Raw genomic sequence first — 72,089 nt, 5'->3', positions numbered from 1 at the left:
GAAAATGCAGAAACCAAACACTGATTTAACCCTAGGGGCAACTTATGTGGCTAGCATAGTCTAAATCTTAATATTCATGCAATTCTTCCCAATCTCATTGTTTACTCAACACACTCAATGAGAATTATACAAACTAAAATAAGCAAACTAAGTATAACTTAGAAATTTCGAAACAAAGATACATAAGAAGGTCTGCAGAATTTTTCCATTTTTCATCACAACTACATACACCAAGCATGCTTCAATACTTCAGCAGCTATCATAGCCAAGAGAATACCTAGAAATGAGAAAGGGTAGAGAGGTGAAGAAACAGTAGATAATAGCAGAACAAAAGCACAGCAGTAGCAATGCAATAGTGACCTCACAACAGCTTGAACCCAGAAAAAACCAAAAATCAAACCATCTCCCAACCCAGGTGCAAGATGTGAAACATTCAGAGATTTTAATTAATGAAGAAGATCAGAAATCCCCAGCTGATACAGAATTTGATCAGTTTTTATCAAAGAAATACGCTAGAAATCAGTGCAGTTTCAGAATTCTCAGCCATTTTTGTTTTTCAGAATTTTTATCTCTTTCAAGTCTCTTGGGTCCGCTTTGAAAGACAAGTTTTGGGTGCCTTTATAGGCAAGGGACTAGGGTAGACCTTAGGAATCAGCTTTTTTGCATTTTGCCCCTTTTGGAATTTTCATTATAGCTTAGATATCCCTAGTTAAAAACCAGAAATTCACAACTAACCCCGGCCCCAGCTTCCTAGAAGCTTCCCTAGGTAATTTTTCAGAGATTCTTTACCTAAAATACACAAAATAACCTCCAAATTCTCTGTTATTGCTGCAGGACAAAGTCCACATTCTAAAACTGGGCCTGTCAATCCCGGCTTAAATCCCCACACTGGATTTTGATCTTTCACAGCCCAACTCGCAATCCGAGATTCATAATTTCAAAAGCCACAAATTTAAAAACTAATCAAAATTCCCCCAAAAGGAGGCCCGAAAACCTTAAAATGCAATCAAAATAACAAAGAAAGTGGATGAACTAATTAACCTAGACATGCAACAGGAATTTAACTAAGTTATAGGCTTATTTGACTAGGTGACTAACTAGAATAATAATCATGATATTTAATTAGAAGAAACTGAGCAAATCAATCAGGACCAAAGATCAATCTTGGGAAAACAAAAAGAACTAGCGAAGACCAGATGGAGAAACCTCAAACTCGGCCAAAACTTCGACCAAACTTTAAATAAGGAAAGAAAGAAAAGAAAGAAAGAAGAGAGGGACACCAAGTGAAACATGAAAATAGAAACAGACCTAAAAATGAGAGGAAACTCACCGGCTAAACTCGAAGAACAGCCCTTCTGACCATGCATGCACCAAGTCCGATAGAAAAGGGCTTTTGAACTTTCAAGGCTCGAACCCAGATCTAAGATTCGAGAAGCTCCGGCAAGATTCGAGGGAAACAGAGTGAGGATACGGCATGAGGGGGTCGTAGTGTCTATGCGGTGTTAATCTGGGCCATTTGGGAAATATCAAGTTTTGGTCTGATGTTTGATCGAATATTCGAGAAACAGGGATGGGATTTGAGCGAAACGGTTTAGGGTTTTGGAATGGGGAGGTGGGGAAGAGTAAGGGGTCTAAATTTGGTAGGGTTTGGACGCCGGCCGCCGCCGTGGGCGATTTCCGACGGGCGGCAGACGTGGTTTAGGGCAGAGATAATGGAGGGTTTCGGAGATGGAGAGAGACGAAGAGGGGTGGGGGGTCTGAAAGGTTCGGACACTTAAATATCAAATGATCCCAGCTTCAGGACCGTCCGATCAAGAAACCTCGACGGTCCTGATCTGTTGCCAAGGAAACGGTTTCGTTTGGTTGGGGGGGAACCGGACCGGGTTGGACCCAGGTTTGGGCTGGGTAAAGGGTATTTTGGACGGGTGTGGATTTGGGCTTTGGAAATTTTCCGTGACTTGGCCCAAAATGTGAAATCCTTTTCATTTTTAATCAAACCCAACTTAATTCAAAACCCTTTTTTCCTTCTTCCTTTTTTCTCTCTTTTTTTTTCGAAATTTAATTAAAATCAGAATTAATTTCTAGAACTAAACAAAATTAATTAAACCTAAAATATTAATTGACACAATTAATTAAAAATTAATTAACAAAAGAAAGCTACTCAACATCAAAGTTAAAATTAAAAGTGCAAATTAAACTAATTTTTTGTGATTTTTCCATTTTATGCGACAATTAATTTTTTAATTAATCTTAAAATGTAGAACCAACCCTAAATGCAAATGCGACATATTTTTGTATTTTTCACTAATTAAAATGCGCAAACAAAAAATGCAAACAATTAACAAAAAATGCCACGAAAATCCCCAAAATTGCAAATATTGAAAGAAATTATTTTGTTATGAATTTATGGGAGTAATTCATGTAGGGCAAAAATCACGTGCTCACAGCTGCCCCTCTTTGCCCGGAAATACGAAGAGTTTTTGTGCAAAGATAAGTGAGCGGATACGAGCGATTTTTGCCCGTTTGAATACTCCGTGGGAAGCATTTTTGAAAGATTTTACCGCACCCTGCTTCCGAGGTTGCCTACATATCCTTGGCTAAAAAGGAATCAGGTCAGTGTAGTTCGGGAATGCTTGGTAGCTGGGCCTACAGTGAAGCTGTGATTTCACTGTTGCTGCTGTTGCTGCTACTTCTTACTGAACCCCCTTATTACACTATGTCAAAAATAAAAGAAGCTAGACTAGACTACGATCTATGAGTTTACAAGAGATCCTATCTATATCTTCAAACTTGTTTCTTGCGGTTCTTGTTTCCTTGTTGACTTGTATTCTTCCGGTGACATCCATTTGTTGCCGCCTTGAATTGTAAGCTGAGATGTTTCCTCTTCTTCAAGTGGGTGTCTGACTGCTGAACCTGATATGTATTCCTATGCTCTCCAGGCGGGCTCCTGACTTCAAAACATGAATGTATTCCCATGCTATCTAGGCGGGCTCCTGACTTCAAAATGTGAATGTATTTCCATGCTATCCAGGCGAGCTCCTGACTTCAAAACGTGAATGTATTTCCATGCTATCCAGGCGGGCTCCTGACTTCGAAACGTGAATGTATTTCCATGCTATCCAGGCGGGCTCCTGACTTCGAAATGTGAATGTGTTCCCATGTTATCCAGGCGGGCTTCTGACTTCAGCAAAATAGACAAAAACAAAGAAAATTTTCTGCCCCAGTTTGGGTATGTGGGCTCATGTGTAAGCGTAAAATGAATCATATTACCGGATATCAATAAGAATTTTGAAAACCAAAAATTGAATTGTACTCCCTTGTTCTCCAAGCGGGCTCCTGACTGCTAAACTTGAAAGTATTCCCTGCTTTCCAGGCGGGCTCCTGACTTCAACTTGAAAGTACTCCCTGCTCTCCAGGCGGGTTCCTAACTTCAAAATAGACAAAACAAAGAGTTTGAATGCTAAAACTTAAATTGTACTCCCTTGTTCTCCAGGCGGGCTCCTGACTGCTACACTTGAAAGTATTCCCTGCTCTCCAGGTGGTCTCCTGACTTCAATATAGACAAAACAAATAATTTGAAAGCTAAAACTTAAATGGTACTCCCTTGTTCTCCAGGAGGGCTCCTGACTGCTGCGCTTGAAAGTATTCCCTACTCTCCAGGCGGGTGTCCTAACTTTAATTTGAAAGTATTCCCTGCTTTCTAGGCGGGCTCCTAACTTCAACAAAGAATTTGAAAGCTAAAATTTAAATTGTACTCCGTTGTTCTCCAAGCGGGCTCCTGACTGCTATGCTTGAAAGTATTCCCTACTCTCCAAGCGGGCTCCTGACTTCAGCAAAATAGACAAAAACAAAGAAGATTTTCTGCCCCAGTTTGGTAACTAGGCACATATGTGAGTGTTAAACTGAATCATATTACCAAATATTACTAAGAATTTGAAAGCTAGGTCCCATTATGGTGGGGGGTCCTGACAACTCTTAACTAAACGACAATTTTAAATATAAGTTATATCTTCTACAGGTGTGACTTCTGCTAAATCTTGCTATCTAAGAGAATCTTTAAACTACTCCCCATTATCCAGGAGGGTCCTAAAAATCAAATGTCAAATTTTATCTTAAGGGTGACAACTTTCATGTCTGAATTATACTACCCTACAGCAGAGCTTATGCTAAATGTTATTATCTAATCGAAATTTTAAAGCTAAGTCCTATTATTCAGGAGGGTCCTGTAAACCCTAATTGAATCCTATCTCAAACATGCAAACTTCTAAGCTAACTTATATTCTTTTGGGATACATTTATACTAGATTATGCTATTCTGAACTTTAAACTAGGTCCCATTTTTTCCAGGAGGGTCCTGAAAATCAAAAATCAAACCTGTTCGGTGACTGCCTTTCCTTACGGAGGGTTTCTCTGAAACAACCGAAATTTTCTACCCCTATTTTAATCAAAGAAAAATTTTGTCAGTTTTAAAATGTGGTGGTTAGTTGATGGCATTCTTGCTGAAGGACTCTCCGCTGCATTGTTTTGTTTTGACTGGCTTCCCTGAACTGGCCCTGAACCACTTGACTTTCTGACTGACTTTCCAAACCTCATGACTGGGATGACCCGAGTGTTCTATACCCGAACTCTTGCCGATGGAACTTTTGCCAGCACTTTATCCCACCTTACACCATGCTATCTTTGGTATGCTCTGGCCGCACTGTGCTTTGCAATCATTGAAGCTGGTAGTGAGCTTTGAAATTCCTTCTTATTTGCTTAAAAAGAATTTACATTGGGAACATCTTAGAGAAATAAACCCAAAAGAAATGAAATGCAATGACCTTCAGAGTTAAGGATAAGAAAATACAAAACTGGAAGACTATCTGAAGAGAAAAAAAATAAAAGGACTTATCTGAGTAGAGCAGCTGGCACCAATGATCATGACATGCATTTTGGATTAATCGGCCCAACCTATTCAACCAATCAACTTCCAGTTGCCACACTTTGTTGCCCCGGAATTTCCATAACCTTATTTCTTGAACCAAATCCTGACCTTGTTCATCTTGTGGTGCCTTGGAAGGTTTCCACCAGCAGACCTCTCTCATCCGTTCATCTCTCAACTCACTTTCGCCTTACGGTGCCCGTAAGGGTTTTCACCAATAAGACTCTCTCATTTTTGATTTCTCTCAGCTCCCGTTGCCTTACAATGCCTGTGAAGGTTTTCACCAATAAGACTCTCTCATTTTATTTTTCATGCTTGAACCAGAGTGTTGTCCCTGATATGAATTACCTTTACATGCTCGCATTGGCATTTCTCAAAGACTGATCAGAAGGTCTTTCTTTGGACCGTAATGTGGGCTTTTGGACAGGGTTAGAAAGAAAGGTTATAAAAGGCTCAAAATAATTCAAATGGGTTAAAATTACAACTTTCGGAATCAGGTTTCTCACAACAACCACAGCTTCCGCCCCAATTTCTTGCATGGGGGCTTTTGGACTTTTGTTTTGATGAGACCGAACAGTGAGGCTGCCTACGTATTCTTAAAAGGAATCAGGTCGAACGTAGTTCATGTCATAGAAATTACTTTGTTGTTGTGATTTTTCCTTTTCTCTGTCTTCTCTTTTTCTTTCTTTTGCTTTTCCCTTTTTTCTTTTATTGTTTTTCTTCTTCTTATCTCTTTTCTCTTTATTTCTTTCTTTTTCATTCTTTTCCTTCTCTTTCCTTTCTTTCTCTTTTTCTCTTCTTCCTTTTCTTATTTCTCACGCTTGTGTTTCTGATATTGCTATTGATTCCGAAAGGGGGTATGAAGGAAAAATAAATAAGGCTCAAAGGGGATGACGAGGGATAAAGTATTTAGATAGTAGAACAAAACACCTTCATCATTTCAATCTTCAAAATATGCCAAATACAAACAAGTATAATGAAACAAAGAAATCATACATAGTATCTCTTTACTGCATCGGAATTGATATCCATTTCTACACATTTCCCTTCTACATCTATCAAATATAACGCGCCATTGGACAACACTCTAGTTATGACAAACGACCCCTGCCAGTTTGGGGCGAACTTTCCTTTTGCTTCGGCCTGATGAGGTAGGATACGTCTTAACACTAACTGACCCACTTTGAACTTCCGTGGACGTACCTTCTTATTATATGCTCTCGCCATTCTCTATTGGTACAATTGGCCGTGACACACTTCTGCCCATCTCTTTTCATCAATCAGACATAATTGCTCCAAGTGGGGTTTGACCCATTCAACGTCATCAATTTCTGCCTCAGTGACAATCCTAAGGGACGAGATTTCAATTTCTGAGGGTATTACTGCCTCCGTGCCATACACCAACAAATAAGGAGTGGCCCCTACTGAAGTGCGAACAATGGTGCGATAACCCAACAATGCGAAAGGTAACTTCTCATGCCATTGTCTGGACCCTTCTACTATTTTCTGAAGTATCTTCTTTATGTTATTATTGGCTGCCTCGACTGCTCCATTCTCTTTAGGGCGATATGGGGTGGAATTGCGATGTATAATCTTAAACTGTTGACAGGTCTCCGTCATCAGATGACTGTTGAGATTAGCACTATTGTCCGTGATGATTACCTTCGAAATCCCAAACCGATAGATGATATTTGAATGCACAAAATTGACCACTACTTTCTTGGTCACAAATTTGAAAGTTTTCGCTTCAACCCACTTGGTGAAATAATCAATAGCTACCAGAATAAACCTGTGTCCGTTTGATGCTGCTGGCTCGATTGGCCCAATGACATCCATGCCCCAAGCAATAAAGGGCCATGGTGCCGACATCATATGCAATTCAGATGGTGGAGAATGGATCAAATCTCCGTGCACCTGACACTGTTGACACTTGCGCACAAAACTGATGCAATCCCGCTCCATAGTGAGCCAATAATAATCTGCTCGGAGAATCTTCTTTGACAGAATGTACCCACTCATATGTGGTCCACAAACTCCGGAGTGTACCTCAGTCATGATAGCTGTGGCCTATCTGGGATCTATGCATCTTAGCAATCCAAGATCTGGAGTTCTTTTGTATAACACCCCTCCACTGAAGAAAAATCTACTTGTTAATCGTCGAATTGTTCTTTTCTGATCACCTGTGGCCTGTACCAGATATACCCCTATCCTGATGTATTCTTTGATATCATGGAACCATGGCTCCCCATCAAGTTCTTCTTCTACCATATTACAGTAAGCATGCTGATCACGGACCTGAATCTGCAAAGGGTCCACATAAGCCTTATCTTGATGATGTAACATTGACGCTAAAGTAGCCAAAGCATCGGCGACTTCATTATGTATTCTTGGGATATGCCTGAACTCTATTGACTGAAACCGTTGACAAAGATCATGCAAACTTTGTCTGTACGGTATGAGTTTCAAATCCCATGTTTCCCATTCTCCCTGAATCTGGTGCACTAGAAGGTCCGAGTCACCTAAGACCAAGACTTCCTGGACATCCATATCAACAGCTAACCTCAAACCCAGAATGCATGCCTCATACTCAACCATGTTGTTAGTATAGTAAAAACGAAGCTGAGCCGTAACAGGGTAGTGCTGCCCTGTTTCAGAAATAAGTACCGCTCCTATCCCCACGCCCTTCATGTTTGCCGCCCCATCAAAGAAAAGCTTCCATCCCGGCTTCTTGACTTGTTCCAACTCATCAATGTGCATCACCTATTCATCAGGGAAATAAGTTTTCAAAGGTTCAAAATCTTCATCAACCGGGTTCTCGACCAAATGGTCCACCAAGGCCTGTGCTTTCATTGCAGTTCGAGTCACGCAGACAATGTCAAACTCTATGAGCAGGATCTGCCACTTTGCAAGCCTCCCTGTGGGCATAGGCTTCTGAAAGATATACTTCAATGGATCCAAGCGAGATATGAGGTAGGTAGTATAAGATGACAAATAATGTTTCAGCTTCTGTGCCACCCAAATTAGGGCGCAACATGTCCTCTCAAGATGAGTATACTTAACCTCGTACGACGTAAATTTCTTGCTGAGGTAATAGATTGCTTGCTCCTTCCTGCCAATGATATCATATTGACCCAATACACATCCAAATGAATTGTCCAAAACTGTCAAATATAGGATCAAAAGTCGCCCTGGTTCTAGCGGGACCAACACAGGTGGATTTGACAAATACCCCTTTATATTGTCAAATGCCTCTTGACATTCGTCTGTTCACTTGATCGCAACATCTTTCTTTAACAGTTTGAAGATTGGCTCACAGGTTGTCGTGAGCTGAGCAATAAACTGGATAATGTAATTCAATCTTCCCAACAGACTCATCACCTCGGTCTTGTTCCTCGGAGGTGGCAATTCCTGGATGGCCTTGACTTTCGATGGATCCAGTTCAATGCCCCGACAGCTGACTACGAACCCCAACAACTTTCTAGACGGCTCCCCAAAAGCACACTTTGCAGGATTAAGCTTGAGATTGTACCTGCGAAGCCTTTGGAAAAACTTCCTTAGATCCCTAACATGGTCAGACTGCTTTCTAGACTTCACGATCACATCATCCACGTACACATTGATTTCCTAGTGTATCATATCATGGAATATTGTTGTCATTTCCCTCATGTAGATTGCCCCAGCATTTTTCAAGCCAAATGGCATGACCCAATAGCAGTACGTTCCCTACAGCGTGATGAATGCCATCTTTTCTGCATCTTCCTCGTCCATTAAGATCTGAGGATAACCCGCGTAACAACCCACAAAAGAACCAATCTCATGTTTGGCGCAATTATCAATCAAGATATGGATGTACGACAACGGGAAATTGTATTTTGGACTTGCCTTGTTGAGATCTCGATTATCAACGCACACCCTGGTCTTGCCATCCTTCTTCGGCACAGGCACAACATTGTCTAACCAGGTGGGATACCGGGTAACCCGAATGACTTTGGCATCGAACTGCTTGGTGACCTCCTCTTTCATCTTTACACTCATATTCGTTTTGAACTTTCTCAGCTTCTGTTTGATAGGAGGGAATTCCGGGTCAGTGGACAACTTGTGAACCACTAAATCAGTGCTTAGACCCAGCATGTCATCATAGGACCATGGAAAAACATCTTTGTATTCGAATAGTGCTTTAATTATCTCCTCCTTGAGTTGAGGTTCCATATGGACACTTATTTTAGTTTCACGGACATTATCTTGGTCCCCTAGATTAACTGCTTCTGTATCGTTCAAATTAGGTTTGGGCTTTTCCTCAAAATGACTTAGTTCCTTACTAATTTCTTCATAGGCCTCATCATCATCAAATTCCAACTCGTCATCACACTCAATTTCTTGTATTATTATTTCAGAGTTTGATTGCCTTTTATAACTTAGCCAAAGATTCCTCATGCACGTCATGTCATTGATATCAGCATAAAAAGAACTGTACAAAAGAAGAAAACAAAAATAAAATTAGAAGAAATGAAGGGAAAGGAAAAATTGCATTTCATTGAATTTAAAGATAACAGGGTTTTAACACATCCAACTGGACAGAACATAATATCTGAATTACAGACCCTGGAATAATCTAGACAACTAAAAGAAAATCAAAACCCACTACCATGACTCCCTCCGGGTAGGAAGAAGAGTAGCTTCCCAGTTGTTGACTTATGCACGTGGTCCCACGAATTGCACATCTGCCTTGCTGGACCATTCCCCAGCCTCAACCATGTTAACCTCAGCGAATAACCTTTCGAACCCCTTCTCCAAGTCTCCATCGGCACCAATCAGTGATCCAGGAACCTTTGACAATAGTTGCTTTCTGATACCCGCCCTGACGAATGATCTGGACAGACGCGGGATTGGCTTTGTCAATGCCCATGCTTTATGTTTCATTTTGTGGGCTCGTCTCACATCTGCAACTATAGGCTTGAACCCCAGACCAAAAGTATCCAGATTCTTGGGAAGAGAAACTGGCTGCACAACACCTTGCAGAGATGCACCCAAACCCTTGCCCGGTACAAAACCATTCTTCAACATTTCAACGGCTACCATGACTGATGCAGTAGATACCTTTGGAGTACGAACGCACTTCCCTTATAGAACTTTCTCTACCGATACTGTGTCGAAAACCTGATAAACCCATGGCCCCTTGTCGTCTTCAACTTCTATGAGAGGAACAATGGCATCATTGGGCACACACAAATTATCCTCGCCGTGTACGACAATTTCCTGTCGATCCCATTCAAACTTGACAATTTGATACAGAGTAGATGGGACCGCTTTGGCAGCATGAATCCCAGGTCGTCCCAACAGCAGATTATAGGAAACAACCACATCGAGCACGTGAAACTCTATGGTAAATTCAACTGGCCCTATTGTGAGCTCAAGCACTATGTTCTCGACTGAATCTTTCCCTCCACTGTCGAATCCCCGAACGCAAATAATGTTCTTGTGAATTCTTCCATCCTCCATTTTCAGCTTTTTCAATGTGGAGAGAGGACAAATGTTCGCGCTAGACCCATTATCAACCAGTACTCGAGTAACCACGGAATCTTCGCATTTCACCGTCAGATAGAGGGCCCTATTGTGCTCGGTACCCTCCACGGGCAACTCATCATCAGAAAAAGTGACTCTGTTTACCTCAAATATCTTGCTAGCTATCTTTTCCAAGTGGTTTACTGAGATTTTGTCAGGAGCGTGGGCTTCGTTCAAGATTTTCATCAAAGCCCGACGTTGTTCGTCTGAATGGATCAATAATGACAAGAGCGAGATCTGAGCTGGTGTCTTCCTTAACTGCTCCACAATGGAATAGTCTTGTACTTTTATCTTTCTTAGAAACTCTTCTGATTCTTCCTCGGTCAACGCTTTCTTCACGAACACTAGATTATCTTTTGAGGTCCTAGCTTTCCTCAACTTTTCGGGGGCAAAGCATCTCCCCGATCGAGTCAAACCATGAGTCTCACACACTTATTCTTTAACCTCTTTCCCCTTGTAAGTCACTGTCACTCGTTCATAATTCCACGGGACTGCCTTGCTGTTAACTATCGGTAATTGAGTTATCGGTTTGATAACGACAGGATCTGTGAGGGCGCCCTTCAAAATTACCACATGCTTGTTCGTCACTCTTCGCACAACCACTTTTGCTCTTTCATGTTTTCCTGCAACGTCACTTGAGGGCCCCTTCTTGACCTCCATAGATGGTTCAGTATCTGCCCTGTTTCAACTTGATCACAGACTTCTCACTTGGTGACTTTTCAAATGGCCTGGCTTCACTAGCCCGAATCATCATGACCGTTTGCAAAGGCTTCTTAGGCTCCCCCCTTATGCACTATCTCAATCATATTTGTTTCATGATGCGCTGGCAAGGGATTCTGATTGATATTGGCGCCTCCGGAGCTTGTACCTCAATCCGATTAGTGTCAATGAGTTCTTGAATGGCTGTTTTCAATTTCTAGCATTTCTCTGTGTCATGGACCGGGCCCCCTAAACAATACTCACAACTCACCGAGCGGTCAAGATTTCTGGGAGGGGGATTCGACAATTTAGCCTCGATCGGATTCAACATACCTAACTGTCTCAGTCTATGGAATAGACTAGCATATGATACCCCCAATGGAGTGAAAGTCTTTTGCTTCTGCAACCTCTCATTCTTAAAGGCTTGGTTGGGTCGAAAACCCGTTCCAGGAGGATTTCTGTAGGCTTTTGGGGGTGGATAGTTATTTTTTGGAGCTTGGTACGGACTTTGTGGATCTGGCGCACGCCATTGTTAGTGAGCGTGAGGTTGGGTATAAGTTTGTGCGTGATGGACAGAAAAATAGGGATCTGGCGGTGGGTAATAGTGTGGTGGTAGGTTATATGGAGTGTGGGGGTAAGTTTGAAGATAGGGTCGCGGCTGGTTGTAGTAACGGGGAAGGTTCCTGGATCCAACCCAAGCTCCTGACTCAATTGTCGCAACATCCTCCTTCTTCTTCTTCCCGAGCACACCCCCAGTACCGTTTTGAATGGCCTGAGTGGTCATTTTGATCGCTGAATAACTCATGATCGTGTTAGACTTGAGTCCCTCTTCAACCATGCCTCCCATTTTTACAACTTCATTAAAGGACTTGCCCACTGCTGACACCAAGTGACCGAAATAAGTGGGCTCCAAAGCTTGCAAGAAATAATCAACCCTCTCACTTTCTTTCATCGGAGGGTCAACCCTCGCTGCTTGCTCTCTCCAATGGAATCCATATTCCCTGAAGCTCTCACCGGGCTTCTTCTCAATCTTTGTCAACAACAGACGGTCTGGGATAATTTCAAGGTTGTACTGAAAATGGCAGGCAAAGGCTTGGGCCAAATCGTCCCATGTGTACTACCTGTTGTGATCTTGTCTGCTATACCATTCTAAAGCCGATCCACTTAGACTTTGGCTGAAATATGCCATCAACAATTCATCTATTCCATCTGCTCCTCTCATTTTGCTACAAAATCATGGGTCACCATGCCCATCGTACAGATCAAATTTGGGCATTTTGAAACCCGCTGGCAACTGAACATCTGGGAATAGACATAAATCCTTATAGGCCACACTTACTTGACCTCCCAACCCCCTCATATCGCGGAACGACTGTTCTAAGCTTTTGACCTTTCTGATCATCTCTTCATGCTCAGGATTTTTGGGTGGTTTCTCGGTCTCTGCGTGGAGATCAAGATGAGGTGTGTAAGGATATGGTTCTGGAACTTTGAAGGTGGGTTCAGGGGGATAGTACTGGTTTTTGTGAGTTTGGAACATGGGTTTACTGGAAGATCGGTGTAATGTAGCAGGTGGAGGTGCCACAAAAATATGTGTAATTGGTGGGGGAGGATATGGGACTTGTTTGGGTGGTGGAGCTTGAGAAGTTTGGGAAGTGGCGCCATGGCATTGTTGGTAGAGGGGAAAGGCTTGAGATGAGTTCACAGTGGGAGGCTCTGGAGGTTGGGCTGATGGTGGGATATAAGCAGGGTTGGCGGGATAAACCGGTGGTGGATGCCCTTTGGCCCAAGCTTGGTACATTTCAGCCATCTGCTGCTTTAGCTTATACATTTCTTCCCTCATTGCATTGACGTCCAATTCTTCCACTTCTTTCGATGGGTCGACAATACTTGTTTCCGGTTCCTGGTTGGCCATATTCAACCTGTCTTTCGATCGGGTGTTGTATGAATGAGTTGCCAGAATGTCAGTCAACTAACCACCTGCCTAAACTCAATGCATCAAACAACAACCTTGTTAGCGATTAGGCTTTAACAGATTGGTAACCGCACATTGGGCATGAATGCACCTAAACAGTTAACCGTCTCTATTATGTATTTGATCAGTTGCATGCGTCATCCCGGCCTTTTCCCCTTTTTCTTTCTTTTTCATTTCCTTCCTTTCACTCTTGCCTCTGTTTTCTCTTTGTTTTTACTCTCTCTTGATTTCTTATTTTCTCTCTTTTCTTTCTTGTTTTTCCACTCTTTTCTTTTATTTTCCTTTTCTTTTCTCTCTTGTTTTTCCTCTTATTTTCTTTCTCTCTTTTTATTTGGTTACGGTCGAATCCTAGGGATATTGCCTACGTATCATGAACCCGCATGAATCAGACCAAGCGTAGTTCTTGGAGATAAGTGCGAAATAAAACATTTTTTGGGATTTTCAGTTATAAAAAACAAATGCTTCCATTACAAAACTCAAAAATAACAAATTCCAAAAGAGTAACAGATTTCGATGCAAAGATGGAATACAAACTCCAAAAATAGACTATCATACTCCAACAAAGAAAATACAAACTCGACAACAATTTGACGAACTCTAGCAGAAAGAAAATACAAACTCCACGTGACTGACAGACGCTAACAAAAAAGGAAATACAAACTCAAACGGAAATACATCAATGCTCCTGGTGCCGGCGGGACATCATTCGGTCTCACCACGGGCCTATATGCAAGCTCCTTTTGAAGTCGATCCAAGTCGTTCATTATCTGTTTAACAAAAGTCATTACTGCTGCAAAGAAGGTAGTGCGAGTCATATCCTCACAGATCTAACACTTCATAACGATGTAGTCAGCGATGTTTCTAATTATCTCTCTTATGACGCCTTTTTCTTGTAACAAACGCCCAATTTGCTGGGCCCTAGCTTCCAAAGTTTGCTCAGCTGCATGATTTTGCTCCTGAAGTTGTTGCAAATCTATTTCTAATTGCGCCAATGCTGTATAACAATGTTCTCTTTCAACTTTGAAGTCTTTTTCCTGTTTGATCATTTTGTTTTCCGTGGCGATGACCCTTTTCTTTAACCCTGCGACTTCATTGTCGTACCTTTCTCTCAACTGCTTAACCAGGCGTACTCGTTCATCTGCGTTTTTAGCCAATTGCTTTCGAGCCTTGGCTAGTTTACTTTCTACTTTGTTCAAATCAAAACTATAGTCATTGTTGCTTCGGGCTGGATTTTCTGCCTCAAGTTAGCGATGAGTTTTTCGTCTCTGTTGCTTCGGGCTGGATTTTCTGCCGCTACTTTCATTTTCTGAATTTGAGCTCGAAGGGCCTCATTTTCTTTGGCTAGCTTTTTCTTTTCTCCTTCATCCGCCGCAACTTGCAAGCTATTCTCGAATTGAAGTTCTCTGACTTGCTTTTCCAATTTGCTTATGGTAGCCCTGTACTCGTTTTCTTTGGTCAGCCAGTCTCATTGCACTTGTGCTCCGTCGGTGAATTGTTGGACATGGGATCTCTTTGCGGGCCTGTCAGGTTCATGTTGAACTCGGGGTCTTTTACCATACCAAGCAGTATAACTAGGCTCCACCTCGCCTCTGTATAGGTCTCGTACTTGAGTATTAGGCCCTAAGAATCTGCACTGATGCCAAATCCGGCGCACTTTCTCTTCTGGGAAGGCAGCTTTTGGATCTAACTCAATGACTTGCCGACTCAAATCTTCATTGTGTGGGATGGTCTAGTATCAGCCTAACTGACGTATGACTCTGTGCGGAGCATAAGACTGGATACTCCGAAGACCCATCAACAGCAAAAAACACACCTCAGCCGACATATAGATTACTTCGTTGACCGAGAGCCACTCGAATGTCCATTCTATCTTATTTGTGGTCAAAAATCTCAAATGTGCATGCCATGCTTCCGTACCATCCGGAAACTCATGACCCTCTACTCGCTTTTCATGTTTTTCAATGCACTCAAGGCCAGTCATACCATAATTCAAGTATCCAGAACGGTGGCAAAGGTGTTCCTCCATCCATATTTGTAACAGCATATTGCACCCTTTAAAGAACTTCGCTCCTTCTCGGCAGAGAGTGAGAGCTCGGTAAATTTCTGCCAAGATCAACGGCACAACAGTCCCATTTGCCTTTTTTATCATAAAGTCGGTTATCCCTACTAGCCCCATCTCTATGTTCCCGTCTTTTCTCGGGCAAACCAAGATACCTAGGAACACCACTATGAAAGCTAATCCTCTCCGAGCTTCCCACTTGTCTTGATTTTCAGTGTGAGTAAGACCGGTATCTGGCATTTCGAAGCCACGAGGATTCCCGTAACGTCGATACAGAAAGTAGAAGGTACAAAATCCTTTGGCCAGATTTCCGTCTCGGATGTCTCGATTGATGCTTAACAAGTCTAAAAACTTGTGAGGGGTCACTGTTCTTGGTGCTACCTGGTATTGACCTCTGAGATTCCCTTCGAAATGGGCATCGCCTGCTATCTCTTCTAGCATAGGAGTTAACTCGAAATCCGCAAAGTGGAACACATTATGTGTTGGGTCCCAAAACGGTATCAAGACCTCAATCACGTCTTTTCTGGGCTTGACCTTCAAGAGCCCAATAAGACAGCCCAATGCTTTTGTCACAACTTTCCTGCTGTCGCCCCCCAAATCATGCCACCACATATGTAGCTCCAAAGGGATCTCTTCACGGAATGAGAAAGGTTAATTTTGATTTGTGCTCATCCTGCACATTTATTAAAGTGATTTTAATTAAAAGAAAACCATGACTCATTTTGACTTAAGAGAAAAGACCATTTTTCAAAATTTCCACGAAACATCCGGCCTTGCCAACACGGCCTTTCAGCACTTCGAAAACGAAGATTTTAAGGCTGTGTTAGCTAACCAGCCAAAACCTTTAAAAGTGACAAAAAGTGGTTGTTCTTGCAGAAACAGCCTTCCGACGCCCTTTTAGGGACATTCGGCTATTTCTGACAAGAATGGAATCAAATTAAAGTAAAAGTTTTCATAAAAAAGGAAGTTAGACCCGATGGGGGTTGCCTACGTATCTCACACCCAGTGAGAATCAAACTAACGTAGTTCGGGCAAATAAAACAAACTATTTTTGAAAACAAGACTCTTTTTTTTCATTTCATTGGCAAATAAAATGATTTTTTGAAAACACCAACTTTTGTTTTTCCTCTTTTTTTTTGTTTTTATTTTCTCAAAAATTCGGCAGAGTTTTGACACTATTTGGACATTGGTTTTTTTCCAGAAGAGGCGATTAACTCTCTTTAACCCTCATACTGCTATTTCTCTTTCCTCAACTTTTCCCAATATTCATAAGCCGGTCAGCATACAAGTCCGAAGCAAATAAATGCACAAGTAGTAAGTAGGATGCATCAGGATGGTCTTTTGTTTCGGGTGCACCTGTCCTAGACAGACCCAACCCCTGTGTTGAGTCTCCAAAGTCAAAATGCACATGATGCAAATAAACGTTCCTACTAGGGATCCGGCATGAGGTCTTGTTATACTAGGTTTAAAACCTGGGGTTTATTGTTCTAAACCTGGCTTACCCGAGCGGACAGCTCGAGCCGAGGGGGGCAGCGTACCGGGAATACAGAAGCTTCACCGGCTTTGCAACTTGTCTGAACCTCGTTCTAAATTTGGAATATGACTCTAACAGAAAAGAAGTCACACGAAGTGCACACTTCTTCATGATTTAGAAGACTCAGGATTTTGCAACAGTTTATATACAGTTCACGGAATATCAAAGCGGTAAAAGCAATCAATTAGCACATTACGCCCAAATCATGTAACAAAATCAAATAATGGATAAAGCCAACTATAACAATTATTCTAAGCTCGAATTCTTGAACCCTGAACCAGAGATTCTGGGTTTGATCCCCAGCAGAGTCGCCAGAGCTGTCACACCTCCTTTTTACCTACACCCCATAAGGGTGAATATAGGGAGTTTTTTCAATTAAAGGACAATCGAAACGGGATTTATTTTATTAAAAGATTCATAGTCGCCACTTAGGATAATTTATGGTGTCCCAAGTAACCGGTTAAAATCCCGATTCGAGGAAAAGATTGACTCTGTTTCACAGTCCGCGCACCGAAAATTCGAGTAAGGAATTTTGTTAACCCGGGAGAAGGTATTAGGCATTCCCGAGTTTCGTGGTTCTAGCATGGTCGCTTAATTGTTATATTCAGCTTAATTATCTAATTTTAAACAATTATGAACCTATGTGCAAATTTTAACTTTTAACCGCTTTTATTTAAAAAAAGATTGAACGTCGTTTACAACGTGTCTTTGGATCGCGCCACATGAAATGCACAAGCAATCCTAAACACATTTTAGTCAACGTTTTAAGATTTTGATTTGGGTTACATGAAATGCACGCCCGAATTTAGGAAGGTAATGTTATTTAATGACGCGCCTAAAGAAACTACGCGTTTTTAACTTTTGTGAGGGCCATGGAAATTCGCCTAAATGGCACGCCTCGATTTCGAAGGATTAAAACAAGATTAACATAAACGAGGGCCACAAGCTATTTATGTTGGCTAATATTGTTCACCTCAATCTATTTGTGGAGAGTCTAGCCTAATTAAAGAAAAAGCCTAAAGGAATTCAAAAGGTGTTCTATGTTAAAGTTTAAACTCAAAAAAACGGAATAAGTAAACAAAGGCTCCATTCTTTTTAAAAAGTCTGAGCCCAATAACCTACTGTAACTAACGAACCATTGATTTTAAAACAATTTGGGCCAAACCTCAAACAGCAGGCCCAATTCGAAAACGTTGCAGCTGAAAAACGGGGACTCAGGATCGAATCCCTGAAGAGGAAAATAATAAAATCAGCTTCACAGCTAGTCCAAATGGACCACATGGCATGGGCCAAAGTCAGGTCCAACTTCTTTCGAGATTTTCAGAAAATAGCAAAGAGACATGAACATGCATTACCAGATCGTGAATATATTTTTACAGCTGATTACAAATCAATAATGAATCATAGATCTACTCTTTAAACATATTAACCTCTACACTAATAAAATATTCTAACATGTTTGCAAGCGGACGATGATTATAATTTTAATAGCCAATTAACAGTCAAATAACTAAACCAGAAAGCTTTCTGCAATCAAAATTGAAATGACACCCAAACTAACAAACTTAAACATGGATGGAAAATGCAGAAACCAAACACTGATTTAACCCAAGGGGTAGCTTATGTGGCTAGCATATTCTAAATCTTAATATTCATGCAATTCTTCCCAAACTCAGTGTTTACTCAACACACTCCATGAGAATTATACAAACTAAGCATAACTTAGAAATTCCGAAACAAAGATACATAAGAAGGTCTGCAGAATTTTTCCATTTTCCATCACAACCACATACACCAAGCATGCTTCAATACTTCAGCAACTATCATAGCCAAGAGAATACCTGGAAATGGGAAAGGGTAGAGAGGTGAAGAAACAGTAGATAAAAGCAGAACAAAAGCACAGCAGTAGCAATGCAACAGTGACCTCATAGTAGCTTAAACCCAGAAAAAACAAAAAATCAAACCATCTCCCAACCCAGGTGCAAGATGTGAAACTTTCAAAGATTTTAATTAATGAAGAAGATCAGAAATACCCAATTGATACAGAATTTGATCAGTTTTTATCAAAGAAATATGTTAGAAATCAGTGCAGTTTCAGCATTCTCAGCCATTTTTGTTTTTCAGAATTTTTATCTCTTTCAAGTCTCTTGGGTCTGCCTTGAAAGGAAAGTTTTGGGTGCCTTTATAGGCAAGGGACTAAGGCACACCTTAGGAATCAGTTTTTTGCATTTTGCTCCTTTTGGAATTTTCATTATAGCTTAGATATCCCTAGTTAAAAACCAGAAATTCACAACTAACCCCGACCCCAGCTTCCTAGAAGTTTCCCTAGGTAATTATTCAGAGATTCTGCACCTAGAATACCCAAAATAACCTCCAAATCCTCTGTTATTACTGCAGGACAAAGTCCAAATTCTAAAACTGGGCCTGTCAATCCCGGCTTAAATCCCCACACTGGATTTTGATCTTTCACAGCCCAACTCACAATCCGAGATTCATAATTTCAAAAGCCACAAATTTGAAAAACTAATCAAAATTCCCCGAAAAGGAGGCCTGAAAACCTTAAAATGCAATCAAAATAACAAAAGAAATTGGATGAACTAATTAACCTACACATGCAGTAGGAATTTAACTAAGTTATAGGCTTATTTGACTAGGTGACTAACTAGAATAATAATCATGCTATTTAATCAGAAGAAACTGAGCAAATCAATCAGGACCAGAGATCAGGCTTGGGAAAACAAAAAGAACTAGCGAAGACCAGACGGACAAACCTCAAACTCGACCAAAACTTCGGCCAAACTTCAAATAAGGAAAGAAAGAAAAGAAAGAAAGAAGAGAGGGACACAAAGTGAAACATGGAAACAGAAACAGACCTAAAAATGAGAGGAAAATCTCCAGCTAAACTCGAAGAACAACCATTCTGACCATGCATGCACCAAGTCCGATAGAAAAGGGCTTTTGAACTTTCAAGGCTCGAACCCAGATCTAAGATTCGAGAAGCTCCGGCAAGATTCGAGGGAAACGGAGTGAGGATACGACATGAGGGGGTCGTAGTGGCTATGTGGTGATAATCTAGGGCCATTTGGGAAAAATCAAGTTTTGGTTTGATGTTTAATCGAAGATTCGAGAAACAGGGCTGGGATTTGAGCGAAACGATTTAGGGTTTTGGAATGGGGATGTGGAGAGGAGTTAGGGGAGTAAATTTGGTAGGGTTTGGACACCGGCCGCCGCCGTGGGCGATTTTCGGCGGGCGACAGACGGTGGTTTAGGGCGGAACTAACGGAGGGTTTCGGAGATGGTGAGAGACGAAGATGGGGGGGGAGGTCTGAAAGGTTCGGACACTTAAATATCAAATGATCCTAGCTTCAGGACCGTCCGATCAAGAAACCTCGACGGTCCTGACTGTTGCCAAGGAAATAGTGTCGTTTGGATGGGGGGGGAACCAGACCGGGTTGGACGCGAGTTTGGGCTGGGTAAAGGGTATTTTGGACGGGTGTGGATTTGGGCTTTGGAAATTTTCCGTGACTTGGCCCAAAATGTGAAATCCCTTTCATTTTTATTCAAACCCAACTTAATTCAAAACCTTTTTTTTCCTTCTTCCCTTTTTCTCTTTTTTTTTTTCGAAATTTAATTAAAATCAGAATTAATTTCTAGAACTAAACAAAATTAATTAAACCTAAAATGATAATTGAAACAATTAATTAAAAATAAATTAACAAAAGAAAGCTACTCAATATCAAAGCTAAAATTAAAAGTGCAAATTAAACTAATTTTTTGTGATTTTTCCATTTTATGCGACAATTAATTTTATAATTAATCCTAAAATGTAGAACCAACCCTAAATGCAAATGTGATATATTTTTATATTTTTTACTAATTAAAATGCGCAAACAAAAAATGCAAACAATTAACAGAAAATGCCACGAAAATCCCCAAAATTGCAAATATTGAAAGAAATTATTTTGTTTTGAATTTTTGGGAGTATTTCATGTAGGGCAAAAATCACGTGCTCACAATGTTTCTTTCCAAATTCATTGGTAAGTGACTCTAATCCATTTCTTTTCAATTACCCATTATATTTCATGAGATTGCAACATTAAATTTTGGATTTTTCGTGGTAGAAATAAGGGATTTGGGTAGAATTGGGGATTTTTATAAAATTGAGATTTAGAACTTGAATTGGGTTCGGATTTCAAAATAAATCATATAACCAGACTTGTCGATGAATGGATAATCGTGTTTTGGTCCAAACCTCGGTTTTGACCAAGCGAGCTCGGGGTTGACTTTTTTTATAAATGATCTAAATTGAACCTCATTCGTTTGTGGGTAGGTTCTAAAGCTTATTTTGAATAATTTGGTCAATAATTTGCTAGATTTGGTTTGTTTGGAGGCTGGTTCAAAAGGCAAGGTCGTGGTTGATAGATTGCTTGAGTTGCAGAGTGAAGTAAGTATTAGGTGTAACCTTGATTTGAGGAAATTAAGAACCCTTGATCTACATGTTGTGTGAGTTATATGAGAAATGGCATATATACGATGACGAGTGTATATGCACCTTTATGTTTCTTGCTTCTATTGTTTTGTTAATTCATAATATATGTTGTTTCATACCTTAATTGCTACATGCTTACTTGACTTTTATGCCATAATTGTTACTTGTCATTTAGTTATCTTTGTATTAAATTGTCCATCCCTTCCTTGATTCCATATTTATTTTCTATTTGTCTCCACTTGCTTTGCTTGCATATTTAAATTGTCACATGTCTTACTTGTCTTATAGTTTTGTAAAATTAGTTACCTTCTATAACGTAGTTTCAATTATATCAGTTGTTAATTGGTAAATATCAATGGGTTGGTAAAGTTGAGACATCTGAGTTTTTAGAAATTCGTTGATTATTATTATGTGATTCTTCATTTCCTTGTACATTAACTTTCTTGATGTAGAAATTCATTTAAATTTTGGTTGTTGAATTGCTATTGTTGATTGAAATATCATAAGTAAGAATTATGATATTTACAGATGATGATATGGTGGTGTAGGATTACGTGCCGCAACAGATTGTATAAGTTAAATTTGTTTGTGACTGTTGGATTTGCTCTGGTATTTGAGATGAGTTTATAAGATTTGTTATATTGGGCTTGCTTCGGTATTTGAGATGAGTTTATAAGATTTGTTATATTGGGCTCTCTGGTAGTTGGATTTTGAGTTCAGTGTTATGAGTTACAAGTTTAATGGGCAATTTATGTATTTTCTCTTATTATTATTATTATTATTATTATTATTATTATTATTATTATTATTATTATTATCGCTAAAACAACTGGATCTTTCTAGCCTTACCCTCGTCTCTACTTCGTCGAGGTTAGGCTCAACATCTACAGAGTACATGCGGTCGATTGTACTCATACTACACTTTTCACTTCTTGTGCGGATATCGAAGTTGGTCCCGGCACCGCTGAGTGAGACTTGCTGCAGATCTAGCTATCAGTGGAGACTTGAGGTATAGTTGCACGACGTCCGCAACCCTAAAGTCCCCTTCTATATCATCTTAGCTGTTTTTTTATTCATACAGTTATGTTATTTATTCAGACTATTATTTGCTAGGCAAGCATTGGCTTGCCTAGCAAGTAAAATGTTAGGCGCCATCACAATTCCTATGGTGGAAATTTTGGGTCGTGATATATTTTTAATTAACACACTAGTCACTATCTATTTCTTGTACAAAATCTTCCTCATCATCCTCTGTATATCTTTTTTTTTTTCTTCTTCTTCTTCTTCTTCTTCTTCTTTAGTTTCATGATGATCTAGCAATAATTCGTCATCGGGTATGTTAAACTTTCAATACAGCTACCCAATTATCCATGTACTTTCTCTTTCTAGGATAAGGAACATAACACACTTGAGTTGCTTGCATCGCAAGAATAAAAGGTTCATATTTTTTAAATTGATAACGATGGTTAACATCCACTAATTTGTATCGATTATTCTTTTTAACACCAATATTAATTGTTGGATAAAACCATTCACACTTGAATAATATAATTTTCTTTAAAGGTTCTTCATAGTATTCTACATGTTTAATCTCTTGTATCAGACCATAGTAGTCACCAACATTTGGATCCGAGATACAAACTCCACTATTAATTGTTGATCTTACGCTATCATGACTTTCTGTGTGAAATTTGTATCCATTAACAAAATACACCGAACGATATATCGCTCTTATCAATGGTCCATGAGCAAGACTACGCAAAAATAGATTCTTAATATAGTTGCTTCAGACCTATTTAAATAATTGTGAGACTTAGTTAAATTTAACAAGTCAATTTAAGTACATTATTGTATAAAAGATAATTATTGTTAGGGGCTTAAATATTCCTTGAACCATAGAGAGAAATATGTTTCGAAATTCTCATCTATTTGATCTTGAGATAGATTCGGAAATTTGTTTTGTAAATGTTCCATGAACATACTTCATTGCAACAAAATACGTTAAAATTAGTGCTTCTGATAATATGATTTTTTATTAGATTAAGAAAGTATAACTTTCACATGTTATCTTACAAATGACTAAACCTTTTTACAATTTAGTAGAATGTAAGTTTGTGCAGCCTTGATTTCTTCAAAGGATAAACTCCTCTTTTTTGCTTCTCCCGATAGTCGACCTGGATGTATAAATATAGATAAATTTCCTTCATGATTTTTCACTACACCACCATTATCATTCTGGACCACATTATAATTAAGTGTAATGACATGAGTTTCAAAATAATGAAAAAATAATTGTGTTGACTCTGTCATCAAGTATGCTTCAAAAATAGAACCCTCAACACTACCTTTATTCCCAATCACTTTTTCCAAAGTTCTAAGGTACCTAAAAAGATAAATGGATGGATCATTAAATTAAAATGTCATGTGTAGCATATTTGTCACTATTATGACATAGAATTTTAAATTTATCTCTCAAAAGGATACATCCATCAATATTGTACAGGTCCAACAATTCTTGCGTCATATGGCAGGTGCACGGGTAAATGTTCCATTGAGTTAAAGAACCCAGGTGGAAATATACATTCTAACTTACACAAGATCTGTGGGATGTCTATTCCTAATCTTTTCATGTCATCCACTCGTAGAGTGGTCGAAGTAAGATCTTTAAAAAATAAGCTTAATTCCATAAGTGTCTGCCACACATTACTAAGAAGTAGTTCATGAAAGGCAATAGGCATTAGTCGTTGCATGAACATGTGGCAATCATGACTTTTCGTGCCAAATAACTTAGACTTGTTCGTCTTTATGCATCGGCCATATTTGAAACATATCCATCTGGAAACATCAAACATTTCACCCAATCAAATAAGATATCTTTTTCTTCATTGTCTATTGTATATGTAGCTTTGGGATATTTTCTACTAGCAACCTTTGCCAGTTGAGGTTTATTCTAATAGGTTATCATATCCAGACGTGTTATTGGATTGTCTTTTGTTTTGTCTTTAATATTAAGAACTATGTTAAATACATTATCAAAGATATTTTTTTCAATATTCATGATGTCAAAATTATGTCGAATCATGTTCGAACTCCAATAAGGCAAATCCCAAAAGATGTTTCAGTTTTTCCATCCATAGGTTTTACATATTCTCGAATAAACTACTTATGCATCTTTTTCTGTTACTTTCCTTAGCCCCAACTCACTAATTTGGTTAAAAATTTCATCTCCCTTTTTATGGGCTGGTTATAGCCTTTTGACAGTCTGATCTTTAAGAAAGTTTTTACGATCTTTCCTAAATGAATGATGTTGGTCAATGAACATTCTATGACTGTCAAACCAAGATATTTTTCTACCATGATGTAATCTAAAAGATTGTGCTTCCTCCATACAGTAAGGACATGCTAACTTCCCTGCGGTACTTCATCCTTATAACATAAAAATATGCAGAAAAGTCACTAGTTATCCATATCAAAGCCACCCTTAAATGAAAGTTTTGCTTTTTTTAGATGTCAAATTATTCCACACCTTCCTCCCATAATACGGTCAATTCTTTTATTATATGTTTTAGAAAAACAATAATATTTGTTTAGGATTGGTTGGCCCTGGAACAATGACAGTTAAGAACATGTACGCCTCTTTTATACAAATCTAAGGTGGTAAGTTGTATGGAGTGACAATCACTAGCCACAAAGAGTATTTTCTTCCTGATCGGCCAAATGGTTGGAAACCATCAATACATAAACCCAGCCTCACATTCCTTGGTTTAGCAGCAAAAAAATGAATGAGTTTCATTGAAGTGTTTCCAAGCCTAATAGTCTGATAGATGACACATTACCCCCTCCTCTTGTGTATGCTCATTATGCCATCTCATGTCAGCGGCTATAGCATGAGATGAATATAATCTTCGCAATCTAGGAATCAAAGAAAAATAATACATTATTTATAAGGGACAAATTTCCACTTATGAGAACCAACACGACATTTAAACCTCTCGTAGCCACAAAACTTGCAAGATGTGAGGTCTCCATTGTCACCCCAATACAACATACATCATGAATTACAATAATCAATCTATTCAACGGGCAAACTCAAGATACGCACTAGATTCTTGGTTTTATAATAGCTTTCAAGCAATATGTTATCTTCAGGTAAAGCCTCTTTCAACATTTGCATCATTTGGTCATATCTCTTCTGTGACAAAGTTTCTCCATTTTAATGTTTAACATCCTAGAAACTACTGTGAGTTAAGAGAGGGAAGAACCAGGATACACTTCTGAATCAACGACCTTTAGCAAATCACAAAACCTTTGAGACTTAGGATTAGGCTCCTCATCCATTGAAGGATTAGCCTCGTCCTCCTTTGAAGGTTCAAAATGATGAGGCGACTCCAGTTCAGTATTACTATAAGATAGCCTACTCGAACTCTGGCCAAAGTTGGGTCTAGCTACATCTAAAATCATTTGTCGGTATGGATTGTCATATCTTAATGCAGGGTTGAACACCACCATGTAGATTATTGCTAGAAGACGTCACACCAGTCATATCTTTTTTCCCTTTATACTTCCATACATAATAATTTTCAACAAATTCAAACTTAAAAAGGTGTAATCTAACTGTTTCAACATCCATGTATTTAATGTCGTGACATTTTTTACATGGACATCGAACATCGTCATCACTCATGCAATTTCGCTGAGAACGTGCAAATAGAAGAAAGTTATCCACACCCGTTACAAAATTAGAATTAATACTCCCTCATCCATCCAACCTCTCGTACATCCAAGCACACTCTAAATTATCCATATTCCTATTTAATGTAGAAGCAAAATAGGATAATCAGACTTTTTTTTAATGAGTAAGATAATTAGGATGTTTTAAAGAGAACAACTGATTGAGATATTTTTCCTAACTAAACCAATATTTGAAATGCTTGAAATCCAAATTAAATAGGATAAGTTGTTGCGGCCAAATGTACACACAAGTATACACGGTCGTCAAGTAATAAAGTGACTAATAATCGGATGTCGAACCTACGAAAACTTGTGATTAACTATTAACTAAATTAGACTATCCTAACTATCTAAACAAGAGTTAAACCTAGAAGTATTTGATTCTAAACTAATTAAAATAAAGAAAAAATAGATAGGGAGACTGAACAAAAGGATAGTAGATTTTATGTTATCAATGCGATGAAAACGGTCTATGATTATGGGCTATCTAAAAATTCTGTTGTATTCTTCAATTGAATTGACTAATTAATTTATCTAGTTTATTAGTTTACAAGGTTAATATTTCTCATAAGAATCTGTCGAGTTCTTACTCACCTATTCAAGCTAACCTAATGCCTATATGTCTATGGAATTAGAACTAACAAGAAAGCATTTATAATTACTATAAATCAACCAAGCAAAACAATTAGGCATATGTCTATCCTAACCGCGAATCCATTCACCGATGCCCAGGTTCAAGAACTTGCTCTACCCAATCATATATACAATCTAGAATTCCCAAAGTTGAGTTCAACTCTAGATTCATAGATAGTATTCAATTGGTGATCAAGAAATCAAATAATTAAGTACAAGATTGGGTAAATAAACCAATAGGATAAATCAAGAAATCAAAATCAATATTCGAGTAACAATAGTCATGAAAGAACCACAACCCTAGAACGTGAAGTTTTAGCTCCACATGTACATGGTAGATGAACAACAAATAATACAAAGAAACATAAAATACTAATTTTGGTGGAAAAAATATGAAACCCGATCTCCACGACGGCTCTGTGCTCTCCCTAGGTCAAAAGTATGTCAAAAGTTACAAAAATAATATATTTACATGTATTTGTACCAAGTAGGGTCGGGTCCAGACGAAAAAACCTTCTCCCATGCGAAATAGAACTCTGGATCTATAAAATTTGCAGAGGCGCACCGTATAGGGCGACACGCCACGCGGTGTGCTTGTGGGGAACTTCATAGAGCATGCAATTTGAAGGGAAACAGCAATTTACACAGCCATGGTGCGCTACGCGGCATCCACGTGCCGCGGCTGTGTATATTTGGAAAAATGTAAAACATAAAAGTTGTAACCCTTTTTAATAGCTTTCCAACGATATATTATGGAGCCCAAACAGATTTCTGAGCAAAATGTTATGTGCATTTTACTGGACAATACTCAGTATGCCTACTCGATTCTTCGTTTCGTTCTTAAAGTGCACTATCATACGTTGATCCCCGAACACGGTCCCAACTTAATCCTTGGGCTTTTGCTCAAACTTCAAAGCACCGGAATAGCTTGAATTCATTCCATAACATCTACATAGAATGGAATGGCTCCTACAAGGCATAAACACACATTTAGTGCAAAACACTAGCGCTTAAAGCTCATACTCAATTAAAGTGTAATAAATTAGATTGTAATAGGCGATTAAAATACATAATTATAGCCTATCATCATAAGTCATTCACATTTTTATTGAAAGAAATGATAAGGAGGTGAGAAAAGATGTCACGACCCGGAATTCCCACCTTCGGGACTGTGATGGCGCATAACATTTCACTAGCTAGGCAAGCCAACGTTAGAGAATCTCTAAGCCAATTTTAATCAATTTTAACAACTAACATCAATTAAGCCTAAATGAAACTAAAACTGGATGCGAAATGACATAAAACCTAATCATGTCTAAGTACAACCTGGATTTGGAGTCACAATTCACAAGCTTCTAGAGTTTCTGCATGCAGAGTTTGAAATAAGTGCAACTGTCTCGAATGATAAGAACAGTAAATAAGGGGAAATTAAAAGGGAACTTCAAGGTCTATGGATACTAGCAGATCTACCTCAAGTCTCCAAAGCAAATGCGAGCTTAAACGCCTCACGGACAGCTGGGAGCCTGGGAACAGTATCAAAATCTGCACAAGAAGTACAGAGCGTAGTATGAGTACAACCGACTCAATGTACTCCGTAAGTGTCGAGTCTAAGATCGATGAGGTAGTGACGAGGCTATGACAGGACACCCACGTAAATAAACTTATGCAAACAATAATATATTTATAACATAACAACAAGTAAAGGCTAAACATGTACTGTTGGGAGGGGACATGTACAAAGGTGTACAAGATACGATAAGTACAACAGGGAATGATATCAAAAAACAAACAATAAGCCCTTAACCAGCAAAACGAATAAACATAATGAATGAAACTGCATGACATCAACCTTCGTGCTTTTACTCTCAACTTTACTATGAAATAATAATAACGACACGGCATCACCCTTCATGCATAACTCTCAAAATATGGCACGGCATCACCCTTCGTGCATTAACAATCAAATATGATACCGCATCACCCTTCGAGCATTAACACTCTCCCTTACCCTATAACAATGAACATATAACAATGGGGAGATAGAATGAACAAGAACAAGCCTTACATCAAAATAGTTCCATAATACCAACCTCAACTTCAGAAACAATACTCAATTATCACGGATGGTCCATAAACGCGGAAAGAATGATCAATTTAGTAAATAACTAGTCTAAGTATGGATATCATGATAAAAAGGCACTAAATTACAAGAAACAAGTCCCACCCACATGCTTTAGACTAACAACAATGTATAAGTATTCGTCACCACACATATACGTTGTACCCAACATTTAAACAAGTAGCAAATAGGCAAACAAGTCCTAAATCCTCAAGTCAAGGTTAACCACGACACTTACCTCTCTCCAAAGATCAACTCAAAGCTCAACCACAACATTGCCTTTCAAACAAGTCTCCGAACAAACAAAATCTACCAATTTGTCAACCAAACGATTCAAAATAAGCCTTAGGAACTACCCAGGATTGCAAAAAGATTCAATTTAGGTCATTATTGAAAAAGTCAACAAAAGTCAACCCTCGGGCCCACTTGGTCCAAACCCAAAATTTGGACCAAAACCCGATTACCCATCACCCCTGAGCCTAGTTATGTGATTTATTTTAAAATTTGGCCTCAATTTGAGGTCTAAATTCCAATTTTACAAAAATCCCTAGTTCTAACCAAACCCCGAATTTCCACCATGAAGATACTACTTCCTCCGTTCCAATTTATGTGAACTTGTTTGACTGGGCAAGGAGTTTAAGAAAAAATAAAGATTTTTGGAATTTGTGGTCCTCAACAAGTCAAAAAGGGGCCCAGGGTATATGTGTGATTATAAAAGCTTCTCATTAAGAGTCGAATTGTAAGTTTAAGCTAAATTGTTATCAAATTTAGAAAGGGGTCATTCTTTTTGGAACGGATCAAATATGATACCGCATCACCCTTCGTGCATTAACACTCTCCCTTATCAATAAAGTCAAACATTGGTCAATCTTTTAGATTCATTAAGCTTTCGAACTTCAGTTTTTCAACAAAATACAAAAACTCGAGCTAGGGACCTCCGAATTCGATTCCGGGAATATGTACAAGTCCCAAATCACGATACGGACCCATCGAGAGTGTCAATACATGGATCTGAATCTGTTTGCTCAAAACGTTGACCGATGTCAACTTAAATAGATTTTTAAGGCAATTTTTCATATTTTATTAATTTTTAACATAAAAGCCTTCCAAAAAAATACGCGGACTGTACACGCAAATTGAAGAAGGCTAAAATAAGGTATTTGAAGTTTCGAAATACGAAATTAGGGTTAAAAATCTAGATGACCTATTGGGCCATCACAAAAGAGAATCTTACTATACGGATATAAAGAATGTAGCTACTGAAAGGAATATTAACATGTAAATCATAACAAAAACTTATATATGAAACAATTTCGCGATTTACTAACCATATGCATCCTTGATTTATTTTTTTTAACTAGAATAAACTAAACAGTTGGGCAGGAAGACAAATGTATAGGAACACTTTAAGAACTAAGTTGTAAAACATACGGGATTAAAGAAAAAATTCAACCCATAGAATTATTTAAAATTTTAATGCTTCCAAATTTTATATTCTTTTTAAATAGTGCTGCTTGAGATAGAGTGATAAGTAGTTTGACTGCTTATTTGCTCTCTTTTACTTGAGTTTTAGCTCAAAAATGCTTAAAGGCATTCCCGAAAACTAATTAAATGTGCTTTCTTGGAGAATATTGGGAAACGAGCCAAAGAAGTAAAAATCAACTCAAAAAGGCACAAAAATTGAATAAAGACCAAAACAGGGCAAAAAAGGGCCACAGTGCGGACCGCAGAATATTCTGTGCGGCCACAAAACTCTGAAGGAGCATTGATGGAATTTTCTCACAAAGTGCAGACAACAAACCTATTGTGCGGCCGCAACAAACAAGCTTCAGAGAACTAGCATGTTGGAAAGTTGAAGATATGCGGACCGCACTATTATTGTGCGGCTGCAGGATGCCAAGTGCGGCCGTAGCCATAATTCTGCGGCCCGCAGAAGAGGAGAATCAGATAGCCATGTTTTTGGAAGATTGAAGAAATATAGTGGCACTCATAAATGTGCGGTGCGCATAATAATGTCCAGTTCCAGTCCAACTTCAAGTGTGCAACCGCATTCCAATTTTATGTGACCGCAGAAAGCCCAATTGACCAATCTCAACATGCGGACCGCACATAGAATTGTGCACCGCACAACCTCCGCATGAAAAATTTTGTCAGATATTTTCAGCTTAGTATAAATAATTTTTTTTAATTTTTAGGTGAAGTTTGGTAAGTTGGGAGAACCTGAGTCATTTTTATTTACTGTATTGGGTAACATTGTACTAGATTAGCTTTTAAACATTAGATTTTCTTTCCATAATCAAGTATTATGAATTCTATCTTAGTTTCTTCTTTAATTTCTTCATTTTCCTTGAGTAGCTAAACTCTTAGCTAGGGTTGTGACCCAACCCTAGTATGGGTACTTAATGGATAATTGATTTAGGGTTTATTTATGATTGGGCTTATGATATTTAGCCTAGTTCTTGCTTGAATTTGAGAATTGATGATTGCACACATTGATTCATGCCTATTTGACTTAGTCTCTTCTTGAGAAAGAGAGACTAAGTCTAGGAAAACTTGGCTAACTAGGAATTAGGGAGAACTCAAGAAATTGATAATCCCAATTAAAGGGTCGAACCTGGATATAATAAGACCCGTCTAGAGCATTTATCATTTGCTTTGTGAAATACCAGTTTGGACTTAAGAAAGCCAAATCGGGCAAAATCACTCAAACTATCGAGAGGTATAGAGTGAGTAATTGAGTGTGATTGCTATATTGTACCCCGATCAACCAAACATTCCATAGATCTCTAAATCCGTTAGGTGACCAACTAGGCAGAAGTCGCAGCCCTAAATCTTTCATAACTTGAAAAATAACCAAAACCAAAAATATTGTCTCTTAGCTCTACAATACAATCAATAGCTTAAAAGTAGAAGTATAAACAACAACCAAATATGTGGAAGTGTAATTTAGGTCAAATCATACATTCACACTAGGTGTATACCTAATCCAAAATCCAACTCCATGTGGATTTGACCCCGACTTGCGTTGGGTTTTTATTATTGCTTCGACCGCCTCACAACCTATCTTTGTGGTGTGAGTTTGGGCGACATCATAGAGACGAGACCGACTATCTAACACAAAATAATCTATGAATGCACATTTTTTATATACTCTTTAATTCTTTACAATTTCACCATAACTGCTAACTTTTTGTATCAACCCTATTGTCCACATTATCAATGACAGAGATATAATTCATGGTAAACAAGCTAAGCTATGCAAGCATCTGAGACCTATTGTGCTAAACCAAAAAATAAAAAATCATCCTTTCAAACACCCATTTGAAGGTACTAATCAACAAGCAATGTAAAAAGAATTGCTGACAAATACAACTCTAGAAAAAAATAGAGAAACACACACACACACAGAGGGAGAGATAGAAAGAATAGAGAGAGTTTATCTGAAATTGATTTAGCTATTCGTGAAAGCAGCAACAATGTTAATTAAGAAGAAATGGAGCTTGACATATCATCAAAAGGGTGAAAACACCCTATGAAACAAAAAATAAAAAGTAAATTTCTAACAAAAAATTTATCTAAAGCTATATGAAGAAAACGCTCTCTTCTCTCTCATGAAAAATCATACGCTGAACGCCTAAACCCTAGCTTTCAGGCTGCTCAGGCCACTAGCCAACCTCCTTCTGAGGTTGGTTAGTCGTCCACAAACCCTAACAGCCTTCCCAAACACCTACAAAACCCTACTTTGATCCCTAACTATGCAAAATTGTTACAGTCCCAAGCATTAAATGCCCCCATGCATGTAGCCGTTCGAAACCTAATGCCTGCTAAATACTTACATGTAGAACCAATGGTGCGATAGAAGAAAACAGAAGTTAAGCAATCAATAATGCAACAAGGATTGTATCTCGCAGTTCTGGGCAAGTTTTCCTATGGAAAACCAGTAATACAGGAGTTAAGGAAGGTTATCCCAATTCAATATGAATTAAAAGGCCCATGCTCAGTAGGTTTGATTGAGGAGAAATATATTTGATCAAGCCATCGTTAATGGAGGATTACATTCACTTGTTGTCAAAACCAGCTTTTTATTTTAAGGTTTAATGTGATTTTTGGCATATGGGATGTACTAAATGGAGCCCATAGAGGAAACCTGACTAGGAAACTCCCATTGCAGTTGCTTGGATATCGTTTCTGGACTTTCCTCCCAATTTTTTTTTGTCACGGCCCATTTCCATTATAGGTCATGATGGTGCCCAATACCATTGACAGGCAAGCCAACGCGAAAATATAAATAACTGTTCACTTTACTTTACAAAAACAAGTACTACAATTTCTAAACTTGAAGTTAAAATAAGTGATAATCAGTAATGTACTCAAAATAATTATACAATTCCCAAAAGAATAGTCTACTAATGTGTATGCCAAGACCTGGTATCACAAGTTGTGGGCAACTAGTAGAATATACAAAAGAATAAATCTATCATACTGTCCGAAATAGAATAGACAACCAAAAATAAAGAGAGATTCCATCAAGCTGCAGAACGGCGCGGGAAGGGAGAAGCTCACCGTGGAAGTCTCGGACTATGATCAGGATGCACACCACACTGAAAGCCAGATGTACCTGCCTCAGATCCTGTACAATTAAGTACAGAAGCGTAGTATGAGTACATAAATAATATGTTCCTAGTAAGTATCCCGTCTAATCTCGAAGAAGTAGAGACGAGAGGTCGACTTGATACTTACTAGGGTCAAATAATATAATAAAGTGCTATGGTAAGCATGAAAGTCACAACTAATTAACAGTTTGTAGCAAGAAGTAATAAGTCATGTCCTTAATAATATCACAGTTAGCCATTTACATTTCAACACATTTAACAAAGCAAGTCATGAATAAGATTTCACATAGATGTCATGCGCACATTATGCCGAGGTCGACGGCCCGATCCAACAGAAAAGAAACTGTGCACTACTAGAAGGTCGAATGGCGCGAACCATAGATGCATCTATTTCTACCGAGGCGATCGGCCCGATCCACAAATATCAATTATCATTAGGAAAACACATGAAGGCGCATTTATATTCAAATAAATTCATACAAGTGATCAACAATTACATACATTCACTTATGTTCATTTCCAATTCTCTAGCATATCATAAGTGGTCACCTTAGCAAGAAAATATATAAAAATTCGCAAATATGGCATGATACGGGTCCTAAACTACCCGTACAATTAATATAATAGTAGCTACGCACGGACCCTCGTCACCCAGTGCGTACGTAGCCCCCTCATTTAGTGGAAAATTATTCAATTATTACACATATAGGGACAATTCCCTTTGACAAGGTTAGAAAGGAGACTTACCTCACTCCAAAGTGTAATTCCAATACCAAAAACTTGCTCAAACTGTGAATTTGGAGCCGAACGATCCAAACTAATTAAACGAGGTAGGAACTAGTCAATACATGCTCACAATATTGCATTCTAACTATTAAAAAAATTTCCCAACCTTAAACACAAGTTTCCTAAAATCCGACACCTGGCCCACGTGCCCGGATTCCAAAAATTTTCGAAGAAAGTTGTTCTTTATGACCTAAGGATCAATAATATATGATTGCTAATTCATTTCATAACAAATTTCGTGGTTAAATCTAACTTTTATCAAAACCCTAGGTTTTGTTCTAACCCCATGATTTTACCTTAATCTTGTATGTTAATCTACCCAAGACTCAAGTATTACACTAGAAATAGGTAGGATAAACTTACCTCAAGATGCTAGGTGAAAGTCCTCTCTCAAGAGCTCCAAAATCGCCCAATAGGTGAGTGAAAATGGCCAAAATGGCTTAAAGCCTGTAATAAATGAAGCTAACTGCTTCAGTGATTTTGTATCTGCGGTGCGGTCCCGCTTCTGCGAGAGGAAGCCCGTATTTATGGAATTGTCCAAGTGAGCTTGGACCGCTTCTGCGGTCTTTAAGCCGCCTCTGTGGCTTTGGCTTCACCTGCCTTGGCCGCATCTGTGAGAGAACGACCACTTCTGCGGTCTCGCACCTACGGCTGACCAACCGCAAGTACGGTTATAACAGCAACCTGAAGCTTCAGCTCTTCCTAGATTTTCCAACTTCACTCGAGTCTCGTCCGATTGACGCTCGGGATTCCCAGGCCACGCCTGAACATACAGACAAGTATGATATCATAAAATGGACTCGCTCGAACCTTCGCAATGCTCGAAACAACGCTAAATCTAAGAATCACCCCCTAGAACCAATTGAATCAAACTTATGAACTTCAAGTTTTTCAATTCACTTCTAAAGTGCCGAAATGTACTTATACTACTCGGATTGACACCAAATTTTGCGGGCAAGTCTTAAATGTTATATTGGACCTGTACCGAGCTCCAAAACCAACATACGGGCCCGATACCAACATGATCAATCATTAGTTATTTTCTTTAAATCCTTAAAATTTCAGTTTAACAATTTCTAACAAAAATTTACTACTCGGGCTAGGGAACTCGAAATTCGATTCCGGGCATATGCCTAGGTCCAATATTGTCCTATGGACCCTCCGGGACTGTCAAAACACAAATCTGGGTCCGTTTGCTAAAAATATTGACCAAAGTCAAACTTAGCCTTTTAAGAAAATCTTAAGGAGTCAAATGAGCCTATTTCAACCCAAACTCTTTCAAATCCCGAACCAACCATCCCCGCAGGTCGTAAATTAGTTAAAGAAAGCGCAGGAAGTTTTATATAGGGGGACGGGGTTCTAAGAAGCAAAATGACCAGTCGGGTTGTTACATTCTCCACCTCTTAAACAAATGTTCATCCTCGAACGGACATAGAAAAGTACCTGAGGTGCCGAATAAAGGTGGATATCTGCTCCGTATATCCTCCTCGCACTCCCAAGTCGCCTCCTCGACTGGTTGGCCCCTACGCTGGACCTTCACCATTGAAATCCTCTTGGATCTTAACTGGCGATCCTGTCTATCAACAATGGCAACTGGCTCCTCCTCATAACCCAAGCTCTCATCTAGCTTAATAGTACTGAAGTCTAACAGATGGGACAAGTCGGCATGATACCTCCGAAGCATGGACATGTGGAAAACTGGATGAACTCCCGATAAGTTGGGGGTAAAGCAAGCTCGTAAACAACCTCCCCAACTTGTCTCAACACCTCAAATGGGCTAATAAATCTTGGGCTCAACTTGCCCTTTTTCCGAACCTCATAATACCTTTCATTGGCGAGACTTTCAAGAGGACCTTCTCGCCAACCATGAATGATACATCATGCGCCTTCTGATCCGTGTAACTCTTCTGCCTGGACTGAACTGTGTGAAGCCTTTCCTAAATCAACATCACCTTATCCAGGGTATCTTTCACCAAGTCTATGCCATACAACTTATCCTCACCAGGCTCAAACCACCCGATAGGAGAACGACATTGCCGCCCAAATAAAGCCTCAAATGGAGCCATCTCGATGTTAGACTGGTAGCTGTTGTTGTAAGAAAACTCTGCCAAAGGCAAAAACTGATCCCACTATCCTGCAAAGTCAATCACACATGCTCTAAGAATGTCCTCCAAAATCTGAACTATCCGCTCTAACTACTCGTCGGCCTGAGGATGGAATGTGTGCTAAGCGCTACACGGTCCCCAACTCACTCTGAATGGATCTCTAGAAATGAGAAGTGAACTGAGGGCCCCTATCTGATATGATGGAAACAGGCACACTATGCAACATGACTATCTCCCGAATGTAAATCTAAGCCAATCTCTCTGAAGCGTAAGAAGTCACAACCAAAATAAAGTGTGCCGACTTGGTCAACCTGTCAACAATGACCCACACTGCATCAAACTTCCGTAAAGTTTGGGGCAACCCAACTAAGAAGTCCATAGTAATGCGCTCCCACTTCCACTCTGGTATAGGCATCTACTGAAGTAGGCCACCCGGCCTCTGGTGCTCATACTTAACCTGCTAGCAATTCAAACACCTAGCCACATACTCTACTATGTTTTTTTTCATCCTCCGCCACCAATAATGCTGGCTCATGTCACGATACATCTTCGTCGCACCTGGATAAATGTAATACCATGAACTGTGTGCCTCCTATAGTATTCTCTCCCTTAGACTATCAACATTATGAACACATAGGCGACCCTAGAGTCGCAAAGCACCATCCTCGCCAAAAGAAACCTCTTTGGCACTACCTTGAAGCACTGTCTCTCTGAGAAACGCCAAATGTGGATCATCAAACTACCGGGCCTTGATCTGCCCTAATAATGAAGACTGAGCAATAACACATGCAAGAACTCAGCTGAGCTCTGAAATATCCAACCTCATAAGTCTGTTAGCCAAGGACTGAATGTCCAAACCTAGTGGCCTCTCCTCTGCTGGAATGAATGCCAAGCTACCCATACTCTCTGCTTTCCTTTGCTTTCCTGCTTAAGGCATCCACGACCATATTTGCCTTGCCCGGATGATAAAGAATGGTGATGTCATAATCCTTCAGTAACTCAAGCCATCTACGCTGCCTCAAATTGAGATCCCTCTGCTTGAACAAATGTTGTAAGTTGCGATGATCAGTATAAACCTCACATGACACCCCATATAAATAATGCCTCCATATCTTAAAAGCATAAACAATCGCGACCAACTCCAAATTGTGCACAAGATAATTCTTCTAATGAATTTTCAGCTGACGCAATGCATATGCAATAACTCGCCCCTCCTACTTCAATACACATCCTAATCCAATGCGCGAAGCATCGCAATATACCGTATACATCCTTGAACCGAAAAGCAACACAATAACTGGTGTTGTAGTTAAATCTGTCTTGAGCTTCTGAAAGCTCGCCTCACAATCGTCGGACCAACGGAAAGGAGCACCCTTCTGGGTCAATCTAGTCAGAGGTGATTCAATAGATGAAAAGCCCGGCACGAATTGTCTGTAATAGCCTGCTAACCCCAGGAAACTCCTAATCTCGGTCACTGAAGTAGGACATGGCCAACTCTGAACTTCCTCAATCTTCTTGGGATCCACCTTAATACCCTCTCCTGACATAACATGGCCAAGAATGCCACTGACTCTAGCCAAAACTCACACTTGGAGAACTTAGCATATAGCTTTTGCTCTCGCAAGGTCTGAAGCACTACTCTCAAATGTTGCTCGTGCTCCCCTAGGCTACGTGAGTATATCAAGATATCGTAAATGAAGACGATGACAAAGGAATCAATATAAGGTCTGAACACCTTGTTTATCAAGTCCATAAATGTTGCTGGGGCATTAGTCAAGCCAAAGGACATCACCAAAAACTTATAGTGGCCATATCTAGTCCAGAATGCAGTATTCGGAATATCCGAGTCCCAAATTTTTAGCTGATGATACCCCGACCTCAAGTCAATCTTAGAGAACACTCTAGCACCCTGCATCTGGCCAAACAAATCATCGATATGAGGCAATAAATACTTTTTCTTGATGGTGACTTTGTTCAACTAGCGGTAATCAATGCACATCCGTATAGTCCCATCCTTCTTCTTCACAAATAGCACTGGTGCACCCCAAGGTGATACACTGGGTCTAATAAACCCCTTTACTAATAACTCCTCCAGCTGCTCCTTCCACTCCTTCAACTCTTTCGGAGCCATACGGTACGGTGGGATAGAGATAGGCTGGGTACCTGGAGCCAAATCAATACAGAAATTAATATCACGATCCGGTGGCATGCTTGGGCGATTAGAAGGGAACACATTAGAGAACTCCCAGACTACTAGAACTAAATCAATCATCGGAGACTCTGCGACAGTGTCTTGAACATAAGCTAGATAAGCACAACACCCCTTCTCGACCATATGCTGAGCCTTCAAGAAAGAGATAACCCGACTAGATGTATCAACTATGGAACCCTTCCACTCCAACATTGGCAACCCTGGCATTGCTAATGTAACCGTTTTGGCATGGAAATCTAAGATAGCGTGATATGGAGATAACCAATCCATGCCAAGGATGATCTCAAAGTCGATCATATCAAGTATTAGGAGATCCTCTCTAGTCTCGAAACCACAGAATGTGACCACATAGGACCGATAGATCTGATCCACAACCATAGAATGGCCCACATGAGTGGACACATGAACAAGAGTGTCCAAAGGCTGAGGAGAAGTAACCAGGAAACGAGCAAACAGAGATGATACATATGAATAGGTAGACCCTGGATCAAATAATACCGAAGCATCTCTATCGCAGACGGAAATAATACATTTGAGGATGGCATCTGAGGCTAAGGCATCTGGCCTAGCCGGAAGGGCATGGAATTTGGCTGGAGCGATGGCTGGCTGGCCTCCACCTGACTGAGGAGTAGCTAGCTGACCTCTCCCTGTCTGGCCTCCACCTCTAGGATGGCCTCTACCAGTCTAACCCCACCTCTAGATAGCTGGGCAACCGGTGCTAAAATCATGGCCTGCTGACCTTGCTGTATTGCCTTGCCCCGAAGATTGGGGCAGTATCTCCTCATATGACCAAGGTCTCCTCACTTAAAACAACCTCGCAATGCAGCAACCTGCTACCCTGATGGCTGACCCTGATGGCATGTAGACCCATTTGAAGAAGCCAGGATGGCCGGTGGACGGTATGAACTCTCTGGAATAGAATTGAAAAAGGAACCAGAAGAACCCTAGGGACCTGAATACCCACTAGAGGAACCCTGAATCGCTGGCGGGCGATAAGAACTCTCTAGAATAGTACTGAAATAAGGGCGCGCTGGAGCACCCCGAGCAGGTGGTGGTGCTGAATATGGGGGTCTGCTGGAGTAACCCCTCCCAAACTGACCTCTACCCCTAGCTGGGGCACCTCTGAACTCTCCAGAGAATCCAACCCTCTTATCCTACTGCATCTTCTCTCTACCCCTCAAACGGTATCCCTCAATCCTCCGAGCAATCTCCACTACTAGATGATAAGGAGTCCCCATCTCCACCTCTCGGGCCATGTTGGACCTAATGCCAGAATGCAACCCTGTAACGAACCTCCGCACCCTCTCTACTTCAGTAGGAAGTATCATCAATTCATGGTGGGATAACTCAGAAAACCTCACCTCATAGTCGGTCACGGACATCTGACCCTGCTCCAGCTGCTCAAACTGATACTGCAGCTTTTCCCTCTCAAAGGGTGGAATATACCTATCCAAGAATAACTATGTGAACTGATCCAAAGTGATGGGAAGAGAACCTGTTGGCTTACCAAGAATATAGGACTACCACCATGCGACTCCAATATCCTCATGTTGTGCAGTCTGTCCTGCACTTATCAATGAAATCCTAGGTATCCTCATGACGCTCACCCCCGAAGATAGGAGGGTGAAGTCTAGTCCATCTATCCAATAACTTCCTCGGGTTACCGTCCGCAGCTGGTCTAGGCTCGGGCACCATTACAGCAACTGATTGAGCCCCATCTGAGGGTAGTGAACCCGTAGTCTGGTACACTACAGCTACATGACCAGGAGCCTGAGCAGTAGGGATATGTGCTCCCTTTCTGCCTGTGATGTAGCTGGATCCGCTGGAAATAAACCAGCCTGAGACCTGGTGTCCATGAACTGTAGCATATGGCCCATGAACTCCTAGAAACCCGGTTCTATCATAAAGTCCGTCGGGGTAGTCTTAGCTGCGGGCACCTCGCCCTGCTCCTCAATGATAGGATCTCCCGCTGGATCTGCTGGTGGCGCTACTGGGACAGCTCTAGGACGCCCTCGTCCCCTACCTTGGGTCGTTCCCTTCCCCGGCCTCTGCCTCGGCCTCTAACAACAGAGGGAGCAGCTCCTCCCGGGTTTGGAACATCAGCCATGCGTGTCCTCACCATTTGTGATAGAATAGAAGAGGGAATATTAGTATACCAACCACTGCATGATAGGAAATGAATAAAGAGTAGTTTGCCTAACACCCTATAGCCACTCGAAGATAAATACAGACGTCTCTGTACCGATCCGCAAGACTCTATTAGGTTTGCCCATGACTTGTGAGACCTACGTGAACCTAGTGCTCTGATACCATGTTGTCACAACCCATTTCCATTATAGGTAATGATGGCGCCCAACAACATTTAGGCAAGCCAACGCGAAAATATAAATAAGTGTTCACTTTACTTTACCAAAACATGTACTACATTTTCTAGACTTAAAGTTAAAACAAGTGATAATCAGTAATGTTCCCAAAATAATTATACAGTTCCCAAAAGAATAGTCTACTAATGTGTGTGCCAAGACCTGGTGTCACAAGTTGTGGGAAACTACAAGAATATACAAAAAAATAAATCTATCCTACTTTCCGAAATAGAATAGACAACCAAAAATAAAGAGAGACTCCATCAAGTTGCAGAATGGCGCGGGAAGGGAGTAACTCACCGTGGAAGTCTCGAACTATGATCAAGAATGTGCACCGGACTGATAGTCAGATGTACCTGCCTCAGATCCTATACAATTAAGTACAGAAGCATAGTATGAGTACATAAACAATATGTACCCAGTAAGTATCTCGTCTAATCTCGAAGAAGTAGAGATGAGAGGTCGACGTGATACTTACCAGGGTCAAATAATATAACAAAGTGCTATGCTAAGCATGGAAGTCACAAATAATTAAAAGTTTGTAGCAAGAAGTAATAAGTTATGTCCTTAATAATATCACAGTTAGCCATTTACATTTCAAAACATTTAACAAAGCAAGTCATGAATAAGATTTCACATTGATGTCATGCGCACATTATGCCGAGATCGACGACCCGATCCAATAGAAAAGAAACTGTGCACTGCCATAGGGTCAAATGGCGCGAACCATAGATGCATCTATTTCTACCGAGGCGATCGGCCTGATCCACAAATATCAATTATCACCAGGTAAACACATGAAGGCACAGTTATATTCAAATAAATTCATACAAGTTTTCAACAAGTACATACGTTCACTTATCTTCATTTCCAATTCTCTAGTATATCCTAAGTGGTCACCTTATCAAGAAAATATATAAACATTCGCAAATATGTTATGATACGGGTCCTAAACCACCCGTAAAATTAACATAATAGTAGCAACGCACGGACTCTCGTCACCTAATGCATACGTAGCCCCCGCATTTATTGGCCAATTGTTCAATAATACACCTATGGGGACAATTCCCTTCTTACAAGGTTAGAAAGGAGATTTACCTCGTTCCAAAGTATACTCCCAATACCAAGAACGTGCTCAAACTCTCAATTTGGAGCCGAACGATCCAAAACTAATTAAACGATGTAGGAACTAGTCAATACAAGCTCACAAGATTGCATAAAACAATTTCCCAACACAAGTTTCCTAAAATCCGACCCCAGGCCCACGTGCCCGGATTCCAAAAAATTTCGAAGAAAGTTGTTCTTTATAACCTAAGGATCAATAATATATGATTGCTAATTCATTTCATATTAAATTTCGTGGTTAAATCTAACTTTTATCACAACCCTAGGTTTTGCTCTAACCCCATGATTTTACCTTAATCTTGTGTGTTAATATACCCAAAACTCAAGTATTAAACTAGAAATAGGTAGGACAAACTTACCTCAAGATGCTAGGTGAAAGTCCTCTCTCAAGAGCTCAAAATTGCCCAATAGGTGAGTGAAAAAAGGGCCAAAATAGCTTAGAACTCTTATTAAATGAAGCTCACTGCTTTAGTGATTTCCGCATATACGGTCAGGGGACCACATCTGCGGTCCCGATTTTGCGAGAGAATGGCCGCATCTACGGAATTGGCCAAGCGAGCTGGGACCGCTTCTGCGGTTTTGGTTTGGCCGTGTGAGCACGTGATTTTTGCCCTATATGAATTACTCCCATAAATTCAAAACAAAATAATTTCTTTCAGTGTTTGCAATTTTGTGGATTTTCGTGGCATTTTCTGTTAATTGCTTGCATTTTGTTTGTGCATTTTAATTAGTGAAAAATACAAAAAAAAAAATATGTTGCATTTGCATTTAGGATTTATTTCTACGTTTTAAGATTAATTAACAAATTAGTTGTTTTATAAAAATGAGAAAAATTGCAAAAAATAGTTTATTTTGCAATTTTTAATTTTAATCTCGAATTTTGGTAATTTTTCCTTGAATTTGGTTTTTAATTAGTTGTGGTAATTATTTAGAGTTAGTTAATTTAATTTGATAGGATAATTTGGTTTGGGATTTAATTTACGTTTTATTTTTAATTTTAATTTTGAAAAAAAAGAAAAAGAAACCCTGAAATTGAAAAAAAGAGAAAAAAGGTTTAGAAACAAGAAAATTTGAATTTTGGGATTATCAATTGAATTTTCCCCCAGGCCCAAAAATTATTCCGCTAATACCTGGTCCAAACCCGTTACTGCACCCAGTCCAAGCCAGCCTAACCAAATGACGTAGTATGGGGGCGTTACTACGTCGTTTCGAGTTCACCAGTGTCGAATTAATCCTGGCCCTCCATCCCCGTCTCATCCATCGGTTGGGAAGTGGGGTCGTTTGAGTAATTAAATGAATGAACAGCCCCCCTACCCCTCACTCATCGTCCCTCTCTCACCTCTCAAAGCCCCCTTATCCTTGATAAACCCTAGCGACGCCACCCTAATTCCCACCGCCTTAGCCCGGCGGCGCCAGTGCCATGCACCACCAAAATAACACCCCTAAATCCTCGTCTCACCCTCATTCCAGAAATCCACTCCGTTTCCTTTGAATATTAGTGAAGCTCCTCGAATCTGGATTTGAAGGGACAACCCTAAAAGTCCAAAGGTCAGAATCGGCAAGGGTTAAAAGATTTTAGATGAACAATCATAAATGACTTCTTAATTCTTCATGATATTAAGAACCTACGATTAACTTTAGATCGGGCCGGAATCGATGAGTTGAAGGTTGTTCCTTAGGCCCTTTTGTCCAGGTCCTCTTGGGTATGTCTCTTTTCTTCTCCTCAGTTCTTTTCCTTCTCTATTCCTTCGTTTCTTCTATTATTTGTTGTCCCGTTAGGTCTTTTGTGCTCGTTTATGGGTTGTTTATGATGCATGTTATTTTAAAATATTAGGTCACTTAGGTTGATTAATTATGTTGGTTTTATTTGGTAATTTCTTTAATTTTAGCCCAGTACTTGATTTCTGTTTTTGAAGTTGTTCAGACTCGTCTCTGTTATGAGCATTTGTTTCAATCAATTCGACTTGGTTTGGGTTTGGGTTTATGCCTCTGATCTTTTGATTTATTGGTTTAGGCTGAACCTGAATTAATTGAATTGGGTCGAATCGACCCATGCTCTATCTGGTTCCTTCAGGTAATAACAGGGTCATTAAGGGGTAATTTGGGTAGTCTAGGCTTGAGAATCTCTTTGTAACTGACTGGGGAAGCTTCTAGGAAGCTGGGGTGGGGGCTAATTGGTAAATCTGATTTTTTAACTAAGGTTTCTTGAGCAAAAAATGAAAATGTAAAAAGGGTTGAAGTGTAAAAATTGACTCCTGGAGTCTGCCCTAGTAGCTTGCCTATAAAGGCATCCAAAACTTGCCATTCAAGGCAGAAAAAAAGACCCAAGAGCAGAAGAGATAAGAAATCCCCAGAAAAACAAAAACGGCTAAAAAAAACTGGAGGAGAACACTGTTTCATAGATCTTTTCTTGCTTAAAATTTTGGGATCCTCAATTTGCTGAAGCAGTGTATGCTTTATTTGGGTGTGAAATGGTTTGAGATCGAGATTGGTTGGAAGATTTCTGGTTTATTATTCGACTGAAGTTAGTTTCTGGGCTATTGTACCTCATTGTTGGGTTTCAAAATTGGTTTTCTGGTTCATTTCTTGTTGCTGAGTTCTGCTGCTGTTGTTGTTTCGTGCTTTCACCTCTTTTCCTTTTGGCAATCTCCAGGTATGCCCCCAAAAACTTGCCATGGAACTGAATATTAACTAGCATGTATGAAGATGTGGAAACTCAAGTTGAAGTTTAAATGGAAACATTGAATTTTTTATGTAATTACTGTTGGTTACTACCATTATGTGCAATTAAATGCTTCAGTTTTGTGGCAGTCCAGTTTCTGGTTCATGTTGGTTTGTTTACTCATGATAATAACTTAGAATGTTTTAGTTGTTTAGATTAAATGTGTGATTTCAGAGTATGGGGTACTGTGATAGTGTTTGAATCCTATTTGTATGAACGAACTGTTAATAACGTTTTTGTAAGGGGAAACTGCTTGAAGGTGTCAGATAGTTGTCTTGGTTTGAAATCAAGGTTTGTTGTATTAAGTGGTGTCCATGACTCTGCTTTGCACTCTGAAAGGAATCATGGTATTGTATTTAATCAAAGTAGTTTTTTGGTCTATGTTAGTTCCAATCCCATTTGTTTGTTTGTAGGAAGTTCGTTTAAGAAAATTTAAAATGCAAGCATGAGCATTTCGTCAATTATGGTATCAGCATGGTTTCAGTAAAGAGGGTAATATGTTACAGGTTCTCGGGCTTGTCTCATAAGCCCAATGACTTGGGTTGTTATCGTAAGGCTTTTCACTTAGTAAATTTTACCCAAAAATGCAGGCCGGGATAAAATTGCAAGTTCATGTCAGTTAACTTGTACTTGCATATTGGAATTTAGAGATGGAATCATTAATACAATAGCGTGCCTCGATTAGATTTGTATTTTGATAATGTTTATGCCAGCAATTACTTTTGTCTGAAATCGGGGCTTAACTAAGTCCAGTAAGGGAATTAACATTTGTTTTGACTGCATGGCCTAAACCAGAAGACATGGTCCAGTGAGGTTATATGCTCTTGCATTCTTGACTCCTTCTCTGCAGTTGATACTTGGGCCTCGATTTATGTCCAAGCTTTGAAAAATGAAGTACATATAGCCTTATAATTAATAAGTTGGGTTTGAGCATTGACTTAAAAGCAGCCAATAGTTTTCTTCAAATTTCATTTAGTTGGTTTGGTTAGTGAGAGTGCGCCATCTTAAACAAGAATAGCTTATGGCCCACATGTACTAGTTTATAAACTCTTTAATTAGAATAGATTGAGGTGCGCCATGCTTAACAAAAGTGACAATTGCATAGCCCTCATTTTAACTAACTTTGTTTTGATCCTTAGAATTCAAGGTGCGCCATTTAGCAAATTTCCATGGCCCTCGCAAAGTTGCAAATTTGTAATTGCTTTAGGCGCCTTATTTTAATAAATTACCTTCCTAAACTCGGGTGCACATTTATGTGACCCAAATCCAAATCTCAACAACGTTAGATCAAATATGTCGAGAGTCGCGGGTGCATTTATGTGACGACGTATTTTAAATGACGCTGCAATCTTCATTAAAAGTAATTCAAAGCGGCATAAAGTTAAAATTGAACCATAGGCTAAAACATGTATTAAAATCAGATAATAGGCTAATTATAACAGTTGAGCGATCGTGTTAGAACCACGGAATTCGGGAATGCCTAACACCTTCTCCCGGGTTAATAGAATTCCTTACCTGGATTTATGTGTTCGCAAACTGTAAAACAGAGCTAATCTTTTCCTCTATTCGGGATTTGAACCGGTGACTTGGGACACCATAAATTATCCCAAATGGAGACTCTGAATTTTAAATAAAATAATCCCGTTTCGATTGTCAATTTAAGTTGAAAAAACTCCCTTATATCCCCTTACAGGGGTGTAGGTGAAAAAAGGAGGGGTGACAGCTCTGGCGACTCTGCTGGGGATCGAACCCAGAATCTCTGGTTCAGGGTTCAAGAATTCGAGCTTAGATGAATTGTTATAATTGGCTTTATCTATTACCTAATTTTATCACATGTTTGGGCCTAATGTGCTAAATGTTGCTTTTTACCGCTTTGATATTATCTGAACTGTATATATAAACTGATACGAAATCCCTCCCTTCTCTCTCTTGAGGAGTGCACGCTGGTCGTGACTTCTTTCTGTTGCGTAAAATCCCAAATAGAACGAGGCTCAGACAAGTTGCAAAGCCGGATGATCCTTCGGTTACCGGTACGCAGCCCCCTCCTCGGCTCGAGTTGTCCACTCGGGTAAGCCAGGTCTAGAACAAATAAACCCAGGTTTTTAAATCTAGTATGACAATACCTCATGCCGGATCCCTAGTAGGAACGTTTGTCTGCATCATGTGCATTTTTACTTTGGAGACTCAACACAGAAGTTGGGTCTGTCTAGGACAGGTGCACCCAAAATAAAAAGACCATCCTGATGCATCTTACTTGCTACTTGCGCATTTATTTGCTTCGGATTTGCATGCTGACCGGCTTTTGAATAAAAGGAGAGAATTTGGAAATGAAATAGCAGTGTAGAGAGTGAATCACCCGTTTTAAGAAAACCAGTGTCCAAATAGCGCCGAAACGCTGCCGAATTTTTGAAAAAAAAAAAGAAAACAAAATAAAAAAAATGAGAAAAGAGTTTTGTTTTCAAAAATAGTTCATTTTATTTCCCGAACTACGCCAATTTGATTCTCACAAAGTGTGAGATACGTAGGCAACCCCCATCGGGTCCAACTTTCTTTTTGCAAAATTAGCCCAAAAGAACAAAAATTTTACTTTTATTTGAAAATAATTAGGGTGGTGACATTCTTGTCAGAAATAGACGAATGTTCCTAAAAGGACGCCGGAAGGCTGCTTTTGCAAAAACAGCCGCATGTGGTCATTTTTCAAGGTTTTCACCGGTTATCAAACACAGCCTTAAACTCTTCGCCTTCGAAGTGCTGAAAGGCCGTATTTGCAAAACCGGATTTTTTTTAAATGACAGAAAAAAATAGAGGAAAAAGTGTCAATTTTGTCTTTGAGTCAAATGAGTCTTGATTTTTGCTTACTCACCTTAATAAATGTGCAGAATGAGCACGAGTCCAAATTTGCCGATAACAGTCATGAACAAGATCCCTTTGGAGTTGCATATGTGGTGCGAGGATTTGGGAATATCGGAGCAAGATAAAGTCAATCTACATTTGAGAGATCTCAACAGGTTGTTAAAAAGCAGACCTAGAGGAGATATCATAAAGGCTTTGGTTACGTTTTGGGACCCAGCCCATAACGTATTTTACTTCTCGGATTTTGAACTCACTCCAACTTTGGATGAGATAGCAGGGAGTCCCGTTAACTCTCACAAATTCATGGATTTGTTAAAGATAAGCAAGGGAGTCTCGTACTCCTAATTGGAGGGTGGTTTTTCCACTCTACGTTTTATATATCAGAGGTACGAGCATGTGGTCGTCAAGAGGTACGAGCATGTACGAGCATGTATCAGAGGTACGAGCATGTATGAGCATAGGCATTTCGCCTTCATGGTAGCTTTCCTAGGCCTTGTGGTGTTTCCCCGATAAGACGGGAATATCAATTTGCGGGTGGCTGGAGTCATCAAGGTCCTGATTACCAACGCCAAAAACATTCTTGCCCCTATGATAGTGTCTGAGATATATCGAGATCTCACAGCTTGTAAAGCTGGGGCAGATTTCTTCGAGGGATGCAATTTGCTATTACAAATGTGGATGATCGTGCACCTGTGTTATCGCCTTTAGTATATGAGTTACGGGTCCACAAAGAAAAGTTGCACTGAAGAGTTTGACATAAGGATTTCAGGGTTTAAGCTGCCAGAGGGGCTCGGAGATTGGTTATCCTGCCTTCGCTCCATTACTGCGGGGCAAATAGAATGGACATTGGGTTGACTTCCTGTTGAAGAAATTGTGTATATGCCCGCCACTGGTCCTTACTTCCTCCTAATGGGTCTGCGAGGTATTCAGCCCTACGCTCCTTACTGGGTGATGGTTAGTTCCGACAGTCAATTTCATGAGGAAACAGTTCGTTCTATTTTGAACGAATGCCAGTGTTTGACTGTGAACACTCAAGTGCGTGACTTATCTAGAGGCAAAGTCTCACCCGCCTATCTTGCTTGGTATAGAAAGAAGAACAATGCAAGGGCAGAACCAGAAAGACCAGCCAAAAAGCCCCACATTCAGGAATTCGTTGAGGCATCGCAAGAACAGTGGGCTTGGTTGGCTAAGGAGAATGAGTACAGGGCCACAATAGGAAAATTGGAACAGTGGGCTTGCGGCGGACGAAGGAGAAAAGAAAAAGCTAGCCAAAGAAAATGAGGCCCTTCGAGCCCAAAGTTAGAAAATGAAAATAGCTGCAGAAAACCCCGCCCGAAGTGCCAAAGATGAAAAACTCATAAATAACCTGAGGCAGAAAGTGAGTGAAGTCCCATACATCACAAGCTCCTCCACCCTGACAAGTCTCGCACCATACTCCACCAATCACACATGTTTTTGTGGTACCTCCACCTGCTGCTTTACACCGATATTCTAGTGAACCTCTGTTACAGACTCACGACAACCAGTATTATACCCCTGAACCCACCTTCTAGAACCATATTCTTACACCCCTCATCTTGATCTCACGGCATAAATTGAGAAGCCACCCAAGAATCCCGAACATGAGGAGATGATCAGAAAGGTCAAAATCTTAGAACAATCATTCATAGATATGAGGGGGTTGGGAGGTCAAGTAAGTGTGGCCAATAAGAATTTATGTTTGTTCCCAGATGTTCAGTTACTAGCAGGGTTCAAAATGCCCAAGTTTAATCTATACGACGGGCATGGTGACCCAATAGAACATTTAAGAGGATTCTGTAGCAATATGAGAGGAGCAGGCGGAAGAGATGAGTTGATGATGGCATCTTTCAGCCAAAGTCTGAGTGGATCGGCGTTAGAATGGTATACCAGACAAGATCACAGCAGGTGATACACATGGGACTATTTGGCCCAAGCCTTCGCCTGTCATTTTCAGTATAATCTTGAAATTATCCCAGACCGTCGGTCATTGACGAAGATCGAGAAGAAGCCTGGTGAGAGTTCAGAGAATATGGTTTCCGTTGGAGAGAGAATGCAGCGAGGGTTGACCCTCCGATGAAGGAAAGTGAGATAGTTGATTATTTCTTGCAGGCTTTGGAGCCCACTTATTTTGGTCACTTGGTGTCAGCAGTGGGCAAGTCCTTTAATGAAGTTGTAAAAATGGGAGGCATGGTTGAGGAGGGACTAAAGTCCAACAAGATCATGAGTTTTTCAGCAATCAAAGCGACCACCCAGGCTATTCAAAACGGTACTGGGGGTGTACTCGGGAAGAAGAAGAAAGAGGATGTTGCAACAATTGAGTCGGGAGCTTGGGTCGGATCCAGGAACCTACCACGTTACTACAACCAGCCTCGGCCCTATCAACAAACTTACCCCCATACTCTATATAGCCCACCACAACACTACTACCCACTGCCTGATCCCCATTTTTCCGTCCATCACGCACAAACCTATACCCAACCTCCAACTCACGCACAATGGCATGCGCCAGCTCCACAAAATCCATACCTAGATCCACAGAATACCTATCCACCCCCAAAAGTCTACAGAAATCCTCCCGGAATAGGTTTTCGACCCAATCAAGCCTTTAAGAATGAGAGGTTACAGAAGAAGAAGACTTTCACTCCATTGGGAGAATCATATGCTAGTCTATTCCACAGACTGAGACAGTTGGGTATGTTGAATCCGATCGAGGCTAAACTACCGAATCCCCTTCCCAGAAATCTTGACCGCTCGGTAAGTTGTGAGTATTGTTCAGGGGCCCTGGGTCATGATACAGAGAAATGCTGGAAATTGAAAACAGCTATTCAAGAGCTCATTGATACTAATCGGATTGAGATACAAGCTCCGTAGGAACCTAATATCAACCAGAATCAATTGCCAGCCCATCATGAGACAAATATGATTGAGATATTGCATAAGGGAGGGAGCCCAAGAAGCCTTCACAAACGGTCATGATGATTCGGGCTAGTGAAGCCAAGCCATCTAAAAAGTCAACAAGTGAGAAGTCTGTGATCAAGTTGAACAGGTCAAATAGTGAACCATCTGCGGTGATCAAGAAGGGGTCCTCAAGTGACGTTGCAGGGAAACATGAAAGAGCGAAAGTGGTTGTGCCAGGAATGACAAACAAGTATGTGGTAATTGTGAAGGGTGCTCGCACAGATCCTGTTATTATCAAACCGGTAACTCAATTACCGATAGTTAGTAGCAAGGCAGTACCGTGGAATTATGAACGAGTGACAGTAACTTACAAGGGGAAAGAGGTTAAAGAAAAAGTGTGTGAGACCCATGGTTTGACTCTATCGGGGAGATGCTTTGCCCCCGAAGAGTTGAGAAAAGCTAAGACCTCCAAAGATAACCCAGTGTTGGTGAAGAAAGCTGTGACCGAGGAAGAAGCAGAGGAATTTCTGAGAAAGATGAAAGTGCAGGACTATTCCATTGTGGAGCAGTTAAGGAAGACACCAGCTCAGATCTCGTTATTGTCATTATTGATCCATTCAGACGATCACCGCCGGGCTTTGATGAAGATCTTGAATGAGGCCTACGTTTCTGACAAAATCTCAGTAAAACACTTGGAAAAGATAGCTAACAAGATATTTGAGGTAAACAGAGTCACTTTTTCTGACGATGAATTGCCCGTAAAGGATACTGAGCACAATAGAGCCCTCTACCTGACGGTGAAATGCGAAGATTCCGTGGTTACTCGGGTACTGGTTGACAATGGGTCTAGTGCTAACATTTGTCCTCTCTCCACTATGAACAAGTTGAAGGTGTAGGATGAAAGAATTCACAAAAATAGTATCTGCGTTCGGGGATTCGACGGTGGAGGGAAAGATTCAGTCGGGGACATAGTGCTTGAGCTCACCATAGGGCCAGCTGAATTTACTATGGAATTCCAGGTGCTCGACGTGGCTGTTTCTTACAATCTGGTGTTGGGGCGACCCTGGATTCATGCTACTAAAGCGGTCCCGTCTACTCTGCATCAAATGGTCAAGTTTGAATGGGATCGACAGGAAATTGTTGTACACGGTGAAGATAATTTGTGTGTTCCAGAAGGGAAATGCATTCCAACTCCTAGGGTAGCTGCGGCATCAGTCATGGTAGCCGGCGAAATGTTGAAAAATGGTTTTGTACCGGACAAGGGTTTGGGTGCATCTCTGCACGGTATCATACTCTGAGCACGTGATTTTGCCCTATATGAATTACTTCAACAAATTCAAAACAAAATAAATTCTTTCAGTGTTTGCAATTTTGTTGGATTTCGTGGCATTTTTTGTTAATTATTTGCATTTATCTGTGCACGTTAATTTTATTTAAGTCGTAAAAAATACAAAAAATATGTTGCATCTGCATTTAGGATTTAATTTTATATTTTTAGATTAATTAGTAAATTAATTTGTTTTATAAAAAAAATGATAATCACAAAAAATAATTCATTTTTGCATTTTTTACTTTTCAATTTTGAATTGTGTAATTTTTCTTGAAATTTAGGATTTAATTAATTATTGTAAATACCATGATGAGTGATTAATTATAGGATTTAATTAATTGGGTAGGTTTATTTAGTTTAAAAATTATTATTAATTAATTTACGATTTATTTTAATTTTGAAAAAAGAAAAGAATTGTGAAATAGAAAAAGAAAAAGAAAGAAATGAGAAGACCTAAATCCGGGCCAAAACCAATCCAAATTTCCCCAGCCCAAACGAAAACTACCCAATACCCGGCCCAAACCACCCTAACCCGGTCCGGCTTCCCCCCCTCAAGCGAAACGACGTCGTTTCAATAAGTATTGATCTGAGCCGTTGATCTTCCCTTGATCGAACGGCTCAGAACTGAAGCCCTGGGGGTATTTAAGTGTCTGAAACCTTCCCCCCTCCTCAGAACCCCTTCTGTTCAACACCCCCAGCAGAAACACCCCAAAAACCTAGCTGAGCCGCCCCCAAATCCCCGGCCTCCGGTGGCGGCGCCACCTCCAAACGTCACCAAAATCACACCACCGAACCACCCTGACCCCCTCATTCCGAATCCCCACTCCGTTTCCCTCGAATGTAGCCCGATACTCTCGAATATTAGACCAGAGGATGAACCATAGAATCCCTAGGTCTCAAATCAAGGTTTCGTTGAAGATTTTAAGGCTCAGTTCGACTTTAATCGCATGTTTTTGACAAAAAACATACGATTAAATCTCGGTTTGGGCCGGAAATTGGAGATGTTCAAGCGTAAAGGCTATTTCGTGTTTGTCCGAGATCCCTAGGTATTTTTCTGTCCCCTTTGGTATTTTGTTTCCTCATCCTCACCTTCTTCTACTCTTTCTCTTATTTTCTGATTTTTATCCTATTTCTTTTTATTTATCATTCTTCTTTATGTTCCGTACCTGCATGTTAGATTTAAGATGTGTGTGATTGTAAGTTGGGTCTTGTGTTCAAGTCTGAATTTGCATTGTCTTTTTGGGCTTAACTTCATTCCGAGTCTTCAGGATCTCAATTTGAACGTTTGGGTTTTGGGGTTATTCTTAGTATTGATTGGGTTCACAGGATTAAAAAGCCCAATGAGAGTTGAGCTAGGTTTTCAGCTTGACCCAATTAGCTTGACTAGTTGACCCGGGTGGTTCTGGGTAGTTTCAGAGTCTTTAAAGGGTAGTCTAGGGAATTGGCCTAAGGGAATCTTGCTATAACAGACTAGGAAGCTTCTAGGAAGCTGGGGAAGGGATTGGTTCTGATTTTCTATTTTTTTAAGGGGTATCTGAGCTATAATAAAAATGAAAAAGGGGGCAAAGTGCAAAACTAAGCCTGCCCTAATAGCTTGCCTATAAAGGCAACTTTTTTAGCCTTTCAAGGCAGACCCAAGAGAATTAAGAGAAAAATCAGAAGAAAAACAACAGCGGTTAAAAAATCTCAAAAAAGATCACTGATTCATTCAGTTTTCCTTTGTGATTCTTGAAGTCATCAATTTCTGGAATAATTTTCTTGACTCATATGGGGTAAAAATGGATTGAACTTGGTATTGAAAGAGCTGGTTTAAGTTTCCTGATTGGTTTACTGTTCCATCAATTCTTCTAAGTGGATTATCACTGTTTCAATTGCTGAAGTTGGGCTGGCTGTTACTGTTTATTGCTGAATCCCTCATTTTTCTATTTTGATTTTAATTCCAGGTACATTTTCTGAACTTTACTTGATGTAAGTTTCTGTTTGAAGATGGAAATAAGAGGTTACGTGAAGGCAGCAGTCTTACCTAAGTTTTGTTTACCTTTTTTTGTTGTTTGTGCTTTAGATTGCATGAATCATTTTGTATTCTAGCTGGTTTCCATTTGAATGGTGAAATTCTTATAGCTGTATTTGGTTTGAGACTGCTAGACTATTATGTAAAAGACTCAATCAAGTTATTATATCTCAAATGTGTTTGAGCCTTAAATGAAGTAAGTAGATATGCTTGGTAGCATTCTCATACTTGAATTGGTGCTAACGAGACTACACGGAGATGATTAATGTTTGGTATACTGTTAGAGGATTTTGTGGGGTGTTGACACATAGTAGTGTTGTTTGGAAATGAGATTGATTAGCTGATGTAGCATCAAAACTTTGAATTGCTGGCCTGAGTACTGTCAATATCGAGAAACTTTAACTAAGCATATTTGATTGTCTCAAAGTCTGGGTTATTTGATCCTTTAAGTGTGTTAATGTGAGATCTAAATAAGGTTAAATTCCCATGTTAGCACTGTAAGCTGATTCAGGGCTTTGAAGATTAAGAGTCATGTGCCGCGTAGTTGGGTTCTAATCGTTTTCAAACCATGGTGTTGCTAAGGCTTCTTGTAATTATTTACTGGTCAGTCAAAGGGTAATTTTCAAATTGTTGCATCCATGTTAGTTCAATGTTAATTTCTGTTATTTCGACCCCTGCTTGCACGCTGTAAGGGCTCGATAGTGAGTCCAGTTCGCAATAGCCTCAGATGATTTAAAATTGGGCTCACCCCAGGCCCAAATGCGGGGGAATAGGATCTGGATCTTTTGTCACCTTTTCAGCCCCATTTTCTGATTACTAGTCCATATTAACTAAGGCCCATTCGCCTAAGTGGAACAAATCAACCCCGTTTTCTGATTAATATCAATTAGTCGTACTCTTGAGTAGTTTCAAGGGGTGCTATTATATAGAATATAGTGTGTGGCCCTTGTGATTAATTTAGAGACATTAGAATAAATCGAGGTATGCCGTGCCAAACAAAAATGACAATTGCATGGCCTTCGTGTAATTAATTTTATTTTGATCCTTAGAGTTCGAGGTGTGTCATTTAGTGAATTTTCCATGGCCCTCGCAAAGTTAAAGCATGTAGTTGCTTTAGGCGTGCTATTTTAATAATTTACCTTCCTAAACTCGGGTGTGCATTTCATGTGACCCAAATCAAATCTTAAGACGTTGAATAAAATAGGTTTAGGATTGCGGGTGCATTTCATGTGGCGAGATCCAAAGACATGTTTTACACGATGTTCAATCTTCTTTAAAAAGTAAGTAAAAGCGGTTAATAGGTTAAAATCGGCACATAGGTTCATAATTGATTAAAATCAGATAATTAAGTCAAATATAATAGTTAAGCGATCGTACTAGAACCACGGAACTCGGGAATGCCTAATACCTTCTCACGGGTTAATAGAATTCCTTACTCGGATTTCTAGTTCGCAGATTGTTAAACAGAGTCATATTTTCCTCGATTCAGGATTCCACCGGTGACTTGGGACACCATAAATCATCCCAAGTGGTGACTCTGAATCTTTAAATAAATAAATCTCGTTTCGATTATCCTTTAATTGGAAAAACTCCCTTGTATTTATACCCTTTATGGGTGTAGTAAAAGGAGGTGTGACAGCTCTGGCGACTCTGCTGGGGATCGAACCCAGAATCTCTGGTTTAGGGTTCAAGAATTCGAGCTTAGAATAATTGTTATAGTTGGCTTTATCCATTATCTGATTTTGTTACCTGATTTGGACCTAATGTGCTAATTGATTGCATTTACTGCTTTGATATTCCATGAACTGTTTATAAAGTGTTGTGAAATCCCTTTTCTCTCTGAGTCTTCTAAATCATGAAGAAGTGTGAACTTCGTGTGACTTCTTTTCTGTTAGAGTCATATTCCAAATTTAGAACGAGGTTCGGACAAGTCGCAAAGCCGGTGAAGCTTTTGTATTCCCAGTACGCTGCCCCCCTCGGCTCGAGTTGTCCGCTCGGGTAAGCCATGTTTAGAACAATAAACCTAGGTTTTGAACCTAGTATAACAAGACCTCACGTCGGATCCCTAGTAGGAACGTTTTTTTGCATCATGTGTATTTTGGCTTTGGAGGCTCAACATAGGGGTTGGGTCTGTCTAGGACAGGTGCACTCGAAATAAAAAACCATCCTGATGCATCATACTTGCTACTTGTGCATTTATTTGCTTCGGACTTGCATGCTGACCGGTTTATGAATATTGGGAAGAGTTGAGGAAAGAGAAATAGCAGTATGAGGGTTAAAGAGAGTTAATCGCCTCTTCTAAAAAAAACAATGTCCAAACAGTGTAGAAACTCTACCAAATTTTTGAGAAAATAAAAACAAAAAAAAAAGAAGAAAAGAAAAAAAAAGAGGAAAAACAAAAGTTGGTGTTTTCAAAAAATAGTTTTATTTGCCAATGAAAAAAAAAGAAAAAAAAGTCTTGCTTTCAAATAAAAAATAGTTTGTTTTATTTGCCCGAACTACGCCAATTTGATTCTCATAGGGTGTGAGATACGTAGGCAACCCCCATCGGGTCCAACTTTCTTTTTGCAAAATTATCCAAAAGAACAAAATTTTACTTTAATAATTAGAGTGATGTCGTTCTTGTCAGAAATAGTCGAATGTCTCTAAAAGGGCGCCGGAACGCTGTTTTTGCAAGAATAGCCACTTTTGTCACTTTTAAAGGTTTTGGCTGGTTAGCTGACACAACCTTAAAATCTTTGTTTTTGACTTGCTGAAAGGCCGTGTTGGTGAGGCCTGATGTTTTGTGGAAATTTTGAAAAATGGTCATTTCTCTTATGTCAAAACGAGTCATGGTTTTCTTTTAATTAAAATCACCTTAATAAATGCGCAGGATGAGCACAAATCAAAATGAACCTTCCTTAGTCTGTGAAGAGATCCCTTTGGAGCTATATATGTGGTGGCATGATTTAGGGGGCGACAACAGGAAAGTTGTGACAAAAGCACTGGGCGGTCTTATTGGGCTGTTGAAGGTCAAGCCCAGAAAAGACGTGATTGAGGCCTTGATACCGTTTTGGGACCCAGCACATAATGTGTTCCATTTTGCAGATTTCGAGTTAACTCCTACGCTAGAAGAGATAGCAGGCTATGCCGGTTTCGAATGGAATCTCAGAAGTCAATACCCGGTAGCACCAAGAACAGTGACCCCCCACAATTTTTGGACTTGTCAAGCATAAGTCGGGACACTCAAGACGGAAATCTGGCCAAAGGATTCTGTACCTTCTACTTTCTGTATCAACGTTACGGGAATCCCCGTGGCTTCGAAACACCAGATACCGGTCTTACTCATGTTAGAAATCAAGACAAGTGGGAAGATCGAAGAGGATTAGCTTTGATAGTGGCGTTCTTGGGTATCCTTGTTTGCCCGAGAAAAGACGGGAACATTGAGATGGGGCTAGTAGGGATAGCCGACTTTATGATGAAAAAGGCAAATGGGACTATAGTGCCACTGATATTGGCAGAAATTTACCGAGCTCTCACTCTCTGTCGAGAAGGAGCGAAGTTTTTTGAAGGGTGCAATATGTTGTTTCAAATATGGATGGAGGAACACCTTTGCCACCGTCCCGGCTACTTGAATTGCGGTATGATTGGCCTTGAGTGCATTGAAAAACATGAAAAGCGAGTAGAGGGTTATGAGTTTCCGGATGGTACGGAAGCATGGCATGCTCATTTGAGATCTTTGACCGCAAATAAGATCGAATGGACATTCAGGTGGCTCTTGGTCAACGAAGCAATCTATATGTCGGCTGAGGTGTGTTTCTTGCTGTTGATGGGTCTGCGGAGTATCCAGCCTTATGCTCCGCACAAAGTCTTACTTCAGTTGGGCCGATACTAGACCATCCCACATGATGAAGATTTGAGCCAGCAAGTCATCGAGTTAGATCCAAAAGCTTCCTTCCCAGAAGAGAGAGTGCACCGGATTTGGCATTAGTGCAGACTCTTAGGGCCTAATACTCAAGTACGAGACCTATCCAGAGACGAGGTGGAGCCTAGTTACACTGCTTGGCATGGTAAAAGATTCCGAGTTCAATGTGAACCTGACAGGCCCACAAAGATACCCCATGTCCAACAATTCACCGACAGAGCACAGGTGCAATGGGACTGGCTGACCAAAGAAAACGAGTATAGGGCTACCATAAGCAAATTGGAAAAGCAAGTCAGAGAACTTCAATTCGAGAATAGCCTGTAAGTTGCGATGGATGAAGGAGAAAAGAAAAAACTAGCCAAAGAAAATGAGGCCCTTCGAGCTCAAATTCAGAAAATGAAAGTAGCGGCAGAAAAGCCAGCCCGTAGCGACAGAGATGAAAAACTCATAGCTAACCTGAGGCAGAAAGTGAAATAGCCAAGGCTCGAAAGCAATTGGCTAAAACACAGATGAACGAGTACGCCTTGTTAAGAAATTGAGAGAAAGGTACGATGATGAGGTCGCAGGGTTAAAGAAAAGGGTCATATCCATGGAAAACAAAATGATCAAACAGGCAAAATACTTCAATGTTGAAAGGGAACATTGTTATACATCATTGGTGCAATTAGAAATAGATTTGAAACAACTTCAGAAGCAAAATCATGCAGCTGAGCAAACTTTGGAAGCCAGGGCCCAATAGATTGGGCGTTTGTTACAAGAAAAGGGCGCCATAAGAGAGAGAATTAGAAGCATTGCCGACTACATCATTATGAAGTACCAGATTTGTGAGGATATGACCCGCACTACCTTCTTTGCAGTAGTAATGACATTTGTTAAACAGATAATGAATGACTTGGATCGACTGCAAAGGGAGCTTGCATATAGGCCCGCGGCTAGACCGAATGATGTCCCGCGGGCACCAGGAGCATTGATGTATTCATGATTTTTTTCGCTTGAGTCTGCATTTCCCTTTTGTTAAGCGTCTGTCAGTCATGTTGAGTTTTTCTTTCTGCTAGAGTCCATCAAATTGTTTTCGAGTTTGTATTTTCTTCTTTTGTAATATGATGTCTATTTTTGGAGTCTGTATTTCATCTTTGCATCGAAATCTGTTAGTCTTTTGGAATTTGCTAATTTTGAGCTTTGTAATGGAAGCATTTTTTTTTATAAAAATTGAAAATCCCAAAAATGTTTTATTTCGCACTTATCCCCAAGAACTACGCTTTGTCTGATTCATGCAGGGTCATAATATGTAGGCAATCTCCATAGGATTCGACCGTAACCAAACAAAAGAGAATAGGGAAAGAAAACAAGAGGAAAAACAAGAGAGTAAAAAAAAGGGAAAGAACGGCAAAACGAGAGACAAAATAAGAAATCAAGAGAGAGTAAAAACAAAGAGAGAACAGAGGAAAGAATGAAGGGAAAGGAAGGAAAAGAAAAAGAAAGAAAAGGGGGAGGTTTGCAAACGAAAGTAAGAAAAGGCCGGAATGACGCATGCAACCGATCAAATAAATAATAGAGACGGTTAACTGTTTAGGTGCATTCATGCCCAATGTACGGTTACCAATATGTTAAAGCCTAATCGCTAACAAGGTTGTTGTTTGATGTATTAAGCTCAGGCAGGTGGTTAGTTAACTGGCATTCTGGAAACTCACTCCTACAGCACCCGATCGAAAGACAAGCTGAATATGGCCAACCAGGAACCGAAAACAAGTATTGTCGACCTATCGAAAGAGGTGGAAGAAATGGACGTTAATGCGATGAGGGAAGAAATGTATAAGCTAAAGCAGCAGATGGCTGAAATGTACCAAGCCTGGGCGAAGGGGCATCCACCACCAGTTTATCCTGCCAACACTGCTTATATACCACCATCAGCCCAACCGCCAGAGCCTCCCACTGTGAACTCATCTCCAGCCTTTCCCCTCTACCAACAATGCCATGGCGCTGTCACACCTCCTTTTTGCGCGCCTACCCCGAAGGGCGCGGGGGAGTTTTTCCAATTTAAGTGACAATATTCGAAATGGGATTACTTATTTAATTCAGAGTCACCACTTGGGAAAGGTTTGGCTTTTGGTGTCCCAAGTCACCGGTTTATCTTGAATCCCAAATCGAGGAAAATATTCGACTTTCCAAATGAAGTCTGCGAACCAGAAATTCTAAGTAAGGAATTCGGTTGACCCGAGGGAAGGTGTTAGGCACCCCCGAATCCCGTGGTTCTAGCACGGTCGCTTAAATTGTTATAATGGTTAACTATCTGATTTTAATACATGTTATGACTTGTGTGCTTTTATTAGGTTTAAACCGCTTTTATTATTATTATTTTTATAGAATTGCAACGTCGTGAAAACGCATCTCGAACCACGTCACAATCAATGCACCCATGGTTGTTAATACATTCCGACTCCGTCGAGATTTGAATTTGGGTCACATAAATGCGCACCCGAATTTAAGAATGTAATTTAATTAAGTCGCGCATAAAGAGTCTAACGCGTTATTATCTTTGGGGAAGACAGTGATATTCACTAAACAGTCCATCCCAAATTCTAAGTATTTATTATGACCGATTATTGAGGGCCCCGCAATTTGCATTTTTTATTTGGCGAGGCTCGTCTCATTATTTTTTTTTTAAAAAAGGATAACCTTAGCATGACTACATTTCTATTTTTTTTGTTTTCTAAAAATAAATGAGAAAAAATCCTAAATCGTTACAAGCTTAAAAGAGACATATCATATTAAATGCTAGATTGAGACGTACATTTACTGAAAGGAACATTACTAGAAATTATAAACAAAATCGAGGACGATGAAATAATATATCCGAACATGATTAATTATCCTATAGCTAAATTAACTCCTCATAATTATGTAAACAAACGAATAATCGTCCGCGACTATTAGTGCTGGGATTAACCTTAATTATTAATGCTCATTTGGGAGTTTATCTGATCTAAGCGCCAGACCATCTTACTCAACTCATGCCTATTAAATTAGTGTTCCTCAAAATTTTTGCATTATTTCGTGCTTCAAAAATAGGTAAAAACTTGCTGATCTTATTAATAGACACTTTGTCTAAATGGTGGTCCGATGCCAATATCAGTTATTATCGAACCTATATCGAAACAAAGAATCTAAAAAAAGAGGGTTGGCATATATGGCCAACCTGTTAACATAACACCATATGAGAATTTGTTTGGGATACTTTTATCTTGAAATCAAATTGGGCCAGACATAACAAGGTTTGACAGTTCAATGATCCAGGCAGGAATACATACAGATGCTTGCTATGATTCTATGTTATACTGTCCTCACTAAATCAGACTAAATTGTTATACACATGGAGATACGTCTGATCTAACAACATACTATCTAGTAGTCTATCTCAATTAGGATATGTATTAATTCATACAGAACAAATGCAATTGGAATGAGCTTAAACAAATACAGGCTAACTATCATTTAACCTACTGCTATACTTTGAACACAGGTAGTGTGAAAGCAAACGACGTTCATTTCTTTATTTCTACTTCAAACTTCAAGCTTTCAACAACACATGGTTTCAGAAGTATGTACCTGGAAGTGCTTACAATTGAAGAAGAAGAGAAGTCAGTAGAATAACAGTGGCAAACGAACAGCAGCAGTCACAAACAGGTAACAACAGAACAAGTTCCAGTGCAAGATGCAACTATAGCCGATGGAAAAAGTAGCAAAATGACAGCAGTAAGCAGTGTAGTTGAATCAGAACTCCAGACAAACCAAATCCAGAAACAAACCAATGAAACACACAACCAGTAAACTCAGTTGGGACTTAGAAAAATCAGTATTGATTAAACAGGTCGAAGCAAGTGAAATCAAGACAACAATGGGAAGAACAGTTTCTGATTTTTGTCTGTGTGTTTTCTATCTGTTTCCTATATATATGCCTCTCTCCATGTGTATCTGTATATGCCTATTTATTTCTTTGTATCCTCTTCCAAAATGTTCTCTATCTCTATCTCAATTCCCCTCTTTACTAAGTGGAAGCTCCTCCCTCTTTATACCTAACATCAGGCCAATTTACAGCCTGTTAAAACAATCAGAAACCCCTCCTTTTCTGCTGTTTTTCCACTCAAACATTTAAAAGTAGAAACCCTCCCATGAGATTCCCTGACAGCCCTTTTATCACCTTATTAAACTAAAACCAGACATGGGCAGCAAGAATATAATCTGACAGCACATGCTGTCCAATTATTTTAATTCCTTAACAGCTGACCATACACATGCTGCCCAAAATCTAAACCAAGTGAACATGCTATCCATTTAAAACCAAAGTCTGAACTGCAACTATAACACCACCTTTAAATGTTTTCTGATTCAAATTGAACAAATCACAGGCAACATACTCAGTTCCTAATTGAATTCAAACAAAATTTCAGCAGACAAACCAATGACAGGGATCAGATTATCACCATTCCAAGCAGAACTAATTGATGACGTATATCGACTCGACTATACTAATTGTAATACATACAATCGAAACCAATGATCAGAAATCCCAAAAGTATCAACATGTGATTCAAATTGTACTGACTAAACAAAGTTGTACTGGGGACTAATTAATCAATCAAATTTAAATTCAATTGATTGTACAGCTTACACACATACACATGATCAGTAAATGGAGAAAACTTGGCCAAATACAGAGGTCCGGGCAAGGTGGACAACACAGTCGACAATAATTCAAAACATAAATTAAACAAAACATTTGGACATATGAACAGACATTCAATTACAACAGACAAGATGAACTGATAAAGAAAAAGAAAACAAAAATTACCTTAAAGCCTTGAAAAATCAGAAAGCCCTAGCTCGGATTTGAATCGACCTTTCTTGGGGTTGAACGGACTTTAATCGAAGTGTTCTCTACTGAGAACACTTCGATTAAGGTCCATTAGACCCTAATTATCTAGGTTCAAAAGGACACAGATCGGGCTCAGGGTTTCTAGGGTTCCTAAAGGGCAGATTTGGGATTTGTGTTTCCCTGGTTAGATTCGGACCAAACCAAGCATGGTTTGGTCACGAGGGAGGTCAGGGGAGTGCCCGGTATGAACCTGGGGTGGTTTGGTGTAGATCGAGTTTTGCTCGAATCTTCAAATGAAGATTCGAGAACCTAGGGGTTGATTCGAGGCAAAGGGACAACAGATCCATGTTCAGGGTGGTGATGCGGTCCTAGGGTGTTGAGGTGGTGGTCACCAGCGTCCATGCCCCCGGGTTTATGGTGATAGAAAAGGGGGGCGGCTCTAGGGTTCTGAGGGACTGGGTCTGTGGTGAGGATGACCTAAGGGCGGGGTGTTTGGATAGGGGGCAGGGTATGATATGGAGGCTTTTATACGGGGTGGATGGTTGGGTCTTGGCCGTTAGATCACTCGAGATCAACGGCCTGGATCCAAAGGTTAATCCAGACGGTGTCGTTTGTTTTAGTATTGGGGTCGAGTTGGTCCGGGGTTGAATGGGTCGGGTTCGTATGTGGGTACGGGGATATGATGAGGACCGTTAGATCAGTGTGGTTTGAATGGCTGGGATGGGTTGCCCCCTGAAACGACGTAGTTTTGGTGTCAAACTACGTTGTTTGGAGGCCTGGAGATGGGTCTGCTGGACCGGTTGCTTGGGTTGCTTTTTTGGGCCTCAGATTTTTAAATAGGAAACCAGCCCAATCCTATTTTAAACCAATTTGCACCTTTTCTTTTATTTTCTAATTTTTTTAAAATACAAAACCTAATTTAAAAAAAATGAAATTAAAAACTCACTAATCAGTACTTAACACAATTATCACACACATATTAACATATTTAAATATGTGAAAATCACACCAAAGCAACGAATATGACAAAAGACGCATATTTTGTGATTTTCCTTTTAATAACCGGATTATGGTTCAACTACACACGACACACAATTTTTTGTATTTTATTTGATAATAACAATGGACAAAATCACGTGCTCACAGCTGCCCCTCTTTGTGCGAAAACACGAAGAGTTTCCGTACAAAGATAAAGTGAGCGGATATGAGCGATTTTGCATATTAGAATACTCCGTGTGAAGCACATTTTGAAAGATTTGACCGAATCTTCGTTTCAAAGATTTCCTACATATCATGGGCTAAACAGGAATCAGGTCAATGTAGTTCGGGAAACATTGGTAGCTGGGACTACCATGGGATTGCAATGCTTGTTGTTACTGTTGTCGATGTTGCCACAGTTGCTTTACTGACCGCCTAATTACAATCAAAGGAAAATTGAAACTGAACTAATTACTTATGCTTGTCAACCGCTAGTTACAAGATTCCTATCTATGATTCTTTTGCAACTTGATCTTGAGTCTTAGCTGATTCTGCTTGTAGACTTCGATCCGAATCTTGATGCTTTCAAGTTGTAGGCGCCTGTTTATTTCTGATATATTGAGTGAGAGGGGATAGGTAGAACTCGGGACCTTGATCGAATCTTGGGGCGATCCGTCCTTCGTTTTTCCAAGTATCTCGGAACATCTCCCTTTTTTTTTGTCTTTTTCTTCTTTTCTTTATTCTGGGTCGAGACTCATCTCGTAGGTCATCTCGATCCATGCGCCTCGAGGTCAGACCTGCGGGGAAAAACAAACGAACGAAATTTTCTGCCCCAGTTTCACTAGGAAGGTTTCATGAGTTAATTGCCGGGCAGTTTATAGAATTGATGAAGGGATTGGAAAATTTCAGTCTACAAAATGCCAACTCCGGGATTGGATCCCTAATATTGCCACATGGTAAAAATGCTTAGCTCAGGGATGGAACCCTAATGATGGCTAACAGAAAAATGATCAGTTCAGGGTGGAGCCCTAATGCTGGCTGAATGGAAAAGTTCAGTTCAGGGTTGGAACCCCAATGCTGACTAACAGACAATGCTCAGTTCAGGATTGGAGCCCTAATGCTGGCTAAATGGAAAGAGTTCAGTTCAGGATTGGAGCCCTGATGCTGACTAAATGGAAAAGTTCAGTTCAGGGTTGGAACCCCAATGCTGACTAACAGACAATGCTCAGTTCAGGGTTGTAGCCCTAATGCTGGCTAAATGGAAAGAGTTCAGTTTAGGGTTGGAGCCCAGATGCTGACTAAATGGAAAAGTTCAGTTCAGGGTTGGAACCCCAATGCTGACTAACAAACAATGCTCAGTTCAGGGTTGGAGCCCTAATGCTGGCTAAATGGAAAGAGTTCAGTTCAGGGTTGGGGCCCTGATGCTGACTGAATGGAAAAGTTCAGTTCAGGGTTGGAACCCCAATGCTCACTAATAGACAATGCTCAGTTCAGGGTTGGAGCCCTAATGCTGGCTAAATGGAAAAGTTCAGTTTAGGGTTGGAGCCCTAATGCTGACTAACTGGAAAAAGTTCAGTTTAGGGTTGGAGCCCTAATGCTGACTAAATGGAAAAGTTCAGTTTAGGTTTGGAGCCCTAATATTGACTAACTGGGGAAAAGTTCAGTTTAGGGTTGGAGCCCTAATGCTGACTAAAGGAAAAAGTTCAGTTCAGGGTTGGAGCCCTAATGTTGACTATCAGAAAATGCTCAGTTCAGGGTTGGAGCCCTAATGCTGGCTAAATGGAAAAAGTTCAGTTCAGGATTGGAGCCCTGATGCTGACTAACAAACAATGCTCAGTTCAGGGTTGGGGCCCTAATGCTGGCTAAATGAAAAAAGTTCAGTTCGGGGTTGGAGCCCTAATGCTGGCCAAATGGAAAAAGTTCAGTTCAGGGTTGTGGCCCTAACGCTGACTAACTGGAATAGGTTTAGTTTAGGGTTGGAGCCCTAATGCTGACCAAAGGGAAAAAATTCAGTTTAGGGTTGGAGCCCTAATGCTGACTAAAGGGGAAAAGTTCAGTTTAGGGTTGGAGCCCTAATTCTGACTAAAAGGAAAAAGTTCAGTTTAGGGTTGAAGCCCTAATGCTGACTAAAGGGGAAAAGTTCAGTTTAGGGTTGAAGCCCTAATGCTGACTAAAGGGAAAAAGTTCAGCTTAGGGTTGGAGCTCTAATGCTGACTAAAGGGGAAAAGTTCAGTTTAGGGTTGGAGCCCTAATGTTGACTAAAGGGAAAAAGTTCAGTTTAGGGTTGGAGCCCTAATGCTGACTAACTGGGGAAAAGTTCAGTTTGGGGTTGGAGCCCTAATGCTGACTAAATGGAAAAAGTTCAGTTTAGGGTTGGAGCCCTAATGATGACTTACTGAAAAAAGTTCAGTTTAGGGTTGGAGCCCTAATGCTGACTAACTGGAAAAAGTTCGAGGATACTAACTGACAATGCTCAGTTCAGGGTTGGAGCCCTACTGCTGGCTAAATGAAAAAAGTTCAGTTCAGGGTTGGAGACCTGATGCTGACTTAATGGGAAAGTTCGAGGATACTAACTGACCCCTTTTTTTTGAATTTTCTTGTTTTAGTAAAATGTAAAAGAGAATTTCGTGGAAACTTACCTTTCGAGTGGATTCCTTATTGCCAGACTGTTTCTTGTACTCATGTACTTTCTTCTTTGGGTGACACCTGCTTCTTGCACGGTTGTCTTGGATTATACCTGTTTCAACTTTTCAAACAAAGAACAATTGTTAGCTCGGAAATGGCGGTTGGTTCGGTGACCTTGATTGTTCCAGTTGCTTTGTTGCGTCCTTATTTCTGTTGAGAAACTCTGCCATTGATTGGATTCAAACAGCGAAACCCTTTTAGACTGCTCAGGCTTGCATTTCCAGATTCTGTGATGATTTGCCTTGCAAGGCTTTGGTTTTTTTCCACCCCGTTTTGCTTGGGGACTTTCAATGGGGATTTTGTTGTGGAGACTCTGTGGGGGTTTGCACAAGGGGAAACTCTGCGGGGATTTGTCTGAAAGCGGTTCTGTGGGGATTTTTACAAAGCGGATTTGTCGGGGATTTGTTGGGGCAGGCTCGCCGGGGAATTTTACAAAGCGGATTTGCTGGGGATATTATTTTTAATTTTTTTTTACCAAAGGGAGACCCTGTGGGGATCTGTACAAAGGGAAAATCTGTGGGGATTTTGTTGGGGCGGACTCTTTGGGGAATTTTTACAAAGGGAGGCTTTGCGGGGACTTGTACAAAGGGGAAACCTGTGGGGATTTTTCTTCTCTCTTCTCTTTTTTTTTATATATATATATATATTTTTTGTTTTCGTGACCTCACTTAGAATGCAGTCAACATCATGAACCATCATCAGGTTCGGACAAACGTACCAACGAAGCGGGGCATTTCCCTTGCGAAACGGAATTCCGTGAAACCAATCCTGCCACTTATCCTTACGGTATATCTGGAACTTAGGGTTAAAATGAAAGGGATTCGAAGAAAAATATAGAACGGAGAAAGCAAATTTAAGAAAAGAAGTGTCCCTTTCCGGACAAGAAAGACTTATCTGAGGAAAAAAATGCTGACTTTAAATGGACATGACATGCTCTTTGGACTGGACGCCTGACCTTCAATGAACTCGCATTTCCTCCTGAACCAAAAATGGATTTGTGTTTCCAAACCGGTGGAAATTTGCCGAGACTTCCTGGGGTGGGTCATCCTTTCGGCCAACAGCGCCCTTTGCGGGTTTTCGCTAGCTGACCTCTCTCATTTCCTTCCTTGCTGTCGCTCGATAGCACTCTTTGTGAGTTTTTACTAAACAAGCTCTCTCATTTTGGTTTCTCTACTCCCGTCGCCTCGCGGTGCCCCGAAGGTTTTCACCGACGAGACTCTCTCATTTTATTTCTCTCAATTTAGAGTGTACCGGCCTCCATTCGTGGCACTTCTTGGCTTCCCCCTACCTTTGGTAATTGATCCGAAGGGCTTGTGCTTGGTAAAAAAAAGTAGATGATACTACGACTTTTAAACCGTTTGACGTGCCCCGGTTTCAATTTCAGGGTAGATGAGATTTTATTGTTGGTGTGACTGAACCTCAGAGAGAGGCTGCCTACGTATCCTTTCGGAATCAAGTCAGACGTAGTTCAGGCCTCGATCATGTTTTATTTTGTTTGTTTTGTTTGTTTTCTTTTTTTTTTCTTTTTTTTTTGTTTGGTAACCAAAGAACTGTAACCGGCTCAAAGGCTTGTAGAGAGAGTTGATAGTGTTTGGGGTAGTGGGAATAAAACCTCCATCATTTCAAATGTGTTAGGATCGCTGGGGTGTCACTCAGACATAGTATCTTTTGACTGCATCCGCATTCACTGCTGTTTCGGGATCATTTCCTTCGATATCACCTAGGTACAATGCTCCTCTCGGCAATATCTTCCTGATGATGTATGGGCCTTTCTAGTTTGGAGCAAATTTCCCTTTTGCTTCCAGGTGATGTGGCAGAATGTGCCTCAGTACCAATTGACCCACTTCGAAATTCCTGGATCGAACTTTCTTGTTGTAAGCACGGGCCATTCTTCGTTGGTACAGCTGCCCGTGACAAACCACATCCATTCGTTTCTCGTCAATCAGAGTCAACTGCTCCAATCGAGTCTTAACCCACTCGCTGTCTTCGATTTCTGCTTCGACAATGGTTCGAAGTGAAGGAATTTCTACCTCTACTGGTATTACAGCCTCGGTCCCATAAACCAAAAGATAAGGGGTTGCCCCTACTGACGTGCGTACCGTAGTGCGATATCCCAACAATGCAAACGGTAACTGCTCATGCCACTGTCGGGAACTCTGGATCGTCTTCCTCAAAATCTTCTTGATGTTCTTGTTTGCTGCTTCTACAGCACCATTGGCCTTGGGCTGATAAGGAGTAGAATTCCTATGCGTTATTTTGAATTGGCATACATCTCCCATCAAGTGACTATTCAGGTTTGCTGCATTATCTGTGATGATAGTTGCAGGAATACCGAAACGACAGATAATATTTGAATGTACAAAATCCACTACCGCTTTTTTAGTGACCGACTTGAGAGTGACAGCTTCTACCCATTTTGTGAAGTAGTCGATGGAAACCAGTATAAATCTATGTCCATTTGAGGCCTTCGGCTCCATCGGACCAATGACGTCCATGCCCCAGGCAACAAATGGCCAAGGTGCAGACATGGGATGCAATTCCGTGGGAGGTGCATGAATCAAATCACCGTGCACCTGACACTGATGACACTTCCGAACGAAACCAAAGCAGCCCTTTTCCATGGTCATCTAGTAATAACCTGCTCGAAGGATTTTCTTTGCTAAAACATACCCGTTCATGTGAGGTCCGCACACTCCTGCGTGTACTTCATGCATGATCCTTCTTGCCTCCTCGGTGTCAACAAATCTTAGTAGATTGAGGTCCGGAGTCCTCTTATACAACAACTCACCGCTCAAAAAGAAACCACTTGCATGCCGCCTGATGGTTCTCTTTTGATCTCCGGTAGCATGCTCGGGGTATTCTTGCGTTTTCAAAAACCTCTTGATATCATGGTACCACGGCTGTGTACACGATCCTGCCTCGATTACGTTACAGTAACCGTGTCTCTCCCTGATTTGGATTTCCAAGGGATCGACATGGGCGTTGCCTGGGTAGGGTAGCATTGAAGCTAGGGTAGCAAGTGCATCTGCTAGTTCATTGTGACACTGCAGGATATACCTGAACTCTATTGATTTAAAACGCTTGCCGAGGTCCTCCATGTGCTGTCGGTAAGGAATAAGCTTGACATCCCGAGTTTCCCATTCACCTTGGGCTTGCCGGATAATCAGGTCAGAATCTCCCAAAATCAATAAATCTTCGGCATCCTGATCAATCGCCATATGCATGCCCATGATGCAGGCTTCATACTCAGCTGTATTGTTCGTGCAAAAGAAACGCAGTCTAGCTGTGGCGGGATAATGCTGACCGGAAGTGACTATTCAGGTTTACTGCATTATCTGTGATGATAGTTGCAGGAATACCGAAACGACAGATAAGATTTGAATGTACAAAATCCACTATCGTTTTTTTAGTGACCGACTTGAGAGTGACAGCTTCTACCCATATTGTGAAGTAGTCGATGGCAACCAGTATAAATCTATGTCCATTTGAGGCCTTCGGCTCGATCGGACCAATGACGTCCATGCCCCAGGCAACAAATGGCCAAGGTGCAGACATGGGATGCAATTCCGTGGGAGGTGCATGAATCAAATCACCGTGCACCTGACACTGATGACACTTCCGAACGAAACCAAAGCAGCCCTTTTCCATGGTCATCTAGTAATAACCTGCTCGAAGGATTTTCTTTGCTAAAACATACCCGTTCATGTGAGGTCCGCACACTCCTGCGTGTACTTCGTGCATGATCCTTCTTGCCTCCTCGGTGTCAACACATCTTAGTAGATTGAGGTCCGGAGTCCTCTTATACAACAACTCACCGCTCAAAAAGAAACCACTTGCATGCCGCCTGATGGTTCTCTTTTGATCTCCGGTAGCATGCTCGGGGTATTCTTGCGTTTTCAAAAACCTCTTGATATCATGGTACCACGGCTGTGTACACGATCCTGCCTCGATTACGTTACAGTAACCGTGTCTCTCCCTGATTTGGATTTCTAAGGGATCGACATGGGCGTTGCCTGGGTAGGGTAGCATTGAAGCTAGGGTAGCAAGTGCATCTGCTAGTTCATTGTGACACCGCGGGATATACCTGAACTCTATTGATTTAAAACGCTTGCCGAGGTCCTCCATGTGCTGTCGGTAAGGAATAAGCTTGACATCCCGAGTTTCCCATTCACCTTGGGCTTGCCGGATAATCAGGTCAGAATCTCCCATAATCAATAAATCTTCGACATCCTGATCGATCGCCATATGCATGCCCATGATGCAGGCTTCATACTCAGCTGTATTGTTCGTGCAAAAGAAACGCAGTCTAGCTGTGGCAGGATAATGCTGACCGGAAGGCGAAATCAAAATTGCCCCGATTCCTACACCTTTGGAATTTACGGCCCCATCAGAGAACATCTTCCAAACATGAGCATTCTCCGAGACCACTTCTACGGTGTTTATTTCTTCATCTGGAAAATAGGTACTCAATGGCTGGTATTCCTCATCGATTGGATTTTCGGCCAAATGATCTGCTAGCGCCTAGGCTTTCATTGCAGTGCGGGTGACATAGACTATGTAAAATTCAGTAAGCAAGATTTTCCACTTGGCCAGTCTTCCAGTAGGCATTGGTTTCTAAAATATATACTTCAAAGGATCCAGCCTGCTTATGAGGAAAGTAGTGTGAGCTTGGAGATAATGTCTCAGCTTTTGAGCAACCCACGTCAGAGCGCAACATGTACTTTCCAATAGAGTGTACTTGGCCTCGTAGCCGGTGAATTTCTTGCTCAAGTAGTAGATTGATTTCTCCTTCTTTCCGGTTACGTCATGTTGCCCGAGGACGCAACCGAAAGAATTTTCCAAGACTGTCAGATACAATAATAGTGGTCTCTCTGGCTATGGTGGGACCAAAACTGGGGGATTTGAAAGATATTCTTTAATTTTGTCAAAAGCTTCTTGACATTCAGCCGTCCATTTGATCGCCGCGTCTTTCCTCAATAGCTTGAATATGAGCTCACACGTGCTCGTCAGCTGGGCAATGAATCGACTGATGTAGTTTAACCTGCCCAACAAACTCATCACATCTTTCTTTGTTCTTGGGGGAGGTAGATCTCTGATAGATTTTATCTTTGTTGGATCTAATTCGATACCTCTCCTGCTTACTATAAAGCCCAAAAGCTTGCCCGATGGGACTCCGAAAGCACATTGGCTAGGTTCAGCTTCAAGTCGTACTTCCTCAGTCTCTCGAAGAACTTCCTCAAGTATTGGATGTGATTATCCTGCGTCCTGGACTTGACTATCATGTCGTCCACGTACACCTCTATTTCTTGATGCATCATGTCATGAAAAATGGCAGTCATGGCCCTCATGTAAGTAGCCCCAGCATTCTTCAGACCAAATGGCATGACCCGATAACAGTAAGTGCCCCAAGGCGTGGTGAAGGCAATCTTCTCGGCGTCTTCTTCATCCATCAATACCTGATGATACCTAGCGTAACAATCTACGAAAGACTGGATCTCATGTTTGGCGCAATTATCAACAAGGATGTGGATGTTGGGCAATAAGAAATTATCTTTGGGACTCGCTCTATTCAGGTCTCGATAGTCCACACATACCCGAGTCTTCCCATCTTTTTTCGGCACTGTAACCACATTTGCCAACCATGTTGATTACTGGACTACCCGAATCACTCCCGTTTTCAGCTGCTTGGTGATCTCCGCTTTAATCTTGTCACTGACCTCAATTTTGAACTTTCGTTGCTTTTGTTGAACTGGATGATAATCAGGGTGAATTGGCAATTTATGAACCACTAGATCAACACCTAGTCCTGGCATGTCATTGTATGACCAAGCAAACACATCTTTAAATTCAAAAAGAAGTTGAATTATCGCGTCTCGCATTTTCTTGTCCGT

Source organism: Nicotiana tabacum, chromosome 1 (assembly GCF_000715075.1).
Source record: "Nicotiana tabacum cultivar K326 chromosome 1, ASM71507v2, whole genome shotgun sequence".
Classification (NCBI taxonomy): domain Eukaryota; kingdom Viridiplantae; phylum Streptophyta; class Magnoliopsida; order Solanales; family Solanaceae; genus Nicotiana; species Nicotiana tabacum.
The sequence above is the reverse complement of the archived record's forward strand: the minus strand, read 5'-3'. Positions refer to the sequence as shown.